This window comes from Ostrea edulis, chromosome 10 (assembly GCF_947568905.1).
Source record: "Ostrea edulis chromosome 10, xbOstEdul1.1, whole genome shotgun sequence".
Classification (NCBI taxonomy): domain Eukaryota; kingdom Metazoa; phylum Mollusca; class Bivalvia; order Ostreida; family Ostreidae; genus Ostrea; species Ostrea edulis.
The window spans coordinates 30,859,406-30,931,494 of NC_079173.1; the positions used below are offsets into that span (position 1 = coordinate 30,859,406).

At 36.1% G+C, this 72,089-nt stretch overlaps 2 protein-coding genes across 7 annotated transcripts in view; one reads left to right on the top strand and one right to left on the bottom strand.

Moving 5' to 3' along the window:
• The first annotated feature begins 19,967 nt into the window (after window positions 1-19,967).
• Window positions 19,968-51,509, top strand: LOC125665771 (serine/arginine repetitive matrix protein 2-like). Its single transcript, XM_048898619.2, has 10 exons — window positions 19,968-20,033; window positions 24,742-24,895; window positions 28,570-28,781; window positions 32,660-32,859; window positions 33,356-33,534; window positions 34,670-37,527; window positions 40,967-41,100; window positions 46,346-46,411; window positions 48,552-48,619; window positions 49,477-51,509. Exons 1-9 carry the CDS (start codon window positions 19,989-19,991, stop codon window positions 48,589-48,591), a joined length of 3,888 nt encoding a protein of 1,295 aa, XP_048754576.2. The 5' UTR covers window positions 19,968-19,988; the 3' UTR covers window positions 48,592-48,619; window positions 49,477-51,509.
• Window positions 51,510-61,758: 10,249 nt separating this feature from the next.
• The window catches only part of LOC125665773 (ras-associated and pleckstrin homology domains-containing protein 1-like), a 77,664-nt gene continuing 67,333 nt past the window's right edge, over window positions 61,759-72,089 (bottom strand). For all 6 annotated transcript variants that reach the window (XM_048898621.2, XM_048898623.2, XM_056151083.1 and 3 more), the window contains 2 exons: window positions 69,224-69,325; window positions 61,759-67,607 (listed from right to left, as the gene is read on the bottom strand). In XM_048898621.2, the coding sequence (XP_048754578.2) occupies window positions 65,181-67,607; window positions 69,224-69,325 (2,529 nt within the window). In that variant the 3' untranslated portion in view covers window positions 61,759-65,180. The remainder of the gene's footprint in view (window positions 67,608-69,223; window positions 69,326-72,089) is intronic.

A 72,089-nucleotide genomic window follows, 5' to 3' on the forward strand; every position in this document is an offset into this window, starting at 1 on the left:
ATTCTACTATTGCATCCAAACTTTTTAAATTATAAACAAACTTTGCAGTACCTAGATATAGACCATCTTATACTTAATCCACCTACATGTTCTTGTTCTTCGTCTTCTTTCAACTATAGTCCAGCTGCACATGTCATTACTGGTGATATTGATATAGTTGCAAATGAAGACCTCAAATCACTTAGGTCTTAAATACAGAGAATCTCGGTCTTTCAATTGGCGACAGAACTTCATATCTATTATGAATTATGTCGCAGATTATACCAGACGATGGGCTAAATATGAAAAAGAACTTGAAACTTTGTCAGAATGGATTAAAAGTATTAGAGGAATATTAAAATCCCGCATTAGAAATATTAAAACAAAAGTACGTACCAGCTATATCCTTCTGTGTTTAGTAAACCAAAAGGGATAAAAGAATTAGATAGGTAACTTGAGGAATATGTTTTGGTTCCAGCGAACAGAGCTTGTAACAACATTGTCTTTGTTGGTAAGGCACATTATTATATGTATTTTAAACGAACTTGGCAATAATTCTACTTTTGATAATCGTACTTATACTCTATCTGCCCTTTCAAAAGATGAAATTCTTGAAAACCATGCTTCAGTTTTTGACACATTTAATATCCCAGTCAATGGGTCGAATGAATGAAAGGTGAAGATAACGAACAGTGATGAGTTACCGCACCTATACTGGATTACTGAACTACATAAAAACCCTTACAAAGACACATTTCTGGATCCAGTTAGTGCTCTACCAAGCCCCTATCTTTTCTCCTAACGAAAATATGAACAGCTGTGAAGGAGAAACTTCAAACTTACTGTGCGACTACATATGCCAAAAGTGATGTAAATCAAATGTGGATTCTAAAATATTTTAAAGAACATTTTGTAAACTTAAAAATGCAAAACTAATTAACAACATCAAAACGTATGACTTTTCAACACTATACACGACCATTCCTCACGAATAAATTATTGAAGGATGGACACGATTTGAGCTGAAAATTTTCAAATTTTATTTTTCCATTTTTATTGTTTACAAAGTATTTCTAATGGTCAATCAAAATTTGAATATCAGTTGTTGAGCTTTAAGTGAGAAACACCACTTGCAATTTTTTGTTATATAAGCAAGGCTCGTGTCGTGTTTTTGTTTACATTAGACTGTTTAATATCAAAAATAGCGTGTTTAAAGCAAAATACTATAGCACTACAAAATATTTGATTGTGTTCAGAATTCACTTATGAATTGAAAAAGTTCACTTTAAAAGAAACTTTTATTAGTTTATATAACCTATGTAAACAAAAAACATGACACGAGCCTTGTTTACATAACAACGACTTGTTACCTCTGTATCTCCCATATAACTTAACTACTGAAATTCAAATTTTGCTGATCATTAGTAACACCTTAATTAAGCAGTTTAAACATTAAAAATCAAAAAATAAAATTTGAAAATTTTCAGCTCAAATTGTGTCCATGTCCCCTTAAAGAAAAAAATCTCTTGCTGTGGCCTTCAATTCGACATTTAAATATATCAACGACGTTTTATCTATTAACAATAATAACTTTCATTAATATATCGATTCGATATATCCCTGTGAACTCGAGATAAAAGACACCACAGAATCGTCCACTTCTGCTTCATATTTAGATATTTTATTGAAAGTAGATCTATTATACTAACGGCAAACTAACAACTCAACTTTATGACAAATGGGATGATTTCAGCTTCCCCATGGTCAACTTCCCATATTTATATAGCAATATCCCATTATCACCTGCATATGCTGTTTATATATATCAACTGATTCGATACACAAGAACTTGTTCTGCGTATGGTCAGTTTTTAAATCAAGACAGGCTTCTGACAAACAAGTTGATGGTGTAAGGGTTTCAACAGTCTTGTTTAAAGTCAACATTTCGCAAATTCTGTGGTCGTTATAACGATCTAGTTTGTCAATACAACCTATCATTGGGTCAAATGCTGTCTGACGTGTTAGACCGTTCTTAGCACACTGATTTTGACTATGGATGACTCCGTTTACCTGGTCAAGATTTTGGGCCCACGGCGGGTGTGACCGGTCGACAGGTAATGCTAACTCCTCCTAGGCACCTGATCCCACCTCTGGTATATCCAGGGGTCCGTGTTTACCCAACTCTTTATTTTGTATTTCTTGTGGAAGTTATGAGATTGATCATTGTTATCTTTGCCTTTCATTGATCACTCCACCCTTTTCACTACGTTTATGTGCATGTACCGAATGTGATGTAATGATCGACTGTTAATTCACCAATGTTTTCAACATATAATGAGTTTTACAAATAGCCATCTACTTTATATGCAAAATGCAAATTATATATATATATATATATATATATATATATATATATAACAGTGTACAAAAACCAGTGACATCCTATTTATAAACAGAATGTATACCAAAAAACGTTTTGAGACATGGCATGTAACGAGACACGAGTCAAAATAATTGTGGGTTTTTTGGTGTATAAAGTCTGTAACTTTCACATTCCTTTGGCAGATAATGCCTAATTATGAGCAATTGTTGATAATATTATCCATATCAATATTCATGTACATCATAAACCATTGGAAACAGGACGCATACCATTATTGTGACATTTGCTTTAATAACGAATATCCAAAATCACGCCCAACTCCATCTACTTAATGTGACTGTAACGATACTGGAATAACGAAATCGATTTGACAATGGTTACATATATTTGTAATTTGTTTTTAAAGATACTTGTTTATTATTTTATGTTCCTTGTTCAAAAGAAAGGCAATATGGTACACGTTTCATTTGGTTTGATACGCCATTTTATAGTTTTCTTATATATTGTATATGAAAATACATTGTACATATTTTGCGCCACGGTAAAATTTATTTGATCTGTGGATCAGTGGCAAATATTATTTCCTCAACAATAACCTCTCCTTGGCATTTAAACGGTATTCTTGAGAATTAGTTTTCACATGTATACTAGTACATACGATAACAGTCTAAATTAGAATCGTAAAGAAATGCATACTTATTGTTCATTTTCTTCCACAACAAATAACATGATTTGAGGAATTAAAAACAGATCCATTGAATTGTTAATCGTTCAAGTATTTACTTTCGATTTTATATATGTACGTTTGAATTAAAAATGAAATCTGAGCAAGTTAAACGATGTCGAAATCACTCTTGCTGGAATATGCTTAAGAAAACCAAAATACACATGGACTAACATTAACCCCTTGTATTATACCAGTCATATGCGCAAGTTACACTATGAGATATTTTATAGACCCCCACCTTGCTAACAATTACAAAAGACGAATTGTCGTGCTAACAATGCTCTGATGTAAATTATTAGCATTTCATTTAACCGCACAGGTTCTTTCAACGAGAAAACTTATCTCGTTTGGTTTTACGTACCAGTCGGTCAGACTGTAAATGGACACGTCTTTCTCGGTTATTGCTTCTGTCAGTGTTTCACGACACGAATACGGTATAAACCTCACTATCCACAGTTAGTGGTCCATCTAAAACCACACAAAGTATATTTTCTTATATAAAATAAATAATTATTCTTATGTATTCATCGTCAATTTCGACGTTAAGGGCGTAATATTTGTTTGAATTGTGAATTGACAATGCTACATATTTCATTCCTGCAATGATGAAATAGTAAACTACTCTGAAGAATTTTTATCTATTTTTACCCTGATTTAAAAAATCTTTTCAACAATATTGATCACATTTAAAATATAAAAAGATATCTGGATCTGAAAAGGGGTACTATTTAGGCCTAACTATTTAAAATATATCTGAAAATATTGTGTACAAAGGTTGCGAGAGAATAGCATTGCGTCGACTGACGTAATGCAAGTCATGTTTCATATAAATATACACACTATAAACAAATACTTTGAAATTACGATTAGAAAAGTAAATGAAGAGATTTTTTAACAATTATTGTCAACAAGGAACTATTCAGGCCCGGCGGACGAAACGATGACCGCCCATCAACTGGACCGGTAGGAGGAAGTATTCAACAGGCCACATCTCTCTTCCCTGGAGCCACCTTAGACGATGTGACGAATATGGAAATATCTACCGTGTTTACTCATCCAAGTGTCTCGCAGGAAGTCCCATTCCCCCTCCAATATCCCAGAAGACACGTGAAAATTTAATTTCAAAAAATCGTAATTCCAACAACAAACACGGTGTTTACTAGAATCACTGTTATCTTAATTCAAGTAGTATTCGTCCACGGTCATTGATCTAATTCAAAAAGTCGCAACCAAAACTTTTTCAATGATTATATTATTACATGCAAGTCAAGAAAATAAATAATCGATAGAATTTTGAAAGAAATATGATAGTTTAATAAGATATAGCTTGATTAATTAGATGCCGTCTAAAACAAATTTTATTCATAGGTATGAATGAAAATGTGTCGAATTGAATGCTATTTATCGAACTATATTTTTCTCGGGTAGGAAGACGGGCACTGCTGTTGGTAATGACGCTTCGGGATTGATTTGTTGTATTCGGGATATCATACCGAAACTGAAGTGATAGAAAGAACGAATGAGATAAATAAAACATCTATAATTGGGTGGTTTGATATTTCCTCTATCTAACTTGTTGAAATGGTGATTTATTCACTCGGTAAGTGTCACGAATAAATTACACCATTTCAACTCGTTGGTTTGAGCAAATATCAAATCACGCAATATAGATATCCTCTTTGTATTAGGCCTAGTTCAGGTTTATTTCACACAGAGGATTGCTTTAATATCTATTGTATCGTTTTAATTTACAAAATATGTATATTGCTTGCACCACGTGGCGATATAACGGTGTAAACATGGGGTAATCGTCGAATTATGTATCTAATTCCCGTAATACAAACATCCTATATGTTCCTGAGATATTAACATTTATTGATTTAGATATTGAATAAATCATTGATGATATATGATACAATCACCAGGCTTTATATACCGTACGCCCAACATCGCTCATGCGTATCATGATGACACTTACAAACAGAATTATGACAAACTGTCAATCACTTATAGAAAATAACGTGAATAAAATCACCCCAAACTCATACTACTGATCACGACCGTTCTGAAGCAGTCATAGAATACTTATCTATTTATATAATACCACTGACAGACACTCAAAACACACTTATCTATTTATATAATAGCACTGACACTCAACATTTCAAACGCATCTGTGTATATCATTTCGTAATCGAAGTTGGAGAGACCCAATTTATGTCTTTTTTTTTCTTTCTTTTTTGCAAGAAAATGGAACGAAACTGAATGCTTTTTTTTTTCCTCGTCAAAGTGGATTTCATTAAATTTTTGAATTATACATCGGAAATAGCTTACTCATCTGTTCCATTGCCGCCACTATAAAATGATTTATCTAGAGCTAATCAAAATAAAAGGTTTAAAATGTTTGTTTGTCATGTGCCAATTTCAACGTACACGCTGTTCTGTTTTATGCTTCCTTACCAAAATATATATCTTTAAAAAAATTGGTGAAAAAGTGAAAAAAAAATTATTGCTATTTTTAAAAGTTAATACACTAGGAGTTGATAACAATTTATAGACAAAGAAATAGATGCAGCGCTAAATTTCCCAATCAACATCAATTTTTATCATTCTGTGTCAAATCAATTTGCAAAAATACTTTACCTTCTATAAATAAAACTTTGTATTCCGCTGGTAATTAACAATACCAGGTAAGTTTTTCCATTATGAAGTAGTCACGTCGTAAATTTAACATGATCACAAGTCAATCATTTTTCCCCATCATAAAATCCGCCTAGGAGTTTTGTAAAAAGTCCATTGAAACAGCGAAAAGTAGAATTTTTACGAATAATCCTAATAACGAAATTTAGAGGAATCACTTTATCGGGACCCGTTACCTATTTCCGAATGAGAGTAATAATGGAGCTTATCTTTTATCAATGTTCTGAGGTTGTTTTTTTTATTGTCTACACATCTATAGCGGCACTCCTTTTGACGCGTGTGTGACCAGTAATGGCTTTCCTTGATGGCCCCGGTTTACTGCGGAGTAAGTGGACAGGGTCTCCATAGAGAGGGACTTATCTTCACATGACGCATTGTAAAAAATCAGAAACACGGGGAATTTTGCTTTCAAAAACCTTGAACTTTAACATGTATTTACATTTAGGTTGAATACCGGGTTAGGAGCCGATGATATTGTAAGATATCATCTCTGTAAGTGTATGTATGATACTGTAAGATATCTCTGTAAGTGTATGTATGATACTGTAAGATATCTCTGTAAGTGTGTATGTATGATACTGTAAGATATCTCTGTAAGTGTGTATGTATGATACTGTAAGATATCTCTGTAAGTGTGTATGTATGATACTGTAAGATATCTCTGTAAGTGTGTATGTATGATACTGTAAGATATCTCTGTAAGTGTGTATGTATGATATTGTAGGATATCTCTGTAAGTGTGTATGTATGATACTGTAAGATATCTCTGTAAGTGTGTATGTATGATACTGTAAGATATCTCTGTAAGTGTGTATGTATGATACTGTAAGATATCTCTGTAAGTGTGTATGTATGATACTGTAAGATATCTCTGAAAGTGTGTATGTATGATACTGTAAGATATCTCTGTAAGTGTGTATGTATGATACTGTAAGATATCTCTGTAAGTGTGTATGTATGATATTGTAGGATATCTCTGTAAGTGTGTATGTATGATACTGTAAGATATCTCTGTAAGTGTGTATGTATGATATTGTAAGATATATCTGTAAGTGTGTATGTATGATACTGTAAGATATCTCTGTAAGTGTGTATGTATGATATTATAAGATATCTCTGTAAGTGTGTATGTATGATATTATAAGATATCTCTGTAAGTGTGTATGTATGATACTGTAAGATATCTCTGTAAGTGTGTATGTATGATATTGTAAGATATCTCTGTAAGTGTGTATGTATGATATTATAAGATATCTCTGTAAATGTGTATGTATGATACTGTAAGATATCTCTGTAAGTGTGTATGTATGATATTGTAAGATATCTCTGTAAGTGTGTATGTATGATACTGTAAGATATCTCTGTAAGTGTGTATGTATGATACTGTAAGATATCTCTGTAAGTGTGTATGTATGATATTGTAAGATATCATCTCTGTAAGTGTGTATGTATGATATTGTAAGATATTTCTGTAAGTGTGTGTGTATGATATTGTAAGATATCTCTGTAAGTGTGTGTGTATGATATTGTAAGATATCTCTGTAAGTGTGTATGTATGATATTGTAAGATATCTCTGTAAGTGTGTATGTATGATATTGTAAGATATCTCTGTAAGTATGTATGTATGATATTGTAAGATATCTCTGTAAGTGTGTATGTATGATACTGTAAGATATCATCTCCGTAAGTGTGTATGTATGATACTGTAAGATATCTCTGTAAGTATGTATGTATGATATTGTAAGATATCTCTGTAAGTGTGTATGTATGATATTATAAGATATCTCTGTAAGTATGTATGTATGATATTGTAAGATATCTCTCTAAGTGTGTATGTATGATATTGTAAGATATTTCTGTAAGTGTGTATGTATGATATTGTAAGATATTTCTGTAAGTGTGTGTGTATGATATTGTAAGATATCTCTGTAAGTGTGTATGTATGATACTGTAAATATCTCTGTAAGTATGTATGTATGATATTGTAAGATATCTCTGTAAGTGTGTGTGTATGATATTGTAAGATATCTCTGTAAGTGTGTATGTATGATATTGTAAAATATTTCTGTAAGTGTGTATGTATGATATTGTAAGATATCTCTGTAAGTGTGTATGTATGATACTGTAAGATATCTCTGTAAGTGTGTATGTATGATATTGTAAGATATTTCTGTAAGTGTGTATGTATGATATTGTAAGATATCTCTGTAAGTGTGTATGTATGATATTATAAGATATCTCTGTAAGTGTGTATGTATGATATTGTAAGATATCTCTGTAAGTTATGTATGATACTGTAAGATATCTCTGTAAGTGTGTATGTATGATATTGTAAGATATCTCTGTAAGTGTGTATGTATGATACTGTAAGATATCTCTGTAAGTGTGTATGTATGATATTGTAAGATATTTCTGTAAGTGTGTGTGTATGATATTGTAAGATATCTCTGTAAGTGTGTATGTATGATACTGTAAATATCTCTGTAAGTATGTATGTATGATATTGTAAGATATCTCTGTAAGTGTGTGTGTATGATATTGTAAGATATCTCTGTAAGTGTGTATGTATGATATTGTAAAATATTTCTGTAAGTGTGTATGTATGATATTGTAAGATATCTCTGTAAGTGTGTATGTATGATACTGTAAGATATCTCTGTAAGTGTGTATGTATGATATTGTAAGATATTTCTGTAAGTGTGTATGTATGATATTGTAAGATATCTCTGTAAGTGTGTATGTATGATATTATAAGATATCTCTGTAAGTGTGTATGTATGATATTGTAAGATATCTCTGTAAGTTATGTATGATACTGTAAGATATCTCTGTAAGTGTGTATGTATGATATTGTAAGATATCTCTGTAAGTGTGTATGTATGATACTGTAAGATATCTCTGTAAGTGTGTATGTATGATATTGTAAGATATCTCTGTAAGTGTGTATGTATGATACGGTAAGATATCTCTGTAAGTGTGTATGTATGATACTGTAAGATATCTCTGTAAGTGTGTATGTATGATATTGTAAGATATCATCTCTGTAAGTGTGTATGTATGATACTGTAAGATATCTCTGTAAGTGTGTATGTATGATATTGTAAGATATCTCTGTAAGTGTGTATGTATGATACTGTAAGATATCTCTGTAAGTGTGTATGTATGATATTGTAAGATATCATCTCTGTAAGTGTGTATGTATGATACTGTAAGATATCTCTGTAAGTGTGTATGTATGATATTGTAAGATATCTCTGTAAGTGTGTATGTATGATACTGTAAGATATCTCTGTAAGTGTGTATGTATGATACTGTAAGATATCTCTGTAAGTGTGTATGTATGATACTGTAAGATATCTCTGTAAGTGTGTATGTATGATATTGTAAGATATCTCTGTAAGTGTGTATGTATGATATTATAAGATATCTCTGTAAGTGTGTATGTATGATATTGTAAGATATCTCTGTAAGTGTGTATGTATGATATTGTAAGATATCTCTGTGAGTATGTATGTATGATATTGTAAGATATCTCTGTAAGTGTGTATGTATGATGCTGTAAGATATCTCTGTAAGTGTGTATGTATGATATTGTAAGATATCTCTGTAAGTGTGTATGTATGATATTGTAAGATATCTCTGTAAGTGTGTATGTATGATATTATAAGATATCTCTGTAAGTGTGTATGTATGATATTGTAAGATATCTCTGTAAGTGTGTATGTATGATACTGTAAGATATCTCTGTAAGTGTGTATGTATGATATTGTAAGATATCATCTCTCTCTCTCTCTCTTTTTTTTTTTTTTTTTGTTTGTTTGGTTTTTTTGTTGTTTTTTTTTTTTTTGTTTTTTTTTTTTTTTTTTAGGTTTTTCTAAGTCAAAGGTCATATCGTTAGATGCGGTTTCGAGAAAGGGACATCGATCACATGAAATTTCTATTTTTTATCAGATATCTAAAAAAAATTCTAAGATATATCATATAATTTACAAGATATCTCATATCTGTTCCTATATCCGTATCTGTGTGTTAGTCTATAAATAATTTACGTTCATTTGAAATGGTGAATTAGAATGTTTATAAACGTTGAAGGTAACATATGAGTTTGTTTTGAACCTGGAACGTTTATATTTACAGCCTGTATTGATAATCGTGCGTACCGATGTATACATGTTTAAAGTAGTGTAATCATTCCAGATTTCGCTGCGCATCGTGGAACAGACCCCCACCCACCCACCTTTCTCTTAGCATTTCATGTATTTAACGTTGTCGTTGATATTATGTTTTTCTGTAGAATGTTGAATGAAGTAAAGATAAAAAATTTACATGTACATGTACATTTGAATAGAATAATAAAGTAAGTTGCATATATTCTCGTGTTTACCTTATGAATGATTCATGTTCGTTTGAAATGGTGAATCAGAACACAATTGATTCTTCCTTGTGTAGTATAGGAGAAGAGAAAATCGAACCCGGGATCCCTGCATTACTAATCAGGTGCTCTAACCACTGAACTACCCAGGCCGATATCCACGGTCCGTATAGCCCTAACTACTACATTTGATAACCCTAATTTTCAGAGCCCATTGAAGCAGCACTGTCATAAGCTTGACCTCTAATATTGTCAACACACACACACACCATTTGTTGCTCCGGTGATACGTTCGAAATGAACAACGTCAAAACACTCTTCTCGAATGATCGGCTCTGATGCTATCTCATCAAGAAACCCCAAGCACAATGTCTAGACTTGGGAACCTTATTTGCAAATCTGTCTGTCACTTCATCAGCGATGATGGAGTAGAAGGCCTTACCTTGAAGACCACGCAGTCTTTCTGATTATTTTGACCAATGATAATTGATGACTTAATTATGAGTGCTTTTGCTGGTATAGGTGGTATGTTTTAGGATCCCTGACAGCTGGTCATCATGACTTGCCAAACGATTCAGAATAGCAAGAACCGTCACCTTTATTGGATGCAGTGCTTGTTGGATCGTCTCTGTGTCCACGCAGAGGAATTTTTGTTTCCTGTAGAGTACATTCGTTTCTTTATCAATGAAAACAGCCTCATGTTTGTTAACTAACTTTGTATGGTCGAGTATTTTATACCTGCCTTATGATAATCGGAATTCTCGTGTTTTGCCAGAGAACGCAGATTTTACACAGACCGCCTTGCAGTTTATGGCTGTACGGCTCCATGAACTTTTTAACCTAGCATGGTTTTGTAAACAAATAAAATGCACATTTTATATTGTTTCATACTAGATATATCGACGACTTTTTATTTATTAACAATAATAACTTTCATTCATATGTCGATTCGATATATCCCTGTGAACTTTAAATAAAAGACACCACAGAGTCGTCCACTTCTGCTTCATACTTGGATATTTTATTGAAAGTAGATAATAACGGCAAACTAACAACTCAACGTTATGACAAACGAGATGATTTCAGCTTCTCCATCGTCAACTTCCCATATTTATGTAGCAATATTCCATTATCACCTGCATATGGTATATGTTAACTGATTCGATACGCAAGAGCTTGTTCTGTGTATGATCAGTTTTTAAATCGAGGCAAGCTACTGACAAACAACTTGATGGTACAAGGGTTTCAACAGTCTCGTTTAAACTCAGCCTCAGACAGCATTTCACAAATTCTATGGTCGTTACAACGCTCTAGTTCGCCAATAATACCTATCAATGGGTCAAGTGCTGTCTGGCGTGTTTCATACCAATTGTTAGGCCATTCTTGGTACACTCAGTCCGATTTGGCATACTGATTTTGACTATGGATAACTCCGTTTACCTGATCAAGATATAGGGCTCACGGCGAGTGTGACCGGTCGACAGGTGATGCTTACTCCTCCTAGGCACTTGATCCCACCTCTGGTGTGTCCAGGGGTCCGTGTTTGCCCACCTCTCTATTTTGTATTGCTTATAGGAGTTATGAGATTGATAGCTGTTCGTTATCTTCACCTTTCATTCTGATAGCAGTGGGGTTGTCACGAGTAGATACACTCTGATGAATATTTACAAAAAGTCAAAGAAATATGGAATTGTGAAGGACTTAAAGGTAAAGACGGCACCACGACAAGATAGAATAATGAAGAGAATGGCTGTAGAAGAAAGAAGATTTACAGTTAAGGAAACTTTACAAAGAAACAAGAGAGTTTTTATCTACAACGGCAATAAGGAAACATCTTAGGAGTTTTGACATAAAAACTATGTCCCAGCGTTAGTATTCAGCTATTGTTACAATTTTCTTTCAGTTATTTACAGTAAATAAATCTTAATTGTTTAATTGCCTTTTGTTAGTAAATTCTGCTGCTGTATAAATCAAGGGTAATTCTGACCCATAACAATATTAAAGTCATTCGATGAAACCCTAAATTCAGATCGATATCAGGAGATACTCTGTGACGTTAATAACATGTGTAAATGCTTGATATTTCCGAGAAAGGGGTTTATACTTCAACAGAACTTGGCACCATGCCACAACTCCGAAAGTACAAGAGATGTTTGATACACTCTTTGGCACACTGATTTTGACTACGGATAACTCAGTTTACCTGATCAAAATATAGGGCTCACGGCGGATGTGACTGTTCGACAGGGGATGCTTTCTGCCCCTAGGCACCTGACCCCCACCTCTGGTATATCCAGGGTTCCGTGTTTGACCAACTCTCTAAATTGTATTGTTCGTTGTCTTCATCTTTCATGCACAACAATGTCACTACACTTTTTGGTCTGGATATAGTTATGATTTGAATCCCATTGAAAAGAGTTGGGGTTGAATAAAGAAACACCTTGACCAAAACATGCCCTCTAATAAAACAGATATGTGGAAAGCACTTCTGTCAAAACCTAATTCAGAGCATACCTAGAGACGTTTAAGCTGTTATTACTGCCAAAGGTGGGGCAACAAAGTATTGGAATGTTTTTATGAGTTGCATAATGTGCAAACAAGAATAAAATTGTTGAATGCATCAAAACATTTAGTTGTCTCTTCGTCTAGCAGCAATTAGTGTCTTAGGAAAATAAAAATGTGCATTTAATTTGTTCACAAAATCATGTTAAGTTCAAAAGTTCATGGAGCTGTATTTCAGCCATCTGTGTTTTTGCATCCATGATGCTTGAAAGCTCTTTTCCCCTCTTATCTTTGCTAACAAAAGCACATCTGAAAGGCAACTTTTGCGATGATACTATTTCAGGTGTAGTTTTTGCTAATTTTACCTTTTTGATGATGATAAAGAAGAAAGAGACATTTTGCCAGCGACAATTTCACCTAAGTAGAATCCCGAGAGTGGCTGTTTGTTAACAGTCGATTCCTCTGGCAAGGGTTTGTTTTTCTCGTGCTCATCAGGATCGTTACTTGGCACATCTTTGCCGAGATTGTTTGGGTCATTGGAATCACAATACTGAGCAAGAAAATCATTTGTTTTTCAAGGGTGGACTTTCTGAGGCGGACTCTTGAGAAGAATCGCCTTTCTCGTGACAAGATACGACATGGTTTGGTCGTTAGTTGATTACATTTGTACTCATCAGTCCACATTATCAACATAGGAGGACTTTGGAGTGAATGTTGAGGAAGAGCAGGTATTGTCTGATTATGCATACATGTATAGTGCTTATTGTCACATTTTGTAGTGATGGAAATATTGTGATAATTGATCGATTCAAGGCATATACAGGTGCATAAATATGGAGCAATGAGGATTAGTAGCCGTCTTTCACTTATCGTAATACCTCATTCTGCATAGGTTTTGGCATGTCATCTGACACCCTAACTTCAAGACGTTTCAAGAACATACTGCAAATATGTCCGACTGAACGACATTAAGGTGTATGTATTTTGGCAGAGAAACCTGTTCATGTCCATTACTAATTCGATTGGTCGATTGAATGTTGTTTAACGCCCCTTTCAAGAATATTTCACTCATATGTAGACGTCTCTATTGCCGGGAAGAGATGCAAAATTTAGGCTTATGCTCGCCGGTTACGGCCTTTGAGCACGGAGGGGTCTTTATCGTGCCACACCTGCTGTGTCAGTCCCTTATTTGTCAGTTTGTGCTCACTCCCTTTGTAAATTTAGTTACTGTAAAATATGTTCAAACCTCTGAAACTGCTCAACAGAATTTCGTAAAACTTTGTAATTAATGAGGACACACTGTGTAGATGTGCATATTCTCAGAAAATTCAGATTCAATAATTTTTCTGGGAATTATGTCCCCTTCGAACTTAGAATTTCGAGCCCTTCTGTCCTGTTCTTGCAGTATTGCATACCATTACCATTCATTATGTGAGACATTGTCAAGTAATGTTGGAGCGTGGGGTATGTAAGCTTGCTCACTCTTTCATTACAAATGAAATCGGACGGACAGTCGGAGGGATGGACAGTTTAATCATTGTAGGGCTCTCGTAGAGTCAGACCCTTATAATTACCCAATTCTACAAAAGTTCCAAATCTCAGAACCGGAAGTGACGTCATCATCAAATATAAAAATTCAAATAATTATCTATCATTTTTTAAAGCTTCAAGAAAGTCGGCTGAGCCGTGCAAACTTTCTTTTTGCAAAGTGCGTTAATATGGTCGATATCAACGCACTTTGAATATATATTCCCAATCCACTACATTTCTACAGTTTGAGATTGTTTATTCCTTAATTTCGTCTATTAATGTATTATTTTTGGGGTACCTGTAAAGTGGGAAACGAAATCGAAACGAAACGAAATCTGCCGAAACCTACCGAAACGAAACAGATTGTAGAACCGAACTGTGTAATTAAGATAATAAAAATGGTATCTCAGGTCCCTGTGAAAGTTACCACATATAAATGAAATTCTCTTTTCTGTTGATGTGGTCTTTCGGGTTGATTGATACATTTTTAAGCGGTCCATCGATTAGCATCCAACATTGTTTGAAGAAACTGATGTCTGAGAAAGTTGAAAGCAGGAAAACGTTTAACCTCTTATTTTATCTCTAACTGCTGAGGTGCGAGTACTTTCAATAATGGAAAAAATTATGCAATTCGGCAAGAGACATACACATGTATTATTCAAAATTAGCATTGATATGCAGTAAGTCTAAAGATAACTCTTTTATGTCAATATTATGTTTACAGGAAGACAAATTTTTTTTATTATAGATATTTAAAACGTCGAGTGCCTGTGCTCGTTTAGTATGTTTCCCCAGACCTCCGACCTGCGAGACTGGAACCCTCCGTTCTGAAATTTCTGGATCCGAAACTAAGCGCACATGGTATTGGTGATTTAATCAACGTGTGCAGATGTTTAATGGTTAACTGCATGCTATGTACAATATTGTATTATATATTACAAATTACTTCTCTACAATACACATGTTGTATTTATTTGAGAATAAGTAATTTTGTTGTTGTTGTTGATATGTATTTTGTGCTTACTCACCCCCCTTTCCCACTTTTAAAACTTTGTATTAGTCAATCCAAAAGCCTACATCAAAGGGGAGGCGAATTCTATTTATATGTGGTAACTTTCACAGGGGCACAAGATACCATTTTAAATCATTTTAATCAAAAGTGTTCGGTTATATAATCTGTTCCATTTCGTTTTGGTAGGTTTCGTTTCGTTACGGTAGATTTCGTTTCGCGCTTTACAGGTAACCGTTCAAATATTGTAATTTATTCATTTGGTTGATATTTTTTTTCCAAACAGAACATCGATTCTAAAAAAAGAGATCTAAATCAAGTTGAGCGAAATTTTGTATAAAAATTTTCACAAATAATTTAAAGATTTTATCTATAAAATTATTAAATTAATTATTAAAGAAAGCAGGATTGGAGCCAGACTCGTTACGGAACTACAGACCTGTCTCAAACTTCTCATTTCTTTCCAAAATTTTGGAAAGAGTGGTATCAGCTCGCATAGGGCACCATATAGATTCAAACAACCTAAATGACGTGGCCCAGTCTGCATATCGTCCTTGTCACTCAACAGAAACAGCTCTTCGAAGGGTACACCACGATATTGTGACAGCATTGGATAAAGGTTCTTGTGTTGCCTTGGTGATGCTAGATCTTTCAGCAGCTTTTGATGTTTTGACCATCAAATTCTCATTAAGCGACTGGAGGTATCATTTGGTATTACTGGTGCAGCACTTACATGGATCAAATCTTACTTAACTGGTCGTAGTCAGAAAGTGGTTGTAGGAACTTCAAAGTCTAAGGACTTTCTACTTCCATATGGAGTGCCCCAAGGGTCAGTTCTGGGACCAAGACTTTATGCAATGTTTGCAAAACCGATTGGTGAAATCTGCCGCAGACATCATATCATGTATCATTGCTATGCTGACGATACCCAGGCATACTTAGTTTTTAGACCTACAGATACATGGAATGCTATCTCATTGCGGCTACAGTAATGCTTAGCAGATATAAAATCTTGGATGAACGTCAACCTGCTGAAATTAAACGAAGAAAAAACTGAATTTATAGTGTTTACTTCGAAACATTCAAACGTTTCACCATCTTTTCAACTGTCTTTTGGAAATACCATTGTTTCCAACTCGGACTGTGTTCGAAACCTTGGTGTTTTCTTCGACAGTGTACTTTCTTTTAAAAATCATATTAGTTCCATCTCTCGTTCTTGTTATTATCATCTACGGAATATTGCACGGATTCGTTCTTTCATCAATGATGACGCCTGCAAGACACTTGTATGTTCTCTTGTGTTATCGCGCTTAGACTATGGAGATGTATGGAGCGCCAAATTAACATAAACTCAAATAATTGAAGATATCATCAATTCATTTGATGCGCGCAACAATTTAATTAAAGATCTCTTCAAATAATTAATGATATCTTCAATTCTGAATTATTGCGCGCATTAAATAAATTGATGATAGCATTAATTCTTCTGCTGAATTGATGCGCGCTTTAATTGAATTAATGATCTCTTCAAATGAATTAATAATATCAACAATTTGATGAGAGCAATAATGAATTTAATGCGCGCATTAATTCAATTATTGCTCTCTTCAATTGAATTAATGATATCTTTAATTCATTTGAAGAGAGCAATAATTCTTTTAGAGAGAGCAACTAGATAATTAAAGATATCTTCAATTCAACATATCCACAATTGAATTAATGATCTCTTTTTAAAAATAATTGAATTGTTGCTCTCTTTAAAAGAATTGATGTGCGCATTAATTCCTTATACAGAAGCATTGTAAATAATTAAAGATATCTTCAATTGAATTAAATAGATCATCAAATTATTTATACCGAGCTCTAAATCAATTATTGCGAACAATATTTCTACGAAATTAATGCTCTCATCAATTGAATTGAAGAGAGCAATAATTGAATTGATCCACGAATTAAATCAATTATTGCTCTCATTAATTCAATTGATGCGCGCATTAATTCAATTGATGAGAGCAATAATTGAATTGAAGCGCGCATTAATTCATTTGATGAGAGCAATAATTGATTTAATGCGCGCATTAATTCAATTAAAGAGAGCAATAATTGAATTGATGATATCTTCAAATAATTGAAGATATCTTCAATTATTTGAGTTTATGTTACTTTGGCGCTCCATAGAAATGCACTATTTAAAGGGCTACCCCAAACAGATCTGAGCAGGCTACAGACAATCCAAAACTCAGCAGCTCGACTTGTTGCCCGGGTCAGGAAGCATGGCCAAATATCACCGGTGCTTGTGTCCTTGTACTGGCTTCAGAAATTGATTCCCGTGTTGAATACAATATTTTACTACACACATACAAAGCACTAAACGGATTGGCACAGGCCTATATCAGCGACCTCATCACTGTGTACGAACCAAAACGATCTCTGCGTTCATGCAATTCACGATTGCTAGAAAAAACCCGCGTTCGTACAAAGACCTATGGAGATCGAAGGTTTGATGTAACAGCTGCCACACTATGGAACAGTTTACCGATAGACATCCGTTCGTGTGGCACTGTCAAAAGTTTTAAGACAAACCTCAAAACATATCTTTTTAGGAAATCTTATAACCATATTTTGTAATATATTCTTTTCTTTTTTTTAAAGTAAAGGTTGGTTTGTCGCTTGAACTCGTAATGTTTAAATTGTTTTATTTTATTTGGATGTTATATCTGTAACGTGCGAGACCCGAGCGATCTCCTTGGGATCGTACTTGGTTTGCCCAAGTCTTATAAGGATAATAACGAATGCAAAATATACAGATAATGGACACTTGTCTAGTGTAAAACAAATTCTAATATACAGATATGCTTGTGTCACTTGCCTAGTGCTATAATTAACAAAGAAAAATCACTTATGCCTATTTTTAATCAAGGTGCTGCCTCTTGGCTACCCACACCACTTGGCAGCTTGCCACTTGGCTTACTCACACCACTTGGCAGCTTGCCACTTGGTAGCTTGCCACTTGGTCACCCGCACTTGCCACTTGGTAGCTTGCCACTTGGTCACCCGCACTTGCCACTTGGCTTATGCAAACAATGTATGGCCACACGACCCGTAGTCAACTTGGCTCTCTGTGACCACTTGGTCACCCGCACTTGCCACTTGGTAGCTTGCCACTTGGTCACCCGCACTTGCCACTTGGCTTATGCAAACAATGTATGGCCACACGACCCGTAGTCAACTTGGCTCTCTGTGATCACTTGGTCACTTGCCACTTGGTCACCCGCACTTGCCACATGCAAACACTAGTATAGCCACACGACCCGTAGTCAACTTGGCTCTCTGTGATCACTTAGTCACTCGCACTTGTCAAACAGTAATATACCTACGATAACTACTTACACTAGTTCTGACTCTCACGACTATGGTCTCTAGTTTGTAATTAAGCCTGACAACAATTCGTCGTTATGCAAGTTGAACACATCAATTCACCCTAACACCCCGGCCTTTTTCCTATATAAGTAATATTTACGTCAATAAGCATAATTTTCTATAGGTAAGAATCCGATTTTTGAGCTTACTTTGCTCATCTGAACTAAACATTTATTTTCATCTTATTTATATACATACAACATTCATTCTTGTTATTTCTTTTAATCAATTAACACGTTAATTAAATTATATACAATGATTTCTTGATTTACAAAATACTGCAAAGGGGAATAACTCTCAACCGCTTCATATCTTATCATGTTTTACATTTTACATTGTTAAAGCGCTTAGAGTAATTACAAATTATATAATGCACTATATAAATGCCGCACATTATTATTATAACACCCACCTTTGTTTTTTAGTTCCATTTCAAATCTTAAGACAAGACCTTGAAAATTATGTGAAATTTCAGAATTGACATCACCCCTAATGTCCTTAAAACTCTCAAATTTAACATCATGATTTTTTTCGTATATCAAGTGTAAGATCATTATTTTTCCATTGAACTTTCTTTTTTAAATCTGTATTGTTGGAAGACATGATTATGTATCTATTTTATGCAATGATTGATTTGTATTGCTTTTGTTGTACCACGCCAACAGACAAATCAAGTTTAATTGAATAAATCTCGAGTCAATTTTAGTGCAAAAAAAGGTCATGTTTAGAACGCTGTAGCTCAACACATGCAACAATCATTGTGGCCCCTGTTTTTTTTTTTTGTTTTTTTTTTAATTTCCCAATTCTGCTTCAATGTAAGAATAAAAAAGAATACACTTTCCAAAAAAAATTGACAATACTACAAATCTCAGTATATGTAGGGATTGCGTCTTTTGATAACTTTTCTGTCTTTAGACGCGGGTTGCGTCGAAATAACCAACAGTATCGTGGCTATATATATGAATAGGTGGATTAAATGCCTAAAGTATTGTTGCAAGATGTCATTGGTCATCGCTCGTCTCAAAGGCCACACCGTATATACATTTTTAACATATTAGGACTTATAATCATAAAGCAGAATTCATTATACTATATACATGTATATGCTGTTGAAAGTAAATAAAGGCGAAAAAAATATAAAATCCACACACACAATGGGCCGGAGTGTGTCCGACGGAAAAAAAGATCGGACCGAATGTCTTTGGGCCAAAGTGTCTCAAAAAGTAAGGCCAAAGTGGCCAACTTAGGGCCGAAATGTCTGGGCCGAAACGTCTCTGGGCCGAAACGTCTCTGCGAAGTTTGACGAAGTTCCGCTCTGGAATGGTCCAATGAAATTAAAGATAACAAACGAGCGGAAGATTTGATATGGCGACCATCGATGAATCTGGCAAAAAGTTGAAAAGTGTAGAGGCAAGTAAATAGTCCAAGAAATATAGCTGGTTGGATTTTGAAGAGGCATTTTTTTACCATGTGAATTAAATAAATGTTCTTATGGGGGAAATGTAAAGACTCTTAAAGTCTTGAACGTTTTTAATTACGGTAACTGTTTGTGCTTTGCAAATGCTGCTTATGCAAACACAGGAGTTTGAAATTTTATCGTCATAATACCGTTATCTGCACCGCATATCTTTAATATACAGTTTATTCCGTAATTTAGTTCTTTGAAAATTTGCATATTCCTTTAGTAATTTAACGGAATAAACCAAATTTAAAGAGCAAATAACTCTTACTAAAGGAAAAATAAATCTTACATTTTATCGCGGTGCAGATAACGGTATTATGCCATTTTATCAATAAATGAAATGCACTGGATTGACCAGGCCATGAGCTATACGCAGAGCTCATGGCTTGATCAAGAAAGTGCATTTTATTGACTTTGTTGATAAAATTTTAAACTCCTTTGATGCAAATATTAACACTTCTCAACTTCAGACTCAGTGTAAGATTTCGTATACGCGATTTTCGAATAGCATGCGATATATAGAATGTATTCTCAAAAACTGTATGATTGCAATTATGTCAGCTATGATACGATATGGTGAGATACCATTATGTCTTCATCAAACTATGGTACACTTGGATTCAGTCTTTTGTCCAGTTCCGAATCACTTTGTAATGTCTTACTGCCCATGTTTGAGGGCAAAGCAAAAAGAATTGGCATCTATATGCATAACAAGACAAAAAATATTCGAAAGTTAGGCGTAAAAAAAACAGTGATTTTTTAAGACCCATTCTAGGTCAGAATATCGGCCCTTTCCCCTTCCAAAAATTACAATTTTTTCCCAATTTAACTTTCACTTTTCCCAATAATAAAAACGGACAAAAAACATTTGTTAAAAAAATAAGTTCAATGTGAATAGTTTATGTATGACATGACAAAGACGCATCAATTCTACAGGGTTCGAAAATTACCTCATGTCCGTAAGTCCGAGACTAGTAAAAAACGTGTCGGACTAGTAAACTCTCTATAGCACTAGTCCGTACGGACTAGTGAAAATCCGGAAATCAATCTTGGATTGGTTAAGATTTTAGCAAGATTTGTCCGAGTCTCTTAGATGGTTGAACTTATGGTCGATTACCTGCATGGTTAAGTGTTTGTGTGACTATGACATCCTTCCAAACACATGGAGTGCGTTCGAGACCACCGTTCTTCGAATGAGCACAAATTCCTGCCGATTCCGAACTCACGAGAACGGGTTCGAGGTGCAAGAGCTGCAAGTAGTGTGATCTAAGAACAAGCACGTTTGTGCGCACATGTTCTCGTCATTCGCGACTCTAACACAGGAGTTCGTAACACTATAGCTCATGGCTTATTCAATCGAGTGAATTTTATTGACTTTATTGATAAAATTTCTAACTCTTGTGACTCTAAGAACTGAGCACGAAAACAACGAAAACGTCGATCTCAAACGCACTTATGGACGTTTATAAAAGGATTAACTTGGAGTTTACTGTATGCTTCAGAAGATCTTGAATGCAAAATAAAGTATGGTGGTCTTTTTCTTCTGTAGGTGTCAGAAACTAAATTGCATGCAACTGTGATGTGTTTGGTTTGATTAAATACTATTGAATAAAATGAAGATCATTTAATATGATATACTGGACGGACTAGTGAAATGCTTTGTGGACTAGTGAACATCAATAGTGACTAGTCCGTACGGACTAGTGCTTGAAAAAGTTAATTTCGAACCCTGTTCTAGATGATTTAGAAAGAATAGTCGAAAATTTTAAGACCTTAAAAAAAAGAATATTAGATATGTAAAATAAAAGCAAAATGGCATCAATTTGTGTTTGATTTTTTGTTTGATATGATATATTTACAATAATGACTAGATTTTCCTAATTTGATCAAAATGTTGACTATTTTGCCCAATTCGAAAGCCACAGGACCCTTTTGAAAAATCACTGAAAAAATTCTGTGTTTCTGTTAACACCTTCAAAATTAGGGTCGGTAGGCAAGTGTTTTTTTTTTTTAAAATAAACATTTCACCTCACAAGCAGTTCCCATGTTGGTCCTCAAAGATGTCCGTCAAACTTTGATGGTGCTCCAAGCAAACAATTTTAGCATCTATCTGCATGCTTATATTTTGCTAATTTGATTGCAACCGAGATTTGTCTGACTCTTATCCCTGCTTTTACAGGGCTCACACTGGACCAAAATTTTGTGTTGCAACCTGGCGCACATGCATTGACTCATACATGTTTACTGAAAAATGTTGAAAAATCACTGAAAAAATTCTGTTTCTGTTAACACCTTCAAAATAAGGGTCGGTAGGCAAGTTTTTTGGGTTTTTTTAAATAAACATTTCACCTCACAAGCAGTTCCCATGTTGGTCCTCAAAGACGTCCGTCAAACTTTGATGGTGCTCCAAGCAAACAATTTTAGCATCTACATGTTTATATTTTGCTAATTTGATTGCAACCGAGATTTGTCTGACTCTTATCCCTGCTTTTACAGGGCTCACACTGGACCAAAATTTTGTGTTGCAACCTGGCGTGCGTGCATTGACTCATACATGTTTACTGTAGATCCATATTTCATGTATATTATTCAAGAGTCATATATACAACATATCATATAAATCGTAAAATGCGATTGGCAGCGCGAGCCTTGCTTTATATTTTGACCTGTGGGGGAGAGTCAGCAAACTCCATATTGAAAAGTGGGAATTCAGTGACACCATGAGCTAATTGTCTACCTTTTACATGGATTTTTTTAAGGGTCTATAGGGGGCTGAAATATGGCCCCATTACCAATGCTAAAAAGCAGGTTTTTTCCCCAATTTTTTACTGATTTTTAGCATTGGGAATGGAGCCTTATTTTGGCCCTTAAAAAATCCCTGGCCAGGGTTGGGAAATGGATCTTTTCACTGCAAAATGAGGACAATGGATGTACACTTGAGGTGATGTGTTGACACATGTATATGATTAAAATAAAAATTAGTAACATAAAATGTTTCAAAGGTTAACAGATTAGTAATTGATAGTGATGAAACAATTGTCGATTGATTTTTGCTCTTCAATTCCAATTATCGATTCTAGTTTTCACAAATCGATTGACGCCTGTACATGCATTAAAATCTGATCCAAGATTCATCTTTCAGACTGTTAATCCCCTTTTATATCGAGATGTGTGGGGGAGAGTCAGAGTGGACTCTACATTAAAAGTGGGAATTACCAGGTAGTGTGAATGCTGCACATATCCATAAAAAAACTAAATAGAAATAACCCCCAAAATAATAAACCTTTATTAACTACATGTAAATACCTATTATATCGATACAGTTCTTCCGATTATCGATTATGAACCACTGACCAGCTGTAGTTGAAGACATTTGTTGGACCTGATTCGTTTCAAATATTAAAAAAGCCTTTGCCATTGGTTTACTAAATCTGCAATCTCAGTGCTCCAAGTTGCAACTAAAACGGTCGCATTTGCGACCAGAAAATCGATTTTGCGACTAAAGGTTATATTCAAGTCGCAGTTTTGTGAGTGGAGAAAAATTGGTCATCCAGTAGAATTTTTGTAATCGGGATCGGAAGTCTGAATAAATATTTTTCAGTCTCGGTCAAAACAGAGTTTGAAAACAATCAAGATGGTGGTAAAACGAGGGTTAAAGAACTTTGGATTTATCAATAGTAAAAAGTAGAAGCCTCGGTCTAATACATGTAACGAAGAAATTAAAGAATCACTCAGAGAAAGTTCTGCATTTAAAGATGCCATAGCTGTGTCTAATGAAAAATGTAAATGTAAAGGATGAACCCCAGTCCTAATGGCTCAAGGAATTTTCGTGGTTGATATACAGAGATTGCAAAATGTTTTGTAGAATTTTTTGTGAGGCCAAGCAGCCAGCAACGTCCACAATTTCTGAACACCCATTGTCTGATTTCACCACGACTTGGTGTACATCTTTCAAATGTGGAAGTGTGACTATTCACGGCAACAGTAAGAGACATGTCTTTGTCCATGACTGCATTATTAGCAGTAAGTCGAGCGGGGCAACTCTTGCTGCTAATTTTCACAGACAAATACGAACTCGGGATGTAGTGTTCTTATTGATGCTGGTACTGATTGTTCAGCAAAAGATCCAACAAAAGTAGAAGCTCTTATTCACATAAGCAGTGAAGGCCCACGTATTGAGGACTATAAAGCAAATCCTTGTGTGGAAGGCTGGGTTTTCTTCCCCAGAAGCGTACTGTAAAATATTTAGAGGATGGCCCGATGCAATACAGCTTTTGCCAGAGTAAATACTTGACTTGTTAGCATCCATCATGTTTCACAACACATTTCTATTCAGTTTAATAATGAAACAAATTAACAAAATGCTTAAAGGGTGTTGATTTTTTTTCTTGAAAGATATTCAAATTTAAAAAAAAAAAACCTTGTAGGTCTTATTTACAAAATCTTTTACCATGCCGATTAGAAATTTTGAACATGGCGACTAGAAATTTGAAAATGGTGACCAGAAATATTTTTAGGTCGCCATTTTGCGACCTGATAGCAGATGTGACTTGGAGCACTGAATCTATGTTATGATCACATGAATAATTTTATGGGTGAACACATTTATAAATAATGCAAACATTACAGCTGAAGACATCATTTCATTTCTTACAGATGGAGGATTTGGATGTTTCAGTTGTTGCCAACACCAAAAAGCAGAAGCGAGGGTTGAAAACAATGAAAAAGAAAGCACCCCTGATAGATTTAAATACATCTGTACGGAGAAAAAGACTGAACAGTTCCCTTACCAAGAAGCTCAACCTCAGCAGTAAGCTAATATTGATTTTTAAAAACCCAGGGAAATAATATTTAAGGATTGAAAGTAATTTCTACTCATTCTATATGATGTGAAGTAAGTTTGGGCGGTTTATGCATTATATGATGCGAAATAGTTTATTAAAAAGTGTAAACTGTCCCAACTTACTTTATATCATATAAAATGAGTAAATATTACTTTAATTTGCATATGATGTAATTTGATGAATAACAGCAAAGGTGCAACTTAAAGGCAACTTAGTTTGTATGTTGTAAAGAATGTTGATAAGTGAAATGAATTCCTAAATTGCATAATACAAGTGAATTGCATTATTTGTTGTTAAATCAGAAGGCAGACTGAAATCGATTCTGTGTTTCATGACAGATAAACTTTCACGCTACGTGAGAGGGAGGAAAGAAAATGTACTGCAGCGATTTTTTTCCTTATATAACTGGTACTGATAAACGGTACCATTCCCAATGCCAAAAACCATTGATTTTTCCCAATTTTGAGACTAAAAATTCCCAATTTACTTGCCTAAAAATAGACCGCTGAAATCGTAATTTACTTAGTCTGAAACGTTATACAAGTTAACTAAAATGTTCACTTCCGGTATTAAATCGAAAGTACAGATCATGGCAGTGCGCATGTTTTGTAGAGCTACGATGATTCTTAAACGGCCCTACGACGATTCCTTGTTTCACAACAGCAAATATTACCGTAAAAAAGTTTGTAAAAAGAGATGACTACTTCTTGTTTTGTTCTTTTTTTTTCTTTTCTTTTATATTGGTAGAAAATTCCCAATTTGTTCGATTTTGACGCTACTTTTCCCAATTGAATGGGTACCAGTACCAGTGGGTAGAAAAAAATCGCTATATATATATATGTGTGTGTGTGTGTGTATCAAAGAATTAAACATGTTAAATGAGTACTCTTGAGTATGTAAAATGTGTATATCATTACTAGGAAAACATAACCATGCGTAACAGGTTTCCACAGAGTGTAGGGATATTATCAAGGCTTTTGTAGGATTAGATGTAGTGTATACATTCCTTACATGTGTGAGGCCAAAAAAATATAATGTGTGGTTTCGGTTACATTCCTTTGAGAAATAGGGTAGGATTTCATGTTGACACAGAAAACAAAATCTCATTGGTCATACTAAATGTTAAAACCATGACGGAATCAGAGACGAAATTATAGAACTTCTGATATCCCGTTTTAGTCAATGTTATAGAAATAAAATCAAAATATTGAACAAGCATTCGATGTGTTGTATACAACCTCTATTTGGGTCAAATGCTTTCTGACATGCTTCATACTGATTGTTAGGTCGTTTTTGGCACACTGATTTTGACTATGGATTACTCCGTTTGCCTGATCAAGATAAAGGGCTCACGGGGGTGTGACTGGTCAACAGGGGCTGTTTACTCCTCCTAGGCATGTGATCCCACCTCTGGTATATCCAGGGGTCCGTGTTTGCCCAACTCTCTACTTTGTATTGCTTGTATGAGTTATGTTATGAAATTGATCACAGTTGGTTATGCAAAAAAAATATATATATGTTGGTTTCCACTTTCACCTCAAAATTTTAAAGGGTCGGTAGGTAGGTAGTGGTTTTTTTCTGGGGTTTTTTTTTTTTTTTTTTTTTTTGGTTGGTTTTATAGGTTAAATTATTTTTCAATGATTTTGTATTCTATTATTCATGAAACAGTGATTGTGTAGAAATCAAATAAAAGTTATAATATGGGAAACAAAAACAGTTTCTGTGTTTTGGAATCCGTTGGTGCTTAATGAATAACTTATAAGTCAATAATTGTACTCTTGTTGTAGTGATGGCATTCGTAAAATCTGTGAGAATGGAAAAAAATATGTTAGGGTCGGCAGAAAGAAGTAGGGACATTTTCTGCAGTCATTTGGCCCAGAAAATAGATTATTTCAATAGGAGTCCCAAAATCTGGCAGTCAAATAAGGAATATATAAGCAAATCCAAACTACATTTAATTTGATTCAAAATTGCTTTGTGTTGTATGACAGGAGTGTGAAGTTGGCATAAAATTGCCAAAAATGCAAAAATCAATGAAAATTTTCATAAATACAGGGGGGGTTCTTTTCAGAAAACATACAGCCTATGCATCAGGCAAATTTATATTCAAACACATTTTTCATCTTATCTTAATATACAATATATATTAATTTCATTTTGCTCGACGGATGGGCACACCTTTTCCTAAGGGTTGTTCCAGAAATGATCAAATGGGGGGGGGTCGGGCGGCAAACGATTATTTTTTTGTGTGGGTGGTCGTATTTTTTCATATTTTATTTGGTCCGTGGTTGGACTGTTAAATTTTTTTTTATTATGGGTAGTGGGTAGTTTCTATTGTTTTTTTTAAGATTGTTCCACGTGGGTGTTGAGTTTTCAGAATATTTTTATTGTCGCTCTTGTCGTGTTGGTTACAAAACGTCGGAGGGAAAATTGAAAACGTGCTTTTGAAATCGGAAGTAACATAGAACTATTTGAGTTGTCGCTCTTTGTAGCGCATAACTTTCTATTTCCATTACGGCACTCTTCAAATTAGAGGCGCGTTTAGTAGAGTCCCTTGGGACGTGATGGCGGCGAACTCTGTAGATTATTACAGTTTACAGTGCATCGATCTTGGGAATATTTTGAAATCAATAGGTATTCCGTTTCCTAATAAAAATAGGCACACCTTGGTTGATTTATGCGAGGGTACCGATGCGTTATATTTATCAGTCAGTGTGATGGTGATATTATAGAGGCCTCCATTAGAAGACCAACGATTCGTGGAAAAACATATCCATACCCATTTCATGATAATAGCATCGCTTGGACTCCCAATCTTTCCAACATTCCCGCCATAGATGCCTTTGATTGTTGATGTGACATCGTTTCTTCAGAACTACTGTGATACAATGTTGCACAGGCATTACCGCGTCATTGACTACTAGAATGTTTGTCCCAAAAACCTTGTGAGATTTGTACTGTTTTCATTTTTAAAAATATTTTTGTGGTGGGTCTGGTTAGGTTTTTTTTTTATTAGATGGGTCATTGTAAAATGAGTTTTATCAATTTGATGGGTCATGGGGCAATTTTTTATTTTTTTTTTATGGGTGCTTGGTGTATACAAAAGGTACCCCCCGACCCCCCCCCCCCCCCCCCCCCCCCCCATGTATTTATTTCTGGAATAGCCCTAAGCAATAATCTGGATGAAATTTAACAGTTATCAAGCTCTTTTTGAAAAAAGGCGGGAAGAACTCTTATTCATGACATAATAATGCTCCAAAATAAGAAATAACTTTGATTGAAGTTGAGATAGTATACTTGGCATGTATTTATCTCATTCAAAACATAGATCAAGCTTGATTCAAGACACATTTAAATCAGAGAATTTTTTGGGGCCTTTTTATGTACACAATCGTACCTTGTTCTTTTTAGGGTCGAATGGGAAAGTGGAAACCAACATATATTTTTCACCTTTCATTCTACCCAACACTAAAGCCGTGAAAAATGATATAAAAATGTGCGATATATCAAGTACCAAAATGATAATGATCAAAGCCATTAAGTTTATTGTTGATGTAAATAATTTGTGATCTGTCTATTGTGCTATACCTCTGCAAGGATAATGCTTTCTTTAAATACATGTGTTCTCATTCTATTTAAGTAAACTCGGTACAGAAGCAGTCTTTGAGAGCCAACAATCGAGCCCTGGCTGTCAGCTTGGAGCGGACAAAACAAGAACTGCGGAGTGCTGTGGAGATGAACCAGGAGCTCCGTCGAGAACTCCAGGAGAAGGATATGAGAATCGTTACACTGGAGCGAGTGTCTGGACTAAAGAATGAAGACATTGAGGAAGAAGTTCTCAGGAGAGTAGAGGTATTCTTCCCACATATACTACAATATTATCCAAATGTTTGATATTTGAGTTATGAGCTCTTCTGTTTCATGAGGTAATTTAATGTAACTGAACACCATAGTGGGGCAAAGTACATGACAGTCAATAAGTTAGATGATGCATAATAGTAAAAGTTGCTTCTGTTTAAAGATATACCTGTAATTAAGAAATATAAAAGGTGATCAACATATATTTATTTATGGAATGAATTTAATTTTAGGGCATATCGTGCAATTTAAGCTGGTTTGGGTCAGTTTATGCTTTATAATCCACTCTATAATCCTGTGAACCACATTGCTAAGGCCAAAAAAAAGTGTGTTTATGGTCACCCGACTGACCCTATATTTTCGTCCTAACCAACAAAAAAAATTATCGGAAAATATATAATTATGTCTCCCTTCTTTCAGGGGGAAATGTATTATTTTTGTACTTTCTATCTGTCACAAAATCTTGTGAATGCTTCTTCTCCTATGTGGCTCATCAGATAGACTTAAAACTTTGTACAGTGCTTTTTTGCCATTTGTAAATGTGCATATTGGTGGGACAGGAGGATCCAATTATTTTCCTAAAAGTTATCGTGGATCTAAGAGGGGTGGAGGATGTAAAAAAGCTTGTCAACACCTCTTGCTTATCGGATAGATTCGATACTTTGTACAATGCTTCATTGTCATTTGTAGATGTGCATATTGTAGGGGCAGGAGGATTTTTTTTTTCATTATGGATACAGGTATATTTTCCTGAAATTTTTTCACGATTTCCCTTTTGTAGAAATACACAATATGAATCAGCTCACATTTCAACTAATTGGTGCACCATGACCTACTTAACTTTAGGGCTAAAAGTAAGTTAAATAGTTTCCTGGACTTTTTCTCATGATAGATACAGATATTGCACTGACATTTTGTCACAACCCCCCCTCTCTCTCTCTCTCTCTTTGAGAAATATACATAATTAGTTCACATGTCAGATGGATTAGTGCACCATGACCTACTTAAGGCTTTTCAATTCAGAATGTGTGTGATATCATTTCAGAGTGCATGATATACCTACAGGTTGAATTTCGCTGTACGACGGGCATATGTACCGTTTGCGGTACTGTTGTTTTTAATGCCCCCACAACTAGTTGGGGGACATGTTTTTGTCTTGTCTGTCTGTCCAAAACGTTAACCCTGTTCATAACTTTTGAATGGTAATGGTCATGTTTTATATTTTTATTCCTTGTGGCAGGACCTATTTTATGGCATTTAAGTTTTTAACTGTAACATTGACCTTGTAATTTGACCTACTTTTATTAAAACCTAACCTATTCAATATCCCCTGAACTGTTTAAGGTAGAGATTTTGTATATGAATTTCTTATGGCAAGACCTTTCATTTCATAATATGATTAATTTTATGACCTTGCCATTCTCTAGAACAGCAAGGTCGTTGTAGTAATATTAATATGGAGGCGTCTACATGTTGTGTGAATTCACTGTGGTGTCACTGTTGTGACCCTCTAGGTGATGCAATATGGGATCAAATTTTTTCATGGGAATAAAGGTTGGGAGAATATCTTTTAAAATTACAAAAGCTGAACAACAGCAGCAGTCTTCATGAAAAACTTTGTGAAGCACAGGCCCTTTGGGCTTCCCAGTATAATAATTTCGCAAGTCTGAACAATATTTTAATGGCCCAAAATATTTTTTTCTAATTTGACCACTTGTCATTTGCAAGGTGTTACATGCTGATTCTGCGCTATAGATACATGCATGTTCTACTTTGGGAAAATACATATCAAGATGATCATAGTTAGAGTACTGACATTAAAAGGATTATCTTATTTTGTTTTTCGTATACATCATTCATCAGCAGCTTGTTCTCTACTTTGCTTTGTATACACCATGTACAAAACATTTTTGTTTTCTCCAGAATCAAATCTTAGCCAAGGCCTACCCTCGGTCCAGTGGGGCATGCATTTTCACTCTTTTCTCTTCATACGACCATTTTTTATTTAATTTTTTTTAATTTGGATCTGATTGGTTGTGATTGCAAAATACGTTTGGGAGGTTTGGAATTTCTCAGACGAGCCCCCTCCCAATACTTCATAAAAGGCAGCATGGTTGATCGTTTTAGGATGCGAAATTTGACTGCCAAGCCATGACAAAGTCTGAGTCAATCTCGCGCTTTATTTGTAATATACAGAATATTTATAAGAAAACATTTACAGGCCCACCGGACTCCTGGGTTAAATATTTTTAGCTCACCTGAGCTAAAAGCTCAAGTGAGCTTTTCTGATCACCCGTATTCCGGCGTCCGTCCGTCTGTAAACTTTTAACATTTTTGACTTCTTCTCAAAAACCACTGGACCAATTTCAACCAAAGTTGGCTCAAAGCATCCTTAGGTAAAGGGAATTCTAAATTGTTAAAATAAAGGGCCAGGCCACCTTCTAAGGGGAGATAATCAAGAAAAGGTAAAAATAGAGTAGGGTCATTAAAAAATCTTCTTCTCAAGAACCATTAGACCACAAAAGATGAAATTTATAGATAAGCTTTATTAAGTAGTGCAGATTCTAAATTGTTAAAATCCTGGCCCCCGGGGGTCGGATGGGGCCACAATAGGGGATCAAAGTTTTACATACAAATATATAGGAAAAATCTTCTTCTCAAGAACCACTGAGCCAGAAAAGCTGATATTTATATGAAAGCTTCCTGATATAGTGCAGATTCTAAATTGTTAAAATCCTGGCCCCCGGGGGTCGGATGGGGCCACAATAGGGGATCAAAGTTTTACATACAAATATATAGGAAAAATCTTTAAAAATCTTCTTCTCAAGAACCACTGAGCCAGAAAAGCTGATATTTATATGAAAGCTTCCTGATATAGTGCAGATTCTAAATTGTTAAAATCCTGGCCCACGGGGGTCGGATGGGGCCACAATAGGGGATCAAAGTTTTACATACAAATATATAGGAAAAATCTTTAAAAATCTTCTTCTCAAGAACCACTGAGCCAGAAAAGCTGAGATTTACATGAAAGCTTTCTGACATAGTGCAGATTCAAATTTGTTAAAATCATGGCCCCCGGGGGTAGTAGGATGGGGCCACAAGGGGGATCAAAGTTTTACATACAAATATATAGGAAAAAATCTTTTTCTCAATAACCACTGAGCCAGAAAAGCTGAGATTTACATGAAAGCTTTCTGACATAGTGCAGATTCAAGTTTGTTAAAATCATGGCCCCCGGGGGTCGGATGGGGCCACAAGGGGGATCAAAGTTTTACATACAAATATATAGGGAAAATCTTTAAAAATCTTCTTCTCAAGAACCACTGAGCCAGAAAAGCTGATATTTACATGAAAGCTTTCTGACATAGTGCAGATTCAAGTTTGTTAAAATCATGGCCCCTGGGGGTAGGATGGGGCCACAAGGGGGGATCAAAGTTTTACATACAAATATATAGGAAAAATCTTTAAAAATCTTCTTCTCAAGAACCATTGGGCAAAAGAAGTTCACATTTACATGAAAGCTTTCTGACATAGTGTAGATTCAAGTTTGCAAAAACCATGGCCTCCAGGGGTAGGTTGGGGCCATAATAGGGACTACGGTACATGCAAATATATATGGAAAGTCTTCTGATATGGACCCAGGTGACTCAGGTGAGCGATGTGGCCCATGGGCCTCTTGTTAGAAGCCCGATCCCGATTTTACTGGGCTCGGGCATCGGGCCACCGGTTAACGTCGAAGACTGCAGCAGGGCCAATGTGACTCAGGTGAACAGTGTGGCCCATAGGCCTCTTGTTTTAAAACTTCAGTCTTGATAGAAAATTAATTCATGATGGTGTATGAATATAAGAGAAACTGTGTTGTACGTTTTCAGCAAAGTCATGACATTCTGAGAGGCATTTTAACTGCCATGGGTGAGAACCTGTTTGCTGTCAGCCATAATCTGAGCGAGGCAGTGCAGCACTGTGTCCTGTCCTCGAGACGGTCCACCACTGGCTCCAGGAAGACGTCCTCTGTCGGCAACACCTCTAACCCAGACATGGAGATTGACATGAACAGTTCCGCATATCAAAGGTCAATATAAAGCAGATTTAGACCAGTTTCAGTTGAGATCAGAAGTAATAATGAGTTATCCCTCTTCACAGCAGAGACATATTTTGTTTTTATGCGCCCGTCATCAGACGGGACATATACAAATATTACATGTAGTTGAGGGTAACATTGAAAATTTTCACCTCGAGAAAACCATCGTCAACCGAGGCATTGTCGAGGATGTGGTGTCTCGTAACTGAACGAAATCCATTAATGTGAACTTAGTCATTGAAGTGTGGAGTCTGCTTTATCTCTTGAGAAGTTTCATTGAATTGTTTTGACTGAATGTCGTCCAATCAGAAAGTAGTAGGCATAGCCAAGACATCACTGTTGTTGTGTGAATATATTTCGAATTTGTTAACACTTTTTATTCTATTTTAACAGTCAGTCTCTACAAAGAAATTTGTTTGCTCGCAGTAAAATTTACGTAGTTATTTCAAACACTGAATATGTCCAATATGAATACTTGTTCTTTCAGATCAATATATGCCCAGACCCAACAATCGTCGTTGTCTCTCCCTAGGGAGCCCTTACTCCGATCTGAAGGATCCTCCTCCTCCCAGTCTCATGCTTCCCTCACCATGGCTTCACATGATATGAGTGTCATAGCCGAACAGACAATGTGTCTAGAAGATGTTGAACTTCTCACTGAACTGGGTAAAGAAATTTCTACTGTTCTTTCTGGTAAACAGGGCTTGACTGGTTAAAAGTCTGGCAGACTGACTGACATTTGTTTTAGTCAGTCCAATGGGACTGGTCAAATTTCTAAAGCATAAAAATTATTTTGGAAAATATACTTATGAAATCTTATACACACATCTGGGCATGCTTCAATCTGTAGATATCAGACGAATTTGATTTGTAAATTATAAATCCCACATGAGTGTTACAATATTGTCTGAGGCATATTGAGTTAAATTTCATTTTAATAACATTAATGAAATATGTTTTAATTATTTCTGGAAAACTCTGTTGGACTGCTAGCTTCTAGCCCTGATAAATAGTGTGTAAACCAGCACTAATCTTGTAATCTGGGGCAAAAATCTGCATGTCCAGGTAATTATTAAATCTTTGTTGCCCAAATGATCAGAGATGTCTGTTAATCAATTGTACCATTATAAAAAATTATGTATTTGTTCGAGAGGATCCTTGAGAACATCTAGCTTTTGACTATTTTGACTAAATTGGTACAAGTGATGAGATACATTTTAATTCTCACCATGTAAATGTTGGAGTTGTGTTGGAATATTTTTTCTTTGCAATATTGAATAGAGAATATACTGCACTTTTGAATAGATGTTGTGTGCATACAGTATGGTGTTTTTGAGGCAAATTTTCATTTTATCTGATATGGGGTCTGAGGGCTGATTTTACATAATGGTATTCTTTTTATCACATGCGGGTTAATTTTTAGATATTAACAACAGTTATTATCTAAGTAGAACATGTAATGTTTTGTTTAATTTTGTTAAGTCTTCCTTTTGTTTCCGATGCAAAATTTCAATATTGGTGACTTTTGGATTGGGAATGTGTCAGGTAATCGGACCCAAAAATAAGCCTGGAAAACCCCTGTATAAGGATTATAGAGAGTGACATATACTCAGATACATAGACATTGATGATAGGACAACAGCAGTTCTCAAATCTGCAAAGAACAATAGCCACAAATACCCAAATATGGCCCTGTAATTTTGAATAAAATAAAGTATCTTCATTCATAATTTTTTGGAGATTTTTGTTTTATTTCCAGATTAACATTACATTTATTCCTGATGCTCTCCAATTATTTCAGATGAATCAGAAGATGAATCGCTGAAATCCCAGAGCAAAATATGCATGTCAAAAATTCCCCAACGCGTGCCAAGGAAAAAAACAGTAGAAATCGCAAAGGAACTGTCGGAGGCAAATACTGGTACTACACAAGATGAGACAATGGATGATGTGATGGTTGAGAAAGAGGAGAAACAGGCTGGAAATGGAAAGGACAATTGTAAATCATCCAACAAGCAACAGGAAGACAGAACTGCTGCTGAAAAGAAGAAAACGGAGACAGTGGATAAGCGAGGAACATTCGTGGTGACGGATTTGTCAGATTTCAATTCTGGAATCAAAGTTTGTCCATCTGCAAGGATTGGAACAAAGGATGACAGTTCTGATGACAGAAGGAAAACTTTTGTGAAGCCACCAAGTACAAAACCGGAGGAAGATAGAAGAGGAACGTTTGTTGTGCCCCAGAACCCCCCTGAATGTTCAGATCATTTAAAACAGATGGACAATGAGGATCAGACAGTGTACTTTGATACTGACATGGATATGACGGAGGTGTTAAACTTTACACAACAGATCTCAACAGAGTCCATGAATAAGGGCAATGGACCTTCAGAATCCAAGTCTGCTCAAGACAATGCAGAAAAAAAATCTCAAGAAGAAAACAAGACGAGAATAAATGACGAAAACAAGGAAGAGGATAAGAAAAACTATAAGAGGAAAGAAAGACAGAATAAGGAATCTTCTGTGAAATCAGATTTGGAAGGTTTGGGGACTAAGCTTGAAAAGATTAAGCCAACCAATTCTCCAAAATCGGTGAAAGCTTCCAAAGAAGAAAAATGTGAAAAGGACCCAGAAGGCTCTGGAAAGTCAGTTGTTGAAATGAGAGTACCCAAGCCTGGTAACTTTGAATACCGTGTTTCAAGAAAGCAGGTGGATGGAACAAGACAGCCAGTGCCACAGAAACCAGTTTCGAGAGCCAGATCTAAAGGGAAAGTGAAACTAAGTAAGGTCACCAGTGAGGTCATTGAAACCATCAAAAAGACTCCAGGCAAACCTAGAAATGTTTTTGACTTTGGGGACAGAACTCCAACTGTGACACTAGATCCCAAATCATTGCATAATTTACAATCGGAAGAAGAGGAAAACAAGACGGGAAAAAAAGAAACCAATTCTAGTAAAGACCTTGATCAAAATGATACAAAAGAGAACAATAAAAATTCCAAGAGGAAGGATGTTGAAAAGGAACAGAGGGTAGAAACAACAAAATCAGTAAAAGAGCCCAAGCTTTTGTCAGATAACCCAGTGTATTATGTGCCACTGGCCAAAGGATCACCAGTTACTGTCAAAGAATCAGGCAGACATTCCAGAAGGTCAAGGTCAAAACCTCGATCTTACAGAGAAGTGTCATCTGATGAAGACGAGGAAGAAATTGAAATGCAGCCAGAGACAGCTAAAAATCGGGGAAGGTCAAAATCCCGAAGTAAGTATGATAGTGGAGAAGGGGAAGAACAGCGAAGTGGAAGACGGACAAGGTCCCAGAGCAGGGGGACACGAGGAGACAGAGAGGAGGAAGATAGGGATTATGAACCATCAGTGGTTAACAGACAGTCTAGAGGCAGATCAAGAAAGGCTGGTAATGCTGATGGGGAGGCCAAGGTCACTAAAGAGAGATCCAGCAGGTCAAGGACAAGGAAAGCTTCTCTGCCCTTGGAAGAGGGTGTTAGTAAATGTAAACAGAGTGATGAAAATGAGGAGAAGATTGATGATGTAGAAGAAGTTGAAATTGTTAGGAAAACTAGAAGTAGGTCAAGGGCAAGGTCTATGAAAAGTAAAGTGGAAGAAATGGAGAATATTGACAATGTATCTGATAAGAAATCATCAAAAACTAGTCAGAATGACAATGAAGCGAATTACCAGGAAGAATCCTCTGCAGGTGGAATTTCATCAAATGACAAGAAAAAAGAGAGGTCCAATAAAGCATTTCTACAATCATTACGAAACTCAGCAGGGGCAAATGAAAAGGAAGACAAGCAAACAGCTGCCTGCCCTACATCATTGACAGAAAGTGAAGAAAAGGATAAAGGATTACGGAAATCAAGCAAGCATGCAGTGGTGCTGCCTTCTTCCAGCAGTGAAGAAGACACAGTGTCCAAGTCCACGCGGGAGGGACAGACTGGAAATGCGTCGGTGGGGGAAGATGTTTCTGATGATAAAAATGGGCCATCTACTGCACCAGTGAAAAAGATAAAGAGGAAATATGATGATGCTGAAGATAGCATGGATGATAACAGCGAAGCTTCCAAAACAAGAACGGGAAAAGAAATCCAAACTACAGGAAATGTGAAAGAGGGAGATGATGTTGACTGTACGATCACCAGTAGAAAAACTGTTAGAAATGCCGCGAAAGAGGAAAGGGGTGAAAAATATACATCAAGAAAACTTACAGATGTTAAAGATGCTGATAAAACTACTAGAACTGGATCAAGTTCATCTCTTAATAATGATCGATTATCCCAGTTTGTCAGAGAACGAGGTCGAAGCAAGTTAGTTGTTGCAGATGATGACGATGACATTACGTTCTCTGATTTTGACAAACTTTATCAGCATGTGTCTGCTATTAGAGCTTCAGAGAACAGCAGCAGTGTAAAGATGAATAGCCAATCAGAGAGCAGCAGCAGTGTAAAGATGAATAGCCAGTCAGAGACAGCGAAAGTGGAAGAAGTGAAAGAGAAAGTAGAGGTCAGTCAGGAAAGCCTGCCATTAAAAACGCCTAACATGTCAAGTACAAAAAGACAAAAATCTGCAACCAAGTCCAAGAAAAGCAGCAAGAAGAACCATCACGATAGTCAAAGTTTGGAGAAAGAAAATACCAATGAAGAGGTGAGTATATTGTGGAGAAAGAAAATACCAATAAAGAGGTGAGTAAATTGTGGAGAAATAAAATACTAAGGAAGAAGTGAGTATATTGTGGAGAAAGAAAACACTATTGAAGAGGTGAGTATATTGTGGAGAAATAAAATACTAAGGAAGAAGTGAGTATATTGTGGTGAAAGAAAATACTAATGGAGAGGTGAGTAAATTGTGGAGAAATAAAACACAAAGGAAGAGGTGAGTAAATTGTGGAGAAATAAAACACTAATATTAAAAGAGGTGAGTATACTGTGGAGAAAGAAAATACATATGAAGAGGTAAATCTATTGTGGAGAAATAAAATACTAAGGTGAGTTAAGTACAAAGAAAGAAAATACTACTGAAGCAATAGGATTGATAAAAGTCTTAATGTTTTTGCTCGGTTCCACTTCTGCTTGTTTCTCATGCCTAACACTGTCTGCAGCTGTAACCTGTTGATGAAAGTATTAGATATTCAAGGATATGATAAGCCAATGTATCTAGTTGTGCAGAAATGTTTTTGTTTTCAGATTGAAGGGGGATAGGGTACAATTTAGGGAGATCAAATGGGGTAGGGGTGTAGAGTACCCGCAACGTTATTCTTGACATTCCTATCGTGTTCTATCGTGCGTGTATCCTATCGTATCGTGCGTGTATCCTATCCTATCGTGTATCAGGTTTTCCGTTTTCTATCGTGTTTTGCGTTTATCAGGTCTATCGTGTATCGTATTTTGCGTGTATCAGGTTTTCCGTTTATCGTGAAAATCGTTTATCGTGTAGCTTCGGAAACTATCGGGATCGTATATTAAATCTAATGAAAAAGTAAGATACTTTCCGAAAGCTTTATTCGTTTTGTTAAAGAAGCTATTTTTAGGAATCGAGGAAAGACAGTATATTTGAAGGAGAACAGAAAGCTGTTGATTTTAAAGCAGAAAAAGAGCTATATGTCTATCCAGAGAGGGTGAAAATTTATCGCAATTTCATTCTGTCTAGAAAGTATGCAGTGGTTTGTCGAGCAACCCGAGAACAATAAAACTGAAAGCTCCTTCATCTGGAGTTCATAAACAGTTCCTTGTCTAGAAACAATTATTTGTAATTAACACTAACAGAGAAATAGAAAGTTCCGATCTGAAAGGAAAAATCAGTAAATTACATTGTTTATTGCATATATTTTAATAATGGTTCTTTTTCTTCCGATTTTGTTCACCTGTATTCAACTTAATATATATCAACTACTGAACTTGTGCGCGTTCTTATCTATCTGATTTTGTGTATCACCCGTGTTTTGACAGTAAACATTCTCAGGGGCATTGTATTTCCCACATTTAGAAGATTAAGTTTTAAAAGAGTGCAAAGGTATATTGCATCTCCCACATGTACATGTACATGTACACATATACCAATAGTCGTACGTGTAGATACTGGAAATGTATGCCGGTTTTGATGATTATTTGAATTTTTTACATGCTAAACACAAACATTTAATTTAAAGCGTTTCTAAATTGCGACTTTAAATCAAGCCGGGTTTCATATATGTTTTTAATAGTTTTTTTATTTTTTGTTAACAAAATATCAATTCATATGAATATGTTCCAATTACTTGTGACTATCAATTATCACTCATAGTGTAGAAATATCTAACATATGAGCATATGGTGTAGTGCAGTGGATTGAATTTAAAGCGGTCATTATGAAAATAATTGTAGTTGTTGAAAGAGCGGTGAACTCGGAGCTTGATGCAAAATAACCCCCTCCTCGCTACACACAAAATATTACTTAGTTTTATTTGATATCCAAGATAATAGACAATATTAATAGAATAAGAGAGCTATTGAAGCATGATAACACTACATTATATTCCATTTTGTTAATTCCCTGTTTAATTGCTAAACACTCGGCATCAAGTGTGAATACCACGGGTCCTCGGAGATGACCTTAAAAACACACCCCGTGTCACGGTAGCTGTGGCACGCTAAAAAACCCTCACTGCTCAATGGCCGTAATTGCCGAGCATAAGCCTAAATTTAAAAGCTCTTCACCGGTCATGGTGACGTCTCCATATGAGTGAAATATTCTTCAGCGAGACGTTAAGCAAGATAAAAATCAATCACTCCATTTATGATTCATATATTAAACATTCAAGGTGACAATATACGTTTTAGAATCATTGGCTGAGAAAATTCATATAGATATCTAATAATGAATTCAATACCGTATATAGTTTAGCTTCCAGATTTTAGCTGTAATGACGTTAAAGAAAACATAAATAGAATTTTTAAAAAATAAAAAATAAACGTACAACCGTGGATAATTACATTATATGCTTTAGGTATATATTAAGTATTGAAATCCTTCAATATTATTATCAACATAATGAAATTATTTTGTACGTATCAAACTTTCATTCTGTCTAAATTGTTTCTAAATTTACAACATTTCTATCAGGTTTTCCGTTTATCGTGAAGATCGTTTATCGTGTTTTGCGTTTATCAGGTCTATCGTGAAGATCGTTTATCAGGTTTTGCGTTTATCAGGTTTACCGTGTATCCTATCGTATCGTGCGTGTATCCTATCGTATCGTGCGTGTATCCTATCCTATCGTGCGTGTATCGTGTTCTATCGTTTATCATGTCAAGAATAACGTTGCGGGTACTGTAACATAGAACTGTATGGGTGAAAAATGAATTCCAAATTTTCAAAAGATATAACTTGACAAACATGATAAGAGTCCTGAGCTCTTCGGAGATGAGAAGTGAAGAAGGGACTACAGTAACCTTGACCTTTGACAATGAACATTAACCTGGTATAACTTTAAAGTCAGGACTGATAGCGACATGGGCTCTTCTGAAATGATAAGATGATAGGACCTTCAAGCTAGTATCAAGGTCAAGTTACTCCAGTGACCTCTGACCTTGAAACATGAAATTAGTATTACTTCAGAACCAGGTCTGATAGATACATGGGATTTTCAGAAATTATGTTGGGATCTACAAGTTAGTATTAAGGTCAAGTGACTCCAGTGACCTTGACCTATGACTTTGAACATTAAAACTTATATAACTTTATTACTGGAATTTATAGAGACATGGGATCTTCAAAAATGATAAGAGAATGCAAACTAGTATCAAGGTCAAATGAATCCTTTGACTTTGATCATTATTTTTTTTTTATTACTTTAGAACTGGGACCAAAAGAGACATGGAATCTTCAGAAATGATAAAAAGATGTTGTGACTTATGAACTAGTATTTCCATTGACCTTGATCATAAAAACTTATTACTTTAGAACCAGGACAGTTAGTGGCTTGAAATTTTCAAATTCAGGGTCTTCGTGAACTAGAATATTTTAAATGACTTTTCTTATCTTCTGTAGTAGTAGTAGTAGAAAGGAAAAGCAAAGCTGTGTACACTTTATTTTTTATTTTTGATAGACGGTGATCAGTAGTAAGAAAAAGTTGGAGCTGTTGAAGAAGAGGCTGACCGAGATTGAGAGCAGGAAACCCTCGTTAGGTCCCTTGTCTCATGTACAACTGAGCCAGTCGGCACCAGGCTCGCCTCAGTCTGAGTAAGTAAGACCTGCACTAGTGTATGAGAGATGGTTGACAGATATTACAGTTTTCAGTCGTAGAGTCTTATACATAATTTGGATAACAACAATCAGGTCATGTCACAAATATACTCAGGTCAAGTTTGTAACGGGTTCAGATTGAGAAAGGTTTTGGCAGAGTTATGCCTCTTGGACTTTTTGAAGAAAAAAATGTAAACAATTCAGTTTCTACTCATCATCATCCGTGGACATTTTGGATTGGAATTTGAGATATAGATCATATAAGTTGCTATTTGGTTGTAATCAAATAATTTTTGGAAGAGTTGAGCCATTTGGACTTTGAAAATTTCAAATTGATAATTATAATCTACATATAATTTCATGCATAAGATATGTAGTATTTGCATCTGCACAATTCTACATCTTGTGAACTACAATTACATGAACAATTTGGTTCCTGACAAAATAGTCCAGACAAATGAAGCATTTAGATAACTGAATTGGACAAAAAAAGAGATGAATAATATGCAAACTAGATGTGTTGGAGTGACACAAATGTCCCCCCCCCCCCCCCCCCCCCCCCACCACCACCACCACCACCAAAAGTAATTCGACCACACTCATATCGGTACTTGACCTGGATATTCTCAAAATATATCTATATCCCAAATTTTAATTCAAAATGTCCATGTGTTAGTACTAGAAGTCTATTTATCTTGATAAAAATCAGTTGTTCAGACGTTCTGATTTTAATCCTATTCTAGAAGTTTAAAACATGCTGTTGTGCAGTTGGTATACTCTGTTTATTTGAAACACACATGTGTAATTAAAAACTACCAATGAACTACATTAATTCAGAAGGTTTGAATCATTTCTTCTGCCTGATCATTTGGTGAGATGGATGAGTTGGGAGTAAAGTTATCCACTTATCGTTAAGCAGCGTAATGGTGGTTTACAAACACTTTTTAGCTCACCTGAGCTATAAGCTCAAGTAAACTTTTCTGATCACCTGTTGTCTATAGTACATCTGTAAACTCTACACATGTTTACTTCTCTAGAATCACTGGGCCAATTTCAACCAAAGGCAATACAGCATCTCTAGGTAAAGGGGAATCAAAATTCTTTATATGAAGGTTTACACCCCTTTCAAAGGGGAGGTAATATTAAACAATATTGAAGATATGGTTCCATCTTTTAAAAATCCTCTCAAGAAACTCTGGACCAAAGAAAAGTGAAAATATCCTCTAAAAATGTAGAGTGAAAATTGTTAAAATCATGGCCCCAAGGGTAGGGTGGAGCCAGTTTTACTTGGGAATATTAGGGAAAAATTCTTTTAAAGTCTTCTTGAGAACAACAGGGCCATGACAAGTTATATCTATGAGCAAGCATCCTCAGGTAGTGCTAAGTTTTGTGAATTTGTGGCTACCAGGGGTTGGATGAGGCCACATTAGGGGATCAAAGTTTTATATGGGAATATATGATAAGTCTTTAAGAATTTTCTTCTTATGAACAGCTAAGCTGTTATTAGTCATTTAAGAAATGAATTTCAGTTTTGTAAATACATGAGGGTATGAACTCTGACGGCATGAAGCATCGCAGTTCATGCCCTCATCGCTGTTCAGGTCCTCATTGCAGTTCAGGCCCACATCGCAGTTCAGGTCCCCATCACAGTTCACACCCTCATTGCAGTTAATACCCTCATCGCAATTCAAGCCCTCATCGCAGTTCATACCCCAATCGCAGTTCATACCCCGAGGTTTTATACAGCATTTAGATATTACTACCCATTTTACATTTAAGGGGAATTTTTAAGAATGCAGTCATGAGCTTCATGGGAATGGGGATGAGGGACATCCATGGAATATAATATCCACAGATTATAACAGCCATATAAATTGATTGATTACTCATTTTATATTGTAAAAGTCTGGCAATTATATAAAATGACTTAGAATATATAAAAATGATTTTTGTTGAAATTGCTCATACAATTTTGTGACGTTTCTACGAATGAAGGGAATTTTTATCCATGGAAGGGGAAATATCCATTTCATGCCCCCATCGCAGTTCAGGCCCCCATCGCAGTTCAGGCCCTCATTGCAGTTCATACCCTCATATTTACTTTCACTGAACTTTTTCTCTTATATTTATTTTGAGATTGACATTGCTTTCAGTTTAGTTTTTAGTTAGGGCTGTTCCAGAAATGATCAAATTAGGGGGTCGGGCGGCAAACGATATTTTTTTTGTGTGGGTGGTCGTATTTTTTCATATTTTATTTGGTCCGTGGTTGGACTGTTAAAAAAATATTTATTATGGGTAGTGGGTAATTTCTATTGTTTTTTTAATTTTGTGCCACGTGGGTGTTGAGTTTTCAGAATATTTTTATTGCCGCTCTTGTCGTGTTGGTTACAAAACGTCGGAGGGAAAATTGAAAACGTGCTTTCGAAATGGGAAATCGGAAGTAACATAGAACTATTCGAGTTGTCGCTCTTTGTAGCGCATAACTTTCTATTTCCATTACGGCGCTCTTTAAATTAGAGGCGCGTTTAGTAGGGTCCCTTGGGACGTGATGGCGGTGAACTCTGTTCTGTAGATTATTACAGTTTACAGTGCATCGATTTTGGGAATATTTTGAAAGCAATAGGTATTCCGTTTTCTGATAAATATAGGCAAACCTTGTTTGATTTATGCGAGGGTACCGATGCGTTATATTTATCAGTCAGTGTGATGGTGATATTATAGAGGCCTCCATTAGAAGATGAACGATTCGTGGAAAAACATATCCATACCCATTTCATGATAATAGCATCGCTTGGACTCCAAATCTTTCCAACATTCCCGCCATAGATGCCTTTGATTGTTGATGTGACATCGTTTCTTCAGAACTACTGTGATACAATGTCGCACAGGCATTACCGCGTCATTGACTAATATGTTGACAGTGCTACCGTTTGAGCGAGCGCAGCTTCATATATGTACATATTTTGTAATGTTCATGCTTTGATCAGGATCAATTTAAACAAGATCTATTTGCAAAATACTCATTACATGAATTTTCTCCCAGGGTTTTTATATTAAAAATCATTAAAACATGTATACATGAATGTGATTTAAATATTTTTATGCTATATATACTTTTTATTTCTGCTACCTTCACTGTGACTTGCTTAACCTTTGATGCATGACCTGTTCTGAACTGTATGTTCTCAGCCTCTACTTCCTTTTTTCTACTCTCAATCTTTTCAAGTTACTAATTGTATGATAAAAATGCCCAAACCTTTCAAGTTTGTAAAACTATGTTTAAACAGCACTGTCTTTGAACACAAAACGCATTTCAATATATCATGAAAATTTAAAAATAAATCGATAAATTCAACTATTTGGCATGTATATGCCTGCCCCCCCCCCCCCCAGAAAACCTATCTAATTAGAAAAATGAAATTCATATGATAATCCCCTTGTAGCAATGGTATGTTCCAAAAGAGAAAATTAGAACAAGTTTTATAATTTTGTACATAATCCTAGTTGTAACACGATGAAGAAATATTTCAGCATTCACATATAATCATTGAATAAAATTGCAACATCATTGATTTCAGCCCCTCTCCTGGAATGCTGTTGTTGTGAGGATACATTAATTAAGATCAATTTACAATTTACAAAACTAGAATTAAGGATTTTTCAGTCGTTAATTTATTTAGCAAGTGGCATGGGGTTGGTTATCATGAGGGAAGGGGGGGGGGGGGTTGTCATCGTGGTTTGCATTACTGGACATGTTAAAAGGAAATGGATTGAAGCACTTGTTATTTTTAGTCGCGGGGAAAAAACCCAAAGATTTTTAAAAAATGTTTTCAATCCGATCGATTTATTTTGTAATTTTTTAAATAGCACTAATTCAGTACCTGTGATCCCTCACATATTCTAACAATTTTTAAGAAGTTAGTCTCCCCTTTTTTTTTTTTTTTATTGTTAGAATAATAAATTCCTATTGAGAATTTAGTATTTTAATCAATTACGTATGCCTAATGTTCACGTAATATGACTTTTAACAAGTATGTATTTAGATCCGCCACTGTCTGCCTTATTATGATGTACGTCAAAACGTAGACATGAGGTCACACATCATCTTAGCCTGCCTTTCATAAACATTGCACTCCATTAAACATTTCGCCTAATGGTGCACTAAATTTTGGAGCTAGGAGGCCACAAGATTAGGATGATATTCCGTGTAAGTTCACTATCATATTCTAAGGTGTGACTTGGCGAGATCTCAGCCATTTTTGACAAGGGACTTCTGGGATTGGCGTCAAAAAATTTTCCTTGTTAGAGGTTGAGATTTATCTCGGATTATTTCCCGCGCTCTTGTCATTAGAGCTTGCGCTCGCTACTAGAATGTTTGTCCCGAAAACCTCACGAGATTTGTACTGTTTTAGTTTTTTAAAATATTTTTGTGGTGGGTCTGGTTAGGTTTTTTTTTTAATTAGATGGGTCATTGTAAAATGAGTTTTATTAATTTGATGGGTCATGGGGGCAATTTTTAATTTCTTTTTTATGGGTACTTGGTATATACAAAAGGTGCCTCCCTACCCCTACCCCTACCCCCCCCCCCCCCCCCCCCCCCCCAATGTATTTATTTCTGGAATAACCCTTACTAATCTGTCCTTGTAAAATTATTAAAGTTACTTTCATAGTAAAGTTTTATTTTTTAAATTCTATTCCTTAAAATTAAGAAATCACTTACTAATTTAAATTGTTAAATTGACAGTGAATTTTGTTCATTTTATGTGCACTGTATTTTGACGTGCAAGTTCACATTCCAGGCTGCTGTTCCAATAAGCCATCTCCCCCCTGATAAATATATTTCATGACTTGTAGAGGCAATGTAAACAAATGGTGATTCGGTAAATGAATATAGATATAAGAACTGCACTTTTGAGCTGTTCATGGTCAATATGAACGGATTTGGATTTGAGGCAAATTAGCTAGTGTGATTCACAGAATTTGCCTCAAATCCAAATCTATTCACATTGACCATGAACAGCTCAAAAGTGCTGTTCAATTCTTCATTAAATGGCATCCCTGAGTTGTGTGGGTTAATCTTGATCCTCTTTGGCTTTAGTGGGGTAATTACATGAGTTGAAAATTTTTCATGGGAATAAAGAGGGTAAAAAAAATCTTGTTGAAGTTTTCTGAAGAATGACAGGTCCAGGTTGATTCAGGTAGCTGTTGTAACCAATAGATCTCTCCCTTTTTTTGTTTACAGAGAGCCAGACAGAAAGCGTCCCAGGCGGGGTGGACTTGTGTCCTATAAAGAAAAACCACTCAACAGGTATTTATGAAGTTGTAAAATGGAAGAAGGGGCAAGCTTACTTACTTAAGAACAAGTTTGATATTTTTTCCATTAAAGAATGTGACAGGTAATACATTTTGTCCCAGTAGGGGATGTAGCTACTTGCTTGTACAAGTATACGTGTGTTTTATCAAGCTTATTACTACACTGTACCCATGTTATGAATAAGGGGAAATTTTAAGGATATAGGGGGCCCCTTGATAATAATAATAATAGATAATCATAGTACAATATGCTTTAAGAAAAAGACACTTTTTAGCTCACCTGAACCGAAGGTTCAAGTGAGCTTTTCTGATCGCTTTTTGTCCATCGTCTGTCTGTCTGTCCATCTGTCTGTTAAACTTTTCACATTTTCGATTTCTTCTCCAGAACCACTGGGCCAATTTCAACCAAACTTGGCCAAAAGCATCCTTGGGTGTAGGGCTTTCAAGTTTGTTCAAATGAAGGGCCATGTCCCTTTCAAAGGGGAGATAATCACAAAAATGCAAAAATAGGGTGGGGTCATTTAAAAATCATCTTCTCAAGAACCACTCGGCCAGAAGAGCTGAAATTTACCTGAAAGCTTCCTGACATATTGCAGATTACAAGTTTGTTCAAATCATGGCCCCCGGGGGTAGTAGGATGGGGCCACAAGGGGGATCAAAGTTTTACATACAAATATATAGGAAAAAATCTTTTTCTCAATAACCACTGAGTCAGAAAAGCTGATATTTACAAGAAAACTTTCTGACATAGTGCAGATTCAAGTTTGTTCAAATCATGGCCCCCGGGGGTAGTAGGATGGGGCCACAAGGGGGATCAAAGTTTTACATACAAATATATAGGAAAAAATCTTTTTCTCAATAACCACTGAGTCAGAAAAGCTGATATTTACAAGAAAACTTTCTGACATAGTGCAGATTCAAGTTTGTTCAAATCATGGGCCCCGGGGGGTAGGATGGGGCCACAAGTGGGGGGTTGGGTTCAAAGTTTTACAAACAAATATAGGAAAAAGCTTTAAAAATCTTCTTCTCAAGAACCATTGGGCCAAAGAAGTTGACATTTACATGAAAGCTTTCTGACATAGTGTAGATTCAAGTTTGCAAAGGGTAGTTTGGGCCATAATAGGGACTAAGGTTTTACATGCAAATATATATGGAAAGTCTTCAGATGTGGGCCAAGGTGACTCAGGTGAGCGATGTGGCCCATGGGCCTCTTGTTTTGGTAATTTCTATTCCAATATTTTGTAGGGGAATCTACCAACTTAGGAGTAGGGAAATGTTTTACCAGTAAATTGGGAAATATTCCTTCTTTGTCAAAAGGGGAAAAGATCGGTCGTACAAAGAATCTTCATAATGATAACTCCCTTGAAGACTACATTATAAAGTTCAAAGTCAATTTCAGAACTAGATATATGCATGTAGTCGCAATTCAGATTTCACACAGTTATGTAAGGTCAACAGAGATTTTGGGGTCGAAAGGTCACAGTCATGAATGGGTTTAATAATAAAGTGATGCCATAGAAGGCACATGTTTTACTATTTTATCCCAGAGAGGAAAAATCCTCAAAGTAAAAATATCATTATTGAAAGTTTATGGTTAGAAATGATGGCATTTTTAGATTGGAAGTTATAAACAAAGCAGATAAACATTCTGTGTCAGATGGAGAAAGAAGCTTAGTGTTTGGGCCACAGATGATCCTTAGTTAATAATGAAATGTAACAGTATTTAGTTTCAATAAAAAAGACATTTGCTCTCTCAGCCCCGTATTTCCTACATGAAATGAAAAATATTTATTCTTCACAAGATTTAAAGGTCAAGGTCATACAAATTGATGGCTTCGGAAGATTCCATACCAATCTATCCCGAAAGCACCAGACCGTCAGATAAAACTGATGAAAATCGATTTGGACCGATTGAATTTTCACCTGTCCAAAACTTTTATCATTAATATTGATCATCGACTATTTGTCCAAATATCCTGTCATTATTTTTCTTTTTCGCAGACTGCCGTAGAGAAAAAACGTTGGAATGCTCTATACATGTAAAACAACAACAAAATGCATGCATATACATCATACATGTTGATCTGTGATGCCATTGTTTCCAAGAGTTGATTTGCTTTTATCATTATTTGCAGCAAAATAAGAAGAGGAGATCCATTCTTTCAGATAACCTGAGTTAACTCTGACATTCCATGAAACTACAGTAAATTTTTACCATGTGTTTCACATGGATTCATTGAAAAACTATTTCATTAAATATGCTCATAGTATTTTTAGCTCACCTGAGCCGAAGGCTTTTAAAAGTGAGCTTTTCTGATCAAAATTTGTCCATTGTCTGTCGGCGGCGGCGTTGTAAACTTTTCACATTTTCATCTTCTCCAGAACCACTGGTTCAATTTCAACCAAACTTGGCACAAAGCATCCTTGGGTGAAGGGCTTTTAAGTTTGTTCAAATGAAGGACCGTGCCCATTCAAAGGGGAGATAATCACAAAAATGAAAAAAGAAAAAGGGTAGGGTCATTTGAAAATCTTCTTAAGAACCATTGAGCCAGAAGAGCTAAGATTTACATGAAAGCTTCCTGACATGGTACAGATTCAAGTTTGTTCAAATCATGCCCCTTGGGGTAGGTTGGGGTCGCAATAGGGATCAAAGTTTTACATGGGAATAATTAGAGAAAATCTTCTTCTCAAGAACCAATGTGCCAGAAGAGCTAAAATTTACATGAAAGCTTCCTGACATAGTGCAGATTTAAGTTTGTAAAAATCTTGGCCTGTAGGGGTAGGTTGGGGCCACAATAGGGACTAAGGTTTTACATACAAGTATACATGGAAAATCTTCAGATATATGGGACAAGGTGACTCAGGTGAGCGATGTAGTCCATGGTCTTCTTGTTATTATTTATTATGATAGTTTCTTATGAAAATTAACTTGTATAGAAATTAACCTTTTTATTGATCATTTTAAAAGATGTAACTGCAGGAGCAATTATACTTGCATGTATTTATGCGACTTTATAAATCTTTGAAAAAAGTTCATTGAGGTCACATTTCTGTTTCCAGAAAATGGAGTTACTTCCCTTGCAGTAAAGGCTGCAGATACAAATTGTCAGAGCAATGAATACAGGACGATTGGATAGTTATGTATCTTAAGTTAGAATTTCTGCCGTTGGAATATTATATGTTATAGTCCCCCTGTAAAATGTTTGTAACTCTGTAGTGTTTAGGTGGGAAGTACAGCGGAATCAGCCATCCATGACTGCTGGTTATTATATGTTATTGTGTAAATTTAAATTGTATTTCTTTATGTGTGTGTATTAATTTTCAGTGATGTAACTACAAGATATGTACATACAATTTATTAGTGTTAGAATTGTAATTTTCGATCTTTTGAAGAGGTATTGAGGGGGGGGGGTCTCAGTGGTTTTATTATTTTACACAAGTTGTTCGTTGTTGCACGATGTAGCTTGAAATTTCGTCATGATCATTTGTTTCTCGCACATTCAATCTTGGAAGTATTCCCATGTTCATAGTACAAAGTCCCAAGTTCATGTAAGCTTCTCTAATCATAGCTTATTCATTGATTCATTCATCTGCTGCAGAATATCTGCATGCATAGTAATCAAACTTGGCATAAATGCTGCTGTAGTGGGTCTGTATAAGTACATAATAACCTTTGAACATCTAAAATAACAGTCGTGGCATCCGATTGGTTGAAAAAGAAATTAATTTCTTTTATGGAATGGTGCTGCCTTGTCCCCAAGCGTGGCACGAATGATTCACTAGTGACCTTTAATATTTTTTCATACCGGAGTCTTTGTTGCCCTCGACCATTATCCTAGCCTGGAGGTTATAAAACTCTTACTGTACTCAGCCATATCTGTTTTGAGTAAAACTCTGAGCAAGCTCCGAAGCATACTCAAAAAGTCTTGAGCATGTACTCAATTTGAGTATGAGAATGATTTTATAAAAAAGTTTTATAACCTTCACTCTTGAGTATGAGTACGATTTAGAGTATTGAGTTTGAGTGTGAAAACTTGCTCAAAAAAGTTTGTGATAAAGTTTTATGACCTCCAGGCCTGGTTTGTGATAAAGTTTTATGACCTCCAGGCCTGGCTTGTAATAAAGTTTTAAAACCTCCAGGCCAAGTTTGTGATAAAGTTTTATAACCTCCAGGCCTGGCTTGTAATACAGTTTTACAATCTCCAGGCCTGGCTTGTAATAAAGTTTTATGACCTCCAGGCCTGGTTTGTGACAATGTACTTTGTGTGGTTCTCTGGATTCTTTCCTAGATTGTCCTAGGCAAAACACAAATCATCCCCAGATATAAGGCATGCAGCACTGATGAGTATTACAGATTATAGCTGTTTGATGCAATAAAGTCAAATTAGGCATGAGATTATATTTATTATTCCTTATATAGACATATAACTCCTCATTTTACATACATTATTCAGTATAAATGTTGTGGTATAAATGTTACATGTTCTGTTTTAAAGATCAGATCAATGTATATTGTTTGGCAATACCCTTTTTCACATTGGCTAAGGATGGAAAAAAGAGGATGTATATGTACAATGATATTTTGAAATTGATACCTTTGGATTACTTTATTTAATTTTTTTTAAGAATGCATTTTTTTAATTTTTTTTTTAAAGAAAGTAATCTAAAAACAATTTAGAACCCCTGCTAGACTTGAACCCACTATCAACAGATCAACAGCTACATATACTCAGCTAGGCAATTAGATTTAAAAGGAATATACAAGTTATGCAAATATTTATATTCACATTCATGGAAGTCAGCCATTTATAAGGATGTGTTATTCCTCCTTAAATGACAGATTGATTTCTTTTGTTCAATTTTTGTTTTATGACTGCCATTCTGAGTGGACTAAGTCAGAATCATGGAGTTGTATGTTTTATTTCTTAGCCATTTTTTATTTCAAACTATTTTTATTGGAGTGACCAACGGTAGACTGTATAATGTACATGTATTGATAAAGGTAACAGGTAATTTCCAATTTCTGTGAACTTTGTGTTTTATAGTTCATGCATGACTACTAAATATATGTACAATAAATAGAAATCTTAAAATTGTATTGTGTTGTGATGCATTGTAGTTAAAACACCCACTTTCCAATATGGAACTTTCGGGATGTGCCGAAACAACCGATTAGACTTGACGTTTATACACCGCTGTCACGTGATAGTAAGAAATTGTAGTGCCAAGTTGACATCGATACAACTGGTGTTTCGCTAGCAGACGGTCCGTAAAGAGGTATGCACAGTCCCATGATGACGATCCAAGTCACTATTGGTGCTTAGTACTTGGATGTAAATTAGATGGAAGGAAAAGGGTGCATTTAGACGTGTATCCTTGAATGCAAGATATTCTTTAGATTTGTTTTCCTCGCGAACTCACATAATTTAATCAAATGCATTTTCTTATAAATGGTTGTAGTGATTCCTCTCTTTGAAAAATAGCATTTTGATACAGTAACTTGATAGCACTTGAAGTATTCCATGCTTGTTTGCTTAGTTGTTATTGTAATCCGGAAGTGACATGCCCTACAAATGACGTTCCATGTGCGATAAAAGTCGGAGCGGCTCCGTATCTTGAAAGTCCCCTATTACATGTACATTAGAATTGTTTGAAATGAAAGATTTTTATTTTATTTTTTCAAATTGTATCATAGTGCTATGTGTTTTTCCGTTCCTAGAAGTTGTTCACTAAGTTCTCTGATATTGTTCAGCAGCTCCAATGTATGGTGATACAGGACAGTTTCATTGTATGGGTGATACAGGACAGTTTCTTTATATGGGTGATACAGGACAGTTTGTATGGGTGATACAGGACAGTTTCTTTGTATGGGTGATACAGGACAGTTTCTTTGTATGGTGATACAGGACAGTTTCATTGTATGGTGATACAGGACAGTTTCTTTGTATGGGTGATACAGGACAGTTTCTTTGTATGGTGATACAGGACAGTTTCATTGTATGGGTGATACAGGACAGTTTCTTTGTATGGGTGATACAGGACAGTTTGTATGGTGATACAGGACAGTTTCATTGTATGGGTGATACAGAACAGTTTCATTGTATGGGTGATACAGGACAGTTTCATTGTATGGGTGATAGAGGACAGTTTCATTGTATGGGTGATACAGGACAGTTTCTTTGTATGGGTGATACAGGACAGTTTCTTTGTATGGTGATACAGGACAGTTTGTATGGTGATACAGGACAGTTTCATTGTATGGGTGATACAGGACAGTTTCATTGTAATACAGGACAGTTTCATTGTATGGGTGATACAGGACAGTTTGTATGGTGATACAGGACAGTTTCTTTGTATGGGTGATACAGGACAGTTTCTTTGTATGGTGATACAGGACAGTTTCATTGTATGGGTGATACAGGACAGTTTCATTGTAATACAGGACAGTTTCATTGTATGGTGATACAGGACAGTTTGTATGGTGATACAGGACAGTTTCATTGTATGGGTGATACAGGACAGTTTCTTTGTATGGTGATACAGGACAGTTTCATTGTATGGGTGACACAGGACAGTTTCATTGTAATACAGGACAGTTTCATTGTATGGGTGATACAGGACAGTTTGTATGGTGATACAGGACAGTTTGTATGGTGATACAGGACAGTTTCATTGTATGGGTGATACAGGACAGTTTCTTTGTATGGTGATACAGGACAGTTTCATTGTATGATGATACAGGACAGTTTGTATGGTGATACAGGACAGTTTGTATGGTGATACAGGACAGTTTCTTTGTATGGGTGATACAGGACAGTTTCATTGTATGGGTGATACAGGACAGTTTCATTGTATGGGTGATACAGGACAGTTTCTTTGTATGATGATACAGGACAGTTTCTTTGTATGGGTGATACAGGACAGTTTGTATGGTGATACAGGACAGTTTCATTGTATGGGTGATACAGGACAGTTTCATTGTATGGGTGATACAGGACAGTTTCTTTGTATGATGATACAGGACAGTTTCTTTGTATGGGTGATACAGGACAGTTTGTATGGTGATACAGGACAGTTTCATTGTATGGGTGATACAGGACAGTTTCATTGTATGGTGATACAGGACAGTTTCATTGTATGGGTGATACAGGACAGTTTCATTGTATGGGTGATACAGGACAGTTTCTTTGTATGGTGATACAGGACAGTTTCTTTGTATGGTGATACAGGACAGTTTCATTGTATGGGTGATACAGGACAGTTTCATTGTATGGGTGATACAGGACAGTTTCATTGTATGGTGATACAGGACAGTTTGTATGGTGATACAGGACAGTTTCATTGTATGGGTGATACAGGACAGTTTCTTTGTATGATGATACAGGACAGTTTCTTTGTATGGGTGATACAGGACAGTTTGTATGGTGATACAGGACAGTTTCATTGTATGGGTGATACAGGACAGTTTCATTGTATGGGTGATACAGGACAGTTTGTATGGTGATAGAGGACAGTTTCATTGTATGGGTGATACAGGACAGTTTGTATGGTGATACAGGACAGTTTCATTGTATGGGTGATACAGGACAGTTTCATTGTACGGTGATACAGGACAGTTTCTTTGTATGGTGATACAGGACAGTTTCATTGTATGGGTGATACAGGACAGTTTCTTTGTATGGTGATACAGGACAGTTTCATTGTATGGGTGATACAGGACAGTTTCTTTGTATGGTGATACAGGACAGTTTCATTGTATGGGTGATACAGGACAGTTTCTTTGTATGGTGATACAGGACAGTTTCTTTGTATGGTGATACAGGACAGTTTCATTGTATGGGTGATACAGGACAGTTTCATTGTACGGTGATACAGGACAGTTTCATTGCCTATCATCTCGTGAATCAGATACTGAAGAGAAGTTTCCAAATTCATCAATGACATCCTTGCATACTCAATAAAATGTAATTTATCTTAATATCTTGTTTTGCAATAAGGAGATCTATACATGATCTCACCTTTATAAGTGAACTTAGTTCATTCAGACAAATTTAAAGCTGACATGAATTCATGAGTATACTTGATTTATTGTGTCTTGTTTAATGTCCCTCTTGAGAATTTTTCATTCATATGGAGGTGTCACCAAGAACGGTGAAGGGCTTCAAATTTAGCCCTATGCTCGGCGCTTACGGCCATTGAGCAGTGGGGGTTCTTTAGCGTGCCACGGGACATCTGTTCTTAAGGTCATCTCCGAAGACATTCACACCTGATGCTGAGCGTTTGGCGATGGGACTGTCACTACCTGTTTCGACTTGGGTCTGTCGCGGCTGGGATTCGAACCCCGATCTTCTGCATGCGGGGGAGTATACTAGAATTCTTGGTATCTGTATTATTTCCATGTTTATCAACAATGATGCACATATCAACACTTCGTGCAAGTTGCATCCCTTTTATGCAATCTTGTGGTTAGAAATAGTATTTCCCTACTTTGGCCTTTGTAATTTTAGGTTCGAAAGAGCGTAAATCAACGAAGATATTTCAGAATCACTTACAGGTACATGCATGCGATAATTTAACTGTTTTTACAAGGTGGACAAAATTTGTAGAAGTTTGGACAACAACATAGCTTTAAAGGGGCAAGGACACGATTTTGATCGTGTCCATGCCCCATTAAATTAACTCTTTCTCTCAATCAATGAATAGACAACATATCGTAAAAGCTTCAATGCATTTCCGAGTATTGTACCAAGGTTATTGCAAAGATCAAAAGAACTCTGCGGCCATTATTCTACGATATACTTTCATACGTATTAACTGATTATGAGAAAATTGATACACATCTCTCTTGCACTATGAGTGTTGCGAATGTAACAATAAAGTCGATATCTGATAATTCCAATTCTATAATCAATTAATATATGTAGCAAAGTCAATTTATTGACAAATATTTGTCATTCAGTATAAACCAATCGTCTGCATTCTGTAAACATTGTGATGCACAGAAGTTTTTCTTGAACTGTACTCAAAGCAATTTACATGTATATCATCCGTTGACACCAAACTAAATACTTGAAATTTAATTTTTTTCAAAATAGATTTAGAATAACCTTACCATCTCACCTTTTTCGTCCGCAAAAAACAAACAAACCCCAAAACAATATAAGCCGTTTCGGAAACTGCCATGACGTCACAGTGACCTAATTCGTAGCTATATAAGAAAACGATCGGCTGTATATTTCTGAGCCCTAGTAGAATAGAAATAAAGTTCTTGTTTTCGTATATGTTGCAGGATAACATTGGTCTCGAAATTAAAAACAACGTTTCTCAACCTCAGGAGTTATCCTGCAACATACACAAAAACGGGATCATTATTTCTTAATAATTCCCTTTTATATGTATATAATTATGTTTGTGTGTAATTAACTCACAGGCATCTCTTGGAATATGTACCTTTCCACCCCCACCCCCCCTTTATACATATACATGTAGTTACAGATTGTAATGATGGATATTTCCCCATGAATGTGCTGTGGTTGTATTTAATAGTATTGATTGATTGTTTTCCGCCACACTCAACAATTTTTAGCCAAGTTGCGTAGCAAATCTCGGCTTTTAAATTGGCGAAGGATGGGTGGGCGGGCGGCGTCCACAATTAGCTTGTCCGGTCTCTAACTTTCATACTTTTTTGGTGCATCTTTGTGAAACTTACATAACATGATCACATCCAAAAGAGGAAGGTTCCTATTTATTTTGAGTTCAAAAGATCGAGGTCACTTTGTCACTAAATGCCATAGATTTGAGCTTGTCCGGTCTCTAACTTTCACACTAATTTTCCAAACTGGAACTCGGCCATAGATGCGTTTTATTCAGCTAGCTGGTGGCGGCTTGTTCTTATTTGTGGAAGAGAGAACCCAGGTACAATGTACCTGGAAAGAGACCACCGACCTTCCGAAAGTAAACTTTCTCACTTACCGGCGCGAGCGGGATTCGAACCCGCGCCGACCGGAGGTGAGAGGCCGTGTGATATTGAGCGCGATGCTCTAACCACTCAGCCACGGAGGCCCCTTATTTAATATTAAATTCGTTTCCAATCGATATGATTCCCTGTGGTTTGTACAAATTCAGCATTCTGATAATAATACATGAGCAATTACGAAATATATTTTATTTCTGGAAATACATAAGGGTATGGACTTTTTTCAAATGAAATTTACATTCTATGAAAGGTGAAGATAACAAGCTGATCAATCTCCTATCTCCTATAAGCTATACAAAATAGAGAGTTGGGCAAACACAGACCCCTGGATATACACGTACCAGAGGTGGGATCAGGTGCCTAGGAGGAGTAAGCATCCTCTGTCGACTGGTCACAGCCGTTGTGAACCTTATATCTTGATCAGGTAAACGGGAGTAATCCGTAGTCAAAATCGGACCGAGTGTGCCAAGAACGGTCTAACAATTGACATGACACACGTCAGACAGCATTTGACCCAATGATAGGTTGCATTGGCCAACTAGATTGTTATAATGACCATAGACTTTGCGAAATGCTGACTTTAAACGAGACTGTTGAAATCCCTGCACCATCAACCTGTTTGTCAGTAGCCTGCCTCGATTTAAAAACTGGTCATACGCAGAACAAGCTCTTGCGTATAAAATCAGTTGTTAGATTATAAACCTCATATGTAGGTGATAATGGAATATTGCTACATAATTATGGGAAGTTGACGATAGATAAGCTGAAATCATCCCGTTTATCATAAAGTTTAGTTAATATCTATTTTCAATAAAATATCTAAGTATGAAGCAGAAGTGGATGACTCAATAGTGTATTTTATTTCGAGTTTGCAGGGATATATCAAATCGACATTTGAATGAAAATGATTGTTAATAGATAAAATGTCGATATATCTAAATGTCGTATTGTTAATAGATAAAATGTCGATATATCTAAATGTCGCATTCTGGACTTTCATTTCAGTCAGAATTCCCATAACAAGTTATATTGACAGTTCTCTCTTTTGTTTGTATGGAGTGTATTTATAGAATGTCGGAATTCCCAGAACAAGTTATATTGACAGTTCTCTCTTTTGTTTGTATGGAGTGTATTTATAGAATGTCGGAATTCCCAGAACAAGTTATATTGACAGTTCTTTCTTTTGTTTGTATGGAGTGTATTTATAGAATGTCGGAATTCCCATAACAAGTTATATTGACAGTTCTCTCTTTTGTTTGTATGGAATGTATTTACAGAATGGCGGAATTCCCAGCCAATTAGACTTGCTATATTTATCAACAAGTCTATTATATATATGCGCAATGTTCACATCTACAGCACATTCATGGGGAAATGCCATTTGTAAAGAGATCAAAGGCAAATAACATGGGCAATATATAAATGCATTACATGTTATTGACACGAGTACTGCAAAATATTTGCATGCACATACAAGGAAAGCCATTCCTTCGCGTTTGATCTAAAATTATCAAAAACTGTTATAATACTAATTTAGGGCATGTTTAGTGCAGTTTCAGCAATGCATGAAATTCTAAAATGAGATTTCAGATGTGCACCCTTCGAGACTAGTTAGAATTTAAATTACACGACCTAGTTTGCCAATACAACCTACCTGTGGGTTAGATTCTGTCTGACGTGTTGGGCCGTTCTTGGCACACTGATTCTGCTGGTCGACAGGGGATGCTTACTCCTCCTGGGCACCTAATCCCACCTCTGGTACGTCCAGGGGTCCGTGTTTGCCCACCTCTCTATTTTGTATTCCTTAAAGGAGTTAGGAGATTTACCACCGTTCGTTGTTTTCACCTTTTCACATGTAACTATCATATGGTAAGCAAAGCAATGAAAAACAACTGAATATCATAAATGGTCCTAATAAATTAACACAAAACTAGCTATCCCTGACAATTCCCTAATATTTCAATGTGTGTAAAAAGGTGGGAATATCGGACAGTGATCGATCTTATAAAGGTGGAGATATCGGACAGTGATCGATCTCATAAATCTTATAAAGGTGGAGATATCGGACAGTGATCGATCTCATAAATCTTATAAAGGTGGAGATATCGGACAGTGATCGATCTCATAAATCTTATAAAGGTGGAGATATCGGACAGTGATCGATCTCATAAATCTTATAAAAGTGGAGATATCGGACGGTGATCGATCTCATAAATCTTATAAAGGTGGAGATATCGGACAGTGATCGATCTCATAAATCTTTTAAAGATGGAGATATCGGCCAGTGATCGATCTCATAAATCTTATAAAGATGGAGATATCGGACGGTGATCGATCTCATAAATCTTATAAAGGTGGAGATATCGGACAGTGATCAATCTAAAAAATCTCACAAAGGTGGAGATATCGGCCAGTGATCGATCTCATAAATCTTATAAATATGGAGATATCGGACGGTGATCGATCTCATAAATCTTTTAAAGATGTAGATATCGGACAGTGATCGATCTCATAAATCTTATAAAGGTGGAGATATCGGACAGTGATCAATCTAAAAAATCTCACAAAGGTGGAGATATCGGACAGTGATCGATCTCATAAATCTTACAAAGGTGGAGATATCGGACAGTGATCAATCTCAAAAATCTTATAAAGATGGTGATATCGGACAGTGATCGATCTTATAAAGGTGGAGATATCAGACAGTGACCGATCTCATAAATCTTATAAAGGTGGAGATATCGGACAGTGATCGATCTTATAAGTCTTATTAAAATGGAGACATCGGACAGTGATCGATCTCATAAATCTTATAGTGTAAAGGTGGAGATATGTTACACCCTAAATCGTCGCCCCATCCCAAATCGTCGCCCTAGCGACGATTTGGGAGAAGATTGCACTATCATTAAGGAAACGATTTGGGATGTACTATAGTACACCCCAAATCGTCACCCGCCAATATTTCATTGGCGTTTTTAAGATAGATTACACCGAATATTTTTATAGTGCTCCTTCTTATATGCGGGAAGGGTGGTTTCACTTGGTCTATTTGTCTGTGGACCCGCACTCATATCTCTGGTGTTTGTCGACCTATTCAAGCTATTGGGCTGAAATTTTGTATGTAGATTACAAGTGACCCTCTGACATGCCTCCCCAAAAATGAGAATTCTGGAATGAGAGTTTAAAACGCCGCGAGCTGTTTACAATTTGTAGCAACTCTGCAATATCTCTGGTGTTTGTGAACCGATATGTTGGTTACATGTGTTCCTGGCATGTGCTTCCCGTAACATGAAATCTCTTGAACGCGAACTCAAAGTGACAAGAGCTGTCATAGCGAACTATTTTTTATTGTCACTCTGGTGTATGTGAACCGATTAAGCTGAAATTTTGCATGTACGTTATATGGGACTAAACATATATATAGGTTTCATTTCAGAGAGAGAGAGAGAGAGAGAGAGAGAGAGAGAGAGAGAGAGAGCGCAACGAGTCAAACAAACAAAATTTCGAAAAATAAAGAGGAAGGATGTGTTTCTCAAGGTTTTCACGAGTGTCCAACAGACGTACTCTGATATAATCTGAGGTCACTAACATCTCTGCGGTGCACAAGACCTAACAACCCCATGATCAGCAGAATGACCCTACAACAAAAGGCAAAATGATTCATTGTCGGACATCTCTCTCTCGGGAAGAGTGGGCGAAAAATATCACATAGACAACAATGACACCACCACCACCATCAACAAATACAACTCTTTCAATACATGTAGTAACAACACCACTAACAACCAAAACAACAATAACAAATATTGTGATCATAATATATCTGTTTAAAAAATTATAAAACAGAACAAGTAATAGACGAAGTAGAAGATTAGAATGTCTTGCTTATAGGGTCCAGAGAACCTTTGCGGTAATAGCTGGACCACAGAAGAAGAAAGAAGCTGAGAGGAAAAAGGAGTTAACAAACAGGGCCAGTTTGTATATAAATGCTGTTTCCAAATGGTTACAGCAAGGGGGACAACAATTTGGGGTGTGAGGTTATGCCCAAATCGTCGCCACCGCCGATTTAGGACGGACGACAATTTAGGGTGTTCCATAAGAAACTCCAAATCGCCGGCGACGATTTGGGGTGTAACAGAGATATCGGACAGTGATCGATCTCATAAAGATGGGGATATCGGACAGTGATTGATCTTATAAAGATGGAGATATCGGACAGTGATCGATCTCATAAATCTTATAAAGGTGGAGATATCGGACAGTGATCGATCTCATAAATCTTATAAAGAGTACAAAATCAGGAACAGAAGAAACACAGACCAAAACCAGGAGTCGAGGAGTAAGCATCCCTTTTGACCAGTCATAATCCGCTGTGGGCCGTCAGTTTTGATCAGGTAAAATGAGTAATCCGTAGTCAAAATCATTTGTAAAGAATGGCCTAACAATTGGTATGAAACGCGTCAGAAAGCATTCTACCTAATACTAGGTTGCATTTGCAAACAAGATCATTTACATACCAATGCGAAATGTCGACTATAAATGAGATTAAAACTCCTGTAACGCCAACTTCTTTATCAGTAGCCTGCTTTGGTTTAAAAATTGATCATGTGTAGAACACCCTCTCCTGTATCAAACTAGTTAGGAGACATACGCAGAAGATAATGGAATATTGCTACATAGAGGTGGGAGAATCTATAGTCATCCTATTTATAATAAAGTACTTTGAGTGTGTGTATTATAAATAATATATGATAAAAATATCACAAAGCCGATAGAGAATTATATTCGACTAGTTTCTTCAGGAGTAAATGAATATTGCTTAGTTACACATGTACACAGTGATTGTAGACATTGGATAGGTATATAATATATATTTACATGTTCTGATGTGTGTGTGTGTGTGTTTGTGTGTTCTGATCACTCATGCTTCTATTGGGATGATCGAGCGAGTGTAAAATCTTTACAATAATGTTGCAAATTTCATCAGAAATTATTAGATTCGAGTTTCTTCAAGTCATTTTCCTTTTGTTCCATGAAACCAAGAAATACGTTAAGACCGAACAAAATTCGCAGTGGAGCAGTATGATCAATGGGCCTCTTGTTTTATGAAAAAATAAGTTTCACATCCCTAGTAAAAATCGAGTGCAGCACTTTCTTCATATTTCTATACCTACACTAACGAAATGAAATATACAAATCAGAAAATGTGAAAAGCAATACGTTATTGATAATTTTCAAGTGTTTCAAATTATTTCCTTCTTGACTATTTAAATCACAAGGAAATTTCAAATGCTGGACTTTCGATTTGATCCTCTAAATAGTTTATGGGGAAACGATCACACAAGAATCAAGACAAAACACACTTGTGAATTTTATGCACAATGTTTTATTATTGCACAAACCCTGTACAAATCTTTCACTTGTTACACGAGAATTTACATCTTTCAAAAATAAAATGAACATTAAAAAAATTAAATTTAAAACTTGTATAATGTTTATCAAAGTGACTGACATAATGATCCACTGATAGAGACAGATACTGATGTATTATGCAAAATTCTTGATCAGTAGTAGTAATTGGGGTTATATAAAATTAAATGCATTCAATTTCATACCTAGTCCCATCTTTTGATATACACAATAAATTTTGGGCTTTTTTTCTTTACTTACACAGCAGTGGTAAACAATTTGTAGAAGCCATCATAAAAGCACACTCTCAATGCCTCTTATTATTCTCTCTGCATAAAGATCACTTTATTTGTCCAGATTACAGTGAGGGTAGGGACATCAGTTTCTTAATTTTCCTGAATCTCTTGCCATCTTTCCTAGATGATGCATAAAACCTCTGATGCTGACAAACTAACATTTTATGTTACTATATTTAAGGAAATGATGTTCGAATCGCCTTACTTTATTACCTTTAAGTAAATGATGTTCGAATCACCTAATTTTATTGTAAGCTCAAATGAACATGTATGTCCACTCTAGCTGGTCTGGTACACTTGCACCAATATATCGTGAATAATTTGATTGCAGAACATTTACACCCTTTCATATATACATATGTATATTGGGATACTAATGACATTACTAGCTGTTTCTGTCAGCTAAATAGCATGTTAAGTTTATTATAAACGATGAACTTGACATTTTAATTACTAGAGTCTTGTATGTAAAGAAAAGACATGGTAAACCTGATGCACTGACATTGCTCGATGCTGCGTTTCTACTTTTTTTTTGTAGCTTGCTACATATGATAACATGAATGGTGATTTAGTAATACTGCATTCAGATATCGGATTGTTTGCACTAAACTGCAACATTTATAACCAATTCCTTCCATTCAACACAAAAACTACCCTTACCTCTATTCACAAAAAATTGCATAACTTCGATTTTTCTTTTCACGAAAAAAGGGTGGCATTACTTTGGATATGATGGGAGGGGGGGGGGATCGCTTGAAAAGGCGATGTTATACAACTTGCACACGATAAGCAATTAAATGTAGATTTAAATATAGATATGTAGTGTTGTCATGGTAACTTTTTGAGTCAACAAAGAATGAGTGGGAGTACTAACGAACTGTAAGCAATGTTTCTATCACTTCCTTATTGGTTATTTCTTAATGTTAATTCATTGCCCGGATTTCCCTGTATTAAGACATTTTAAATCCTGCGATATAAAAGCTGACACAACTGTTACTCGTGAATGGATTATCTAGCATCAAATTTGGACTTAAATCACAAACATAAGACAACTTCTTGTTAACTTACTGTTATAGTATGCTCTTCAAATCATACTGTACAGCGAGGGATTCATACTTAAAGCGTATCAAATTTGTCTCGTTCTACTTATCAGCACTCTATAATGACGCACAAAAATACAATCAAATTATTTGGCAAAATACATGTAATTAAAGTACACTGCTGATGTCACAAAATACATGTAATTAAGGTACACTGCTGATGTCACAAAATACATGTAATTAAGGTACACTGATGTCACACATTTTGATTGAGACATTGAGGTGTGTGTAATCATTATTACAAAGAACAGCAAGACATCCCACAACATAGAGTAAACAAGCCATAAGCACTCGACTATGAACAGATGCATGCCACTTAATGCTCAATGACTCATCACCACAGCACACTGCAGCTTAGTAAAATTATACAAAAGTATGTACTCTTGAGTTTGGATGTTTGATAAAATGAGAAGATATCCCCGTAGGCCACTTTCAAACTGAGTCATACTCAGAATATTGCACACTTCAAAGTCATATTCTTATCAACGTTTAAATAATGTCTGCACACTTCAATGTCATATTCTTATGAACGTTTAAATTCTGTCAACATTTCAATGTCATATTCTTATGAACGTTTAAATTCTGTCAACATTTCAATGTCATATTCTTATCAACGTTTAAATTCTGTCAACATTTCAATGTCATATTCTTATGAACGTTTAAATTCTGTCAACATTTCAATGTCATATTCTTATCATTTAAATTCTGTCAACATTTCAATGTCATATTCTTATGAACGTTTGAATTCTGTCAACATTTCAATGTCATATTCTTATCAACGTTTAAATTCTGTCAACATTTCAATGTCATATTCTTATCAACGTTTAAATTCTGTCTGCTACAAAGGAACAGGGACACACAAATTTAAATTTTGTCCAATGGAGAATGCATAATCCTTACGATAGTGACCTTGAATCAGAATTATGTCACACTTTCAGGTCATAATCAACAATGGAGACGATAATGCAGAGCTTGCAGAAGAATGAACTCTCGGGTACCTTGACATTTTTCATCTGACCTTGAGATGAGAGGACAACCAGGCTATATCGTTACAGAAATAGTTTGCAAACATATGCTTTCTACAAAATCTTATACAATTTTCTTAAAGTGGCCTTCACATAGCCAAATTTACCTTGACACATGACATATCACTCTGTAATAAAGCATCATCTTTGCTTCAAGCATATCTTTCTCTGTTGCAAAGACATGGCTTGGACAAGATTTAATACCTTTTCCCATAGTGACCTCAACATTGTTGAAACGACTTTGTAGTATGATCACAAGGATTTCACATACCCCACCTTTGGCGTGACCGCCGTGCAGAGCTTTTCTGCTGCATTTGTACATGAATACCTTTACTCCGTGATCCATTTACATCTGTAGTAGGATCACGAGAAACCTTCATGTCAATTTTTGTGTCGAGTATCAGCCTACATTCTCGTTATGTTGCAAACAATTGGTAAAATCTACAGAGCATTTTTTTTTTTAAAATCTTAAAACAACCACAACTTTCTCAGAATTGGGTGAATCTATTTGAAAATTCTCAAGTAACAAGGAGCAATGAATGGTATAACCTTTTCACAAATGTTGAGGGGTAGAAACACAACAACCAATTAATAGCTTCAAAGAAAAGAATTCCTGTGGATGGACGAAGGGATGAGAACTAAGTGATTCTGGTGTACCCTCAAAACTTGGTGGGAGTGTGTGTATAATAATGAGTTCATTGAAACATTCTTTAAAATTAACGTGTTCTTAAAACACAACTTTGTGTTACAATAAGAGAGTACAATAACAATTGTGATGTCAGTATAAAAATACAAGCTTCTCATTCAAAAGTTAAATCTCAACATTGTTCATCCCATCCATTAAAAATGAATCCCTTTAATATCTTTAACAGAATGACATTTTCATGATGTGTGTATAACTAGTTCACATTGAATGCACTGGGCGGGTACTATAAATACACAAAGCACTGGCGTCCAATCAATGAGTTAGATGAGTCTCACGACTGCGCTTTGGGGGAGGGGGTGGGGGTTTACTACGTTTGACATTACCATCACTAGCTAACCCTGCCAACAGTTCAGGGGGAGGGGGAGGAAGGTCGTTAATGTCCATAATTCCATCACACTCCTGAAAATTCTCATATAATGGTGAGTTGTGTACATTTGGCACTGCATTATCTTGGTCTTTGACTTTGGCTAAATCAGAGGACAGTCTTGTAGTTTCACTACGTTTGGGTGGAGGTGGTGGCACCCCCTTTTTCACAGGAGCACTATTTGGCCTGATCTGCTCAGGTTTGTGATTATGTGGGGTGATCCCATTGGTCAGTGTAGTTGTAGCACCATTGATATTTTGCATGTTAGAACTCTGTCCCCCGTCACTTGGTTTTGGTAGAGTCTGAGGTGGTACCTTCTTGCTCCCTGTACTTGAACGTTTTGATAATTCATCTAAGAATGGCAATGTCTTACCAATATCTTCTTGTCCTGGAGACATTGGCTGAGGGTTGGGGGGAGGGGGAGGGTAGCACTGAACAGACCCCCCTGAAGTTCTGGATGTGTTGCTCCCTGTAGAGACACGACTAGCTTGAGATCCTGGTCGTACTCGGACCTGGTCAAAATGTTCGTAACCATGTGCACTGTTTCTCATCTGTGGTGAATGAATCATAGGTGGGGACATGGGACTTACTGGAGACAATATTCCAGGGCTGGCAGATGACCTAGTGACCCCACAAGACAAAGGTGGGGGGTACTTTTTCTGTTGGCTAGTAGGTGGTGGACTGGCCATAGACACAGCTGGAGGAGTTGGTGGGGCCACAGCTACAGAAGACTTCGATGACCCTGATGTGACTTCTGGTCCTGACTTCGGGGCATTTTTGATCTGGCCCATGGCACCTGACTGTAAGCTTACATATTGATTTTGCAACAATGGCATGGCAGGAGGCATTGCCAGCACTCCTCTGGGGGTAGTGGGTGAGGACTCAGATGGACATGGGGAGGATGCATTGCTTTCACAATCCTCTGACAAACCATTACCCTGCTTCATCATCGGGTTGGAGAGACTTGTGAGTGGGGGTGGATGAAATGGCAAGGTTCCTGGTGAAGGGGGTTTCGCCATTGGCCCTGGTGGTGGCATGGGAGGGGGTGGTGAGTGGCTTAAATTCTGAGGCACCTTAGGTGTAACAGATTTAGGTGCTGCCACAGTATGCTTTGACAGTTTTTGTTCTTGATATATTAAAGGACCCTGTGGCCTACCTCCTTGCTCAACGTGAGAATATATTGCCGCTGGAGGTGGTGGAAGGTCTGTGCGATATTCCCAGGGATCTATAGGTGCTGATGTGGGGGATATTACTTTATGATGCGATGGTGGAGACATGACCCTTCCGTGAGAGGGAGGGGGTGGAGATTTAAACCTCTCATGTGGAGGTGGGGACATGCATCTCTCTTGAGAAGGATCTGAATAGACCCTTGGAAGAGGAGGAGACATGGGCATTTTAGGCATCGACATCTGACCTGCCATATGATGGGGCGGGTGGTAGGGGTACGTGCTGGTGGGCACAAAATTTTCATTTCTCTGCCACACTTCCTCATCCTCTTGTATGCTCTGATAATTTAGGGGGCACTTGAGAGGAGGAGGCGACGGTGCGGTTCGATGTATGAGAGTATGCTGAGGTGACACATTCTTATGAGTGCTCTGCTCTCTCTCTATACTGCCATCTGAACTCTTCCTCTCATGTCTCTGAACAGAGGCTCTCGATTTCTCCTTCTCACTGAGTTTTGTTAAAGAAGGCTTTCTTTCATGACCACCGGTTCGAGTGTCTGACTCACAGGAAGAAATTGAACTTCCCTCCATGGCTACTTGCACCATTTCGGAAATCTGACGTGTAGTTTCCGTGGTCACAGGAATTCTCGCCCGAAATTTCCCACGAGAAGCAGATGAATTAGAACTGAGTCTACTTTCCCCACTTGATGTGGAGTCCTCACTAGAGTCTGTAGATGCACTGGTGATGGAATCTCGATGTCTCACCCTCATCTCGGAATCCGAGTCTGCGTTAATAACACTAGGAGTATTACTGAATGACACACGCTTTGTGTGGGTTTTCTGCAATCCACCACTAGGCGGCAGTTCTAAGGAACTTTGACTACTGAGTGTTGTTTTCCGTGATTCTGGTCCCACGAGATCTTCTGAGTGATCCAATACACTCCCACTTGAAGTAAAACTAGAATTTTGTACATACACTATAGAATTTCTGGAACTAGGGTCTGGCATAGACAGTCGACTGTCTTTCACATCCGGATTTAATTCTAATGTTTCACTTGGTACTTCTGAAACACTACTGCGCATTTCACGGTAATCCCACATTTGAATTTCATGTCGTAGTTTTTCATAGTTATCCAGTAGTTGATGTCCATACTGAAATAAATACACAATAAAATTAAAACAGGTTCTTTTTCATTTCTTAAGTATAGACATCAGGCTATTCATGTTCTTTTTCATTTCTTTAGTATAGACATCAGGCTATTCATGTTCTTTTTCATTTCTTAAGTATAGACATCAGGCTATTCATGTTTTTTTTCATTTCTTAAGTATAGACATCAGGCTATTCATGTTCTTTTTCATTTCTTAAGTATAGACATCAGGCTATTCATGTTCTTTTTCATTTCTTAAGTATAGACATCAGGCTATTTACCAAGATCAATTTACATTGCATTGTTAAAGCAAATAAGATGTTTTTGAAAGTACTTTATCTCCAATTCAAATGATAAAAACTGTTAAGTCACCAAAACAAGAATACGGAAGACCTGTAGACTTTACTCCGACCGAATATCCGCCTCATCAATTAACTTCCATAATAAATGCTGTCCTTAAACAAATCACTTCCAACATTACACATTATCTACACTTTATATATAAGATAATCTGTACATGTAATGATGTTTGGACCATCCTTTATCCTGCTGCAACGATGACGACATATTTACTAGATAGTCACCCAGATTTATTCAGAAAACAAATTTATATCACATGTAACAGTTGCTCTTCTGTTGAAGATAACCACACTGTTAACATGTAGTCTATCTATCACTACTAAGCTTCATCTTTAAAAATATGAAGTGGGTTCAATGTGCGACATCAAAACACTCTATAGGAAAAGTTCCAAATTGTTCGCCCTTCACAAATGAAGATAGAATGGGACAAATCTGCCAACCCTTTCTCTCAAGCAATGCAAACCACACCAATGCAACTCCTACATTTTGGAAATTAATATGATCTAAAATAAAACATTCTTGCAAATACAGAGCACTTTAGTGTCCAAATTATAATCCTACAGGAAATAACTTCAAATGTGTACATCCTGAACAGACATCTCCCCGACTACAAACACTAGCACGAGCCAGCACTACCCTGACACATCCATCGCATCCTCGGAAAAACTGTCACGTTTGATACACAATATATAATACAAACCTTTGTTCTGTTTTGAGCAAATATGTCATGAAATTATTTTTGATGAAAACTCCTGATTTCTCCTCTAGAATTTCCTCCTAATATGATCACTATGTAATTCCTCTACTTGCAGACAAGTATTCAACATGGACATCTCAAAGATTTTATCACTGCAACATGGACATTTTACACAACAACTTTCCACAATGAAGACCAACACTTGCACAAATGTCTCCTCCCTTCTCCTTTAAAGTTTTATACGTTTATGAATATCATTGAAAAGTGCATTGTTTTTCTTTTCAACAGGAAACTAGTCTATGAACTCGGAAGTTGTAAAGTGGTTTGCCTTGATTGAACTCGGTGAAGAGAATGGAGCGCTACATTCACGTGATAACTGTTTGACAATACGTCCCCCCCCCTTCCTCGCCTCCCAAATAAAAACCACTACCTAAACAAAGTTTGATCCACTTAATTAATCCATCTGTCTATTCCTTTCTATATATAAAATGGAATGTACATGCTTAGTATTTCTAGTTCCCCATAAAACTGATACATCATTTGTAACAGGAAGTACACAATACCTTGGCTATCCGTATACCCATAATCCACTGGTCCAGAGCATTTTTGTTCTCAGTACAGAAGTACCTGATGTATTTTGACGTCTTCTTTTGGATCTGTGGATGCTGTGAATAGAAGAAGGTCAATTAACTGATCTACAGATAACTTATATCTAATACACATCAGTGATACTTCTCACTCTCAATGCACACAAGGTATATCTCTAGACACTCCAATTTCAAAGAACTTGTAACTCTTTAATTCATTAGTTTCATTAATCGCTCATTTCATGACATATACATCTGCTGTAGTACTGCAACATTCATTGAACATTCATCAAACTTACAGCTACAGATCCAGCAGTGATACTCTCATATCTATGTCTTTACTTTTACTGATTTCCTTTCACTTTACCTACAGCTACAGATTCAGCCGTGGTACTCTCATATATATAGGTCTTTATTTTATTTTTACTGATTTCCCTTTACTTTCACTTCACTTTTTATTACCACTTCTCTAATTAAGACGCATAGAGACATTAACTGAGTCTCGTACTTGTAACCTTCTCCTCTGTAACAGTTTATGAACATCACTGTATAATTTCATCACTATCTGATAAACATCACAGGTATAATATCATCACTATCTGATAAACATCACAGGTATAATATCATCACTATCTGATAAACATCACTGTATAATTTCATCACTATCTGATAAACATCACAGGTATAATTTCATCACTATCTGATAAACATCACAGTACCATTTCATCACTATCTAATAAACATCACAGTATAATTTCATCACTATCTGATAAACATCACAGTATCATTTCATCACTATCTAATAAACATCACTGTATAATTTCATCACTATCTGATAAACATCACTGTATAATTTCATCACTATCTAATAAACATCACAGTATAATTTCATCACTATCTGATAAACATCACTGTATAATTTCATCACTATCTGATAAACAACATTATGCTGTAATTTATTTAGATATACTTACTTACGATCATAATTTTACCACTCAAAATGGAATCTTATGCATGTACATGGCTCATTTAAAGGTTGCTATGGGTGTGTTTTATGACCTTTGGATGTGGGTGTCTAAAGACTTATGGGTGAAGGTGTGTCTATTGACCTATGGGTGTGTCTATTGACCTATGGATGTGTCTAGAACATCACTACTTAAGTTCTACTCCACACAAGTCAGACAGAGAGTGGCAATCTGTTGATTTCGATGAAACTTGACGTTGTGATACCCTTTTCTTTGAGGATAGAAAATATAACCTGAATTTTTTTCTTGCACCTGTTTGGTTTCTATAGTAATGATGACAAAGTTTAAGACATATCTACATGTACACGTATTCAAGCTCTAATATCCCAGCTAAGTATTTCATGGTGTAATTGTGGGATATAAGAACTAAATAATGCACAATTAACTCTGATACAGTTGTTCTAAAATCAATTATTTTAATGAATTAAGAGTTTAGGGTTGTTCCAGAAATTATCAAATGGGGGGGTCGGGCGGCAAATGATATTTTTTGTGTGGGTGGTCGTATTTTTTCATATTTTATTTGGTCTGTGGTTGGACTGTTAAAAAAATATTTATTATGGGTAGTGGGTAGTTTCTATTGTTTTATTTTGTGCCACGTGGGTGTTGAGTTTTCAGAATATTTTTATTGTCGCTCTTGTCGTGTTGGTTACAAAACGTCGGAGGAAAAATTGAAAACGTGCTTTTGAAATGCTGCTTTCGAAATCGGAAGTAACATAGAACTATTCGAGTTGTCGCTCTTTGCAGCGCATAACTTTCCATTACGGCACTCTTCAAATTAGAGGCGCGTTTAGTAGGGTCCCTTTGGACGTGATGGCGGCGAACTCTGTTCTGTAGATTATTACAGTTTACAGTGCATCGATTTTGGGAATATTTTGAAACCAATAGGTATTCCGTTTTCTAATAAAAATAGGCAAACCTTAGTTGATTTATACGAGGGTACCGATGCGTTATATTTATCAGTCAGTGTGATGGTGATATAGAGGCCTCCAGGCGCGGGCTCCATTAGAAGACGAACGATTCGTGGAAAAACATATCCATACCCATTTCATGATAATAGCATCGTTTGGACTCCCAATCTTTCCAACATTCCCGCCATTGATGCCTTTGATTGTTGATGTGACATCGTTTCTTCAGAACTACTGTGATACAATGTCGCACAGGCATTACCGCGTCATTGACTAGAATGTTTGTCCCGAAAACCTCACGAGATTTGTACCGTTTTCATTTTTAAAAATATTTTTGTGGTGGGTCTGGTTATTTTTTTTTAATTAGATGGGTCATTGTAAAATGAGTTTATCAATTTGATGGGTCATGGGGTAATTTTTTATTTTTTTTTATGAGTGCTTGGTATATACAAAAGGTGCCTCCCGACCCCCCCCCCCCCCCCCCGCCCCCCCCCCCCCATGTATTTATTTCTGGAATAGCCCTTAAAGAAACTGTTGGTATAAAAGAAAATTAGTTATCGCCAATCTTAATACTACCTGCAGATTTGTAACTCTCGATCTTACGGAATCATTTGAAGCTGCGAGTTTCCAGGTCACATTTAATGATAGTTTGAAGGTATGTTTGGACACAAGGTATAGTGGGAAAATATGTTAGGAATTTTTTCATATTCAATTTTTGAGATGACAATGCAATAATACAACGATATAAGGTTTAAACAATGTGATTTCCCCCCCTGTGCCGTAAATCTATGGTTTTATGAAAGGGGTGGATCTGTAGCTCTCTGATCTACCTTAATATTTCCTCAGAAAGCTACAGATCTGCAGCTATCTTAATACCTGGTTAATGTCCACGAAAAGAGAGATTTTCAATCT

Coding starts and splice junctions, on each gene's coding strand:
- LOC125665771 (XM_048898619.2), top strand. CDS start 19,989: ATGGCGACCATCGATGAATCTGGCAAAAAGTTGAAAAGTGTAGAG. Junction 37,528..40,966: donor AAGAAAATACCAATGAAGAG/GTGAGTATATTG, acceptor TATTTTTGATAG/ACGGTGATCAGTAGTAAGAA. Junction 46,412..48,551: donor AAAGAAAAACCACTCAACAG/GTATTTATGAAG, acceptor CATTATTTGCAG/CAAAATAAGAAGAGGAGATC.